Source organism: Danio aesculapii, chromosome 11 (genome assembly GCF_903798145.1).
Source record: "Danio aesculapii chromosome 11, fDanAes4.1, whole genome shotgun sequence".
NCBI lineage: Eukaryota > Metazoa > Chordata > Actinopteri > Cypriniformes > Danionidae > Danio > Danio aesculapii.
The window spans coordinates 3,716,637-3,788,725 of NC_079445.1; the positions used below are offsets into that span (position 1 = coordinate 3,716,637).

Below are 72,089 nucleotides of genomic sequence, written 5' to 3' on the forward strand. Positions count from 1 at the left end.
ATTGAGGTAATGGCCTCTTTTACAATATAGCAGAAGCAAGAAAACAACAGAAAAACAAAAGGATGCAATTTTATTTAAAAAAAAAATGGTTTCAAACAAAAAAAGTAGTGTTATTTACGTTTATTATTTAGTGTAAAAACAGTAAACAAATCATGAAATGCAAATATGTTAAGGCTAAATTATTTATATTATTATTATTATTATTATTATTATTATTTACATGCCTTTTTTTTTATCATTTTGCTCTATTCAATTCCAATGTCTAGCTTTTAAGATAGATTTAATTAGGAGAGTTTTGAATTTATTGCCATATCAGCTTCTCTGGCTATTTCTTGGCTATCACTTTATAATACTACAAAAATTATAACAATAAAAATATATCAAGACCAATAAATAATAGATAAAATACATAATACATAAGAATCTAAAACACTTTTAAAGGTTAGATTTAATTGGGAGGAAAAAAAAAAAAACACTTACGGTTCTGCGAGCATCATGGGTAATGCAGTCTCCTGGATTTTGGAGGGTCTGTTGAAACCCATGGCATATACTCCTTGCAACAGCTGAGGTTTCCTGGTATAAATAAACCCAAATAAAATATATATGTAAATAAGTAGACTTTTTCACGTAGTCTACATAATTTACACCAGTGTATATACAGGAGTCAGAGAGTGAAATTCAATACCTTTTAAGACTTTAACACACTTTCTATACATTTCAAGACCTCATTGCCACTTTAGGTTTCAACCGGTAACATTGGAGGCATTTTAACTTCCAGTATATTCACTAAATTCTGATTGTAAGAAGCATTATTCATACACTGAATAAAAATGCTAATCCAGCAGAGGGCGTCTATAGAACAGCAGGAATAACAGTATTGCCTTGGTTACTGCAGTAAACAAAGCAGCATGTAATGATGTCAAAACTAGCAGGATCTTATTGATTTCATAGACTTCACAGCACTCCAATATTCGCAGACTAAATTCAGGCAAACTTTATACAACTATACATTGTATAATCAACTCGTACACTATTTAATACCATGTATAATAGCATTTAATGCTTTTTAAAGGCCTTACATTTCTATAAATTGATTGATCAACTTTTAATACGGACACCCTGTACATGTATTAAACAACATAACTGCACTACTAACAGTTCTTAAGTCTTTCTTAATTAGCAAATATTATATTATCATCCTGACATAAAACTGAAACACAATCAGGAAAGTGTAAAAACAGCCAAACTCACAGTCGCAGCTCTTCAAATGACTTGACCGAGTATAGCGGTGAGCTCGGATCCCTCTGGAGGACTTCGACTTGATTGGTGGTGTTGACTAGATTACTGCGGATCAGTTTATTCAGCAGTGACTGTGCTGCCTTGTCATCTGCAATTCAGTTCAGATATAAAACAAAGCAGTCATTTTTTGAAGAAGATCAAAGTTGTCAAAACTATTGAACAACCAGTCTTGTCTTGTTTTATTAGGGACCGAGCACCTATATCGCAGGCCCTATTGGAATTGCTCCATTTCTTCTTATTATTCTTCCGCTTTTTCCGTAGAATGAATCATGATTTTGAGGGTCTAAACATGCCCGAAAACTCACAAAACTTCGCACACGCCCCAGACGTGGTGAAAATTTACGTTTGTTATAGGTTTCGGAAGCTGGTGTGGCAAAGTAACTTGATAGCGCCACCTATGCACATTACACAGACTGGCCCTCGAGCTACGATTCGCGCACAAAAATTGGCACACACACAAACATGCCAAAACCTACAAAAAAACAAAAAAAACGTCTCTAGGAGTGAAATCTCAAACCCAACAGGAAGTCGGGTATTTTTAAACTTCCTCCACTGGAAAAAAAAAAGCCATTTCCAGGCGTTGTATTTTAAAGAACTTCTCCTAGGGGTTTTATTGGATCAACACCAAAATTGGCATTTGTCAGTTTTCGTTGAAGGGCGTGTCCGTGGCGGCCTCTCAAACTTTGACGATTCGCCACGAAACAGGAAGTTGTTATAACTCAGGCATGCATTGTCCGATCTGCCTCAATTCACACGTTTGATAAGAGTCCTGACCTAAACACATTTACATGTCGATATCTCGTTGCAGTTATAGCGCCATCTACTGGAAACAGGAAGTGACATGTTTTACACCGTAACAGACTCCTCCTACAAATTTGATCACATCGAATCCAAGTTCCATTAGTTTATCTGATGAACTTTCGTCGCTGCTTGCAGCTTTATTTATTATTATTATTATTCCAACGTGGACTACTGTATACAAACTAAACTAACGCAAATCTGGTTTTATACATTTCGCACATTTGGATTTTCACGTTCAATTAAACAGTACAGCAGACCTTTAAAAGGCTAATACAGCTTAATATAAATGAGATTCATTATATGTGACCAACTCAGCGTTTTAAAACAAGTTTGATAAACACGGCGATGTCTGCGGGTGATTGTGACAACAGTTTCTGTGAGGAACCATGTAAAAATGGCTGCTTCAATCAGAACATTATTCATTTTTAAGCATAAATAAATAAAAACAACTACCATCTCAATTATCATCTCATTTGAATGCATAATTTGAGTGATATCAGCTGTTTTCGGTCTGAAATCGCACAAAAGTATGACTTCAAAACAACTTTAGCATGTTCTAGGGCTGCACAATATATCATTTCAGCATTGATATCGCAATGTGAACATTCGCAATAGTCACATCGCGAGCATACGCAATGTTGAGTCTGGATTTATTTTATCATTTTGCAAAGGTTTTTTTGGAAGACTGTGTGAGTGTTTTAAGAGCATTTAGGCCTAAGAAATTGTACTGTTTTAACTTCGACAAAGTACTAACGATAAATTCTAATGAATTGTTCATAAAACAAAGACTATGCAGTTATAATTTTTATTTGATTATTCAATTACTGCATAAATGAATACAGTTCGACTCCTAGAAAAACAATCAAACACCGTTTATATAATTTGTATCTTTTTTAAATAAAATGTTTCTGTGTGTGTAGATTGTTTCTTATATTTTATACATATGCACTCCCCTACAGAATATTCCCAATCGATTTAAAATTACAAATTTTTTTCCAAATAATTATTCAACACATCTAGTGAAATTGTATTCATAATCAAACTATATAAAAATCGCAGAATAAAAGTCGCAACGTTAGATTTTTCATATATCATGCAGCCCTACTGTGTACAATGTCGTATTTCGATATTCATTGCCAGCTAATATGATTTGCCTACTTAGAATTTGCAAAGAATACTTTACTGAATTATTTTATAAAGGAGAAGTCTGAATATGGAACCAACTTTACCTCAATTGTAACTACTGTGACGACACTATACCAAATCCTCACCTTTATCATCCTCCTCCGTTTTATCAGCGTTCGCTTCTGTCTTTGCTTCTGTCTTCGCTCCTTAAATGTCAAATGAAAAACATTATCATTAGAATCCCTAATCTGAAGAAAAACTCCACATTTTATTCTACTAAAGAAACCAAATCTCACCATTTGCTTCAGCTGTCGGCTTATCCTCTTTTTCACTTATTTGCAAGGTGCTTATCTGTAAATTAAAGAGAAAACCAAAATAAATGACCAATAACCACATTTATCATTAGATTAAAGTTAAATTAGTCTAATTAGTTAAAGTTTACATATACATTAAGTCTTTAGAGTAGACTACAACAAGCCTCCTAAATAAAGTAACATTCGGAGTCATCTTAAAGATTTTAATGGTTCAACGTATGAAATACATAATACAGAAAAGCAAGCACAATATTAGTACAGCAACACTACTGACTATACTTGATTTATGCTTATTTAAAGTTTCCAAAACTGATAAAGAGCTTAAGAGATCAAGCTATGTTAGCATTACTGCGACGTAACTTAAAGTTCAACTATTTAAATCTAAATTCTAGAAGATCTTTTAAAAGATTGAGTTATATTTTGTGAATGTTTTACTATTCAGTAGTTTGGTAACGCACTGTATTTTCGCTAAACTTACCGATTCTGCTGCGGCTTCTTGTTCATCGACAGCCTGGGCCCACGAATCTGTTGCCATGTCCTTACTTTTAAAATAAAACACCTGTTTAAAAAACTGTTGTCTGTGTAACAGTGGATTCCTGAATCAAGCTGCACTTAAACTCCTAATAAAATGAAACGAAACAGAATTGAAAGCAAGAAATTCATACAATGGCGTGCAACGACCCTCGCTTCTTAAGGGATGCGATTCTCACACCTCCGTGCAGAAACAAGCTCAGTAGAACTTGGTTCCTCCTGAACGTTCCGCGGTAGATTTAACGTGCATCACATGCTCTTAACAATGCATCAGGTGCGTGCCCATTTCGTTATTCTTGTTCATTTATTAATTTGCTGGAAATTAGAAGTGAATTTAGAAATAGTTTTGAAACAAATCTTTGCGCTTAACATTCATTCATTTTCCTTCGGCTTAGTCCATTTAATAATCAGGGGCTGCCACAGCGGAATGAACCGACAACATATCCAGCATCTGTTTAACGCAGCGGATGCCCTTACAGCTGCAACTCATCACTGGGAAACATCCATAAACTCGTTCACACTCATACACTACGTCCAATTTAGCTTACTCAATTCACCTATAGCGCATGTGTTTGGACTGTGGGGGAAACCAGAGCACCCGGAGGAAACCCACGCCAACACGGGGAGAACATGCAAACTCCACACAGAAATGCTGTGAAACCCAGCCGGGACTCAAACCAGCGACCTTCTTGCTGTGAGGTGACAGTGCTGCTAACCACTAAGCCACCATCTTTTATTCTAGCTTAATTCTTCTCCATTATCTTGTCCAGTTCACTGACTGTAGTGGCCTTTTTGATTATTTCAGAGTTTTCATCTTCAGGGAAATGCTTTTAGTCGATATGATGTGAAAATGTGTAAGTACAATGACTTGTCCTCTACTGCGGTACATCAAAGATTCTTTGTACAATGCTTCATAATAGCTGTAACTCTTAACTTACTAAAGTGCTCTTGGATGTGGTTAAGATTCCTCATGCTAAAGTTGCTGTCCACCATGTTGATCACCAGCCCTTTCAATTGTGTGAGTAATTTAGTGAATTTTCCACATGCAGCATTATCTGGTGTAGATAAACCATTAATGACGGTACTACCGTTTACAAACTACAGTGGCACCGCCAGTATTTTAGAACCATAGTATCGCGATACTACCATAGTACCGGTAAACCTTGCTTGGGTGTGTTTCCCAAACAACGATATAATTCGCGGCTGAACTATCATAGTACGATGCATCGTTTGGGAAAAGAACAATGCAATAACGAGTGTTTCCCAAAACCTGTAGTTTCTCTGTTGCAGATCCATCATTAGAACCACGTTAGTTATAGCGTAAACGCCCATAATGATGCTCTAAACGGGGTGGAGTGACTACTACTTTAGAGAAGAACCCATAACTTCTTTGTGCAAATTATATTCTTTTACACGCATTAAAAAATCCAATATTAGTTTTGATAAAAACATGCACTCGCTTTCCATATTAACTGAAATGTTAACCAAATTAACTGATTAACTAATTATTATTGAGAACATATCATATTCATTCATTTTATTTTCGGCTTAGTCCCTTTATTAATCGGGGGTCGCCACAGCGGAATGGACCGCCAACTTATCCAGCACGTTTTACGCAGCGGATGCCCTTCCAGCCACAACCTATCTCTGGGAAACATTAATAAACTTGCTCACACTCACACACTACGGACAATTTAGCCTTCCCAATTCACCTGTACCGCATGTCTTTGGACTGTGGGGGAAACCAGAGCACCCGGAGGAAACCCACACAAAAGCAGGGAGAACATGCAAACTCCACACAGAAACGCCAACTGACCCAGCCGAGGCTCGAACCAGCGACTATTCTAAAACATAAAATCACGTACAAAAGCTAACACGTGTTCTAATCTCATATATAAATCATATAAATAAATAATGAGGCTATAAATAATGAGGCTTATTAAGAAATGAAATTTATAATTTATTAGGAAATGAAAAAAATAATAATCCTTTAATAATAGTAATATTAATAATGATGATGATGATTAGTAAGTAGGATACTGTTTGTTTATTTTTTATTTTTTGAAAGTCTACTTTTACAATTAAACACTGCAGAAATGTTCTAACCATCAGACCCATGTAATATACAGTACAGATACTTAATAAATAACCTACTATAAATTAAAATAATTAACGTATGCTGTGTTTTTTGTTTCCACAAGCTTTGGAGACGTAACGTAAATTCCGCTTTTTAATAATAGGTGACCTATAGCTTTCGTCATGAGCCACGTCTGTGTTCGAAATGACATCAATGTTTTCAAAGTGCACTGCAAAGGGCGCGCAATTGTAAACACAAAGATCGCTAAAACTGAACTGTAAAAATACTTTGAAAACAAATTACACCTAATAAAGATGACTTTAATGTTTTATTTTAAATAACTCCAAGTTTAAGTGTTAGAATGTTCTAAACGAATAGGGCATAGGGGGGATAACTGGGAATAGAACACAGTCAGGAACTATTGTTTCTAACTACAGCTCCAAAGTTTGCGACGCAGTTTGCAAATGTTGTTGGAACGACTATGTTTTTAACGACGCAACTTGCGACTTTAGATGGCTAACCATGGTTTTCGGAAACACCCCCTAGTATGTCCTCACATCAGACTCTCCAACATTGCAAATTGCAATACAAAGAGCAAGAGCAGGTTCAGATATCAGCAGTTCTCTCTGTAGCCTATAGATGCTGCCCCAATCCTCTGAAACACAGACAGACAAGTCTCTTTGACAACCACAAGAATATGCTTGAATGAGACATAATATATTTAAAACAGGGGGAACTGTCTATTTTATAATAAAAGACATCACAAAAGAGAAAATATTCAGTAACTACTAGTGTTCAATAATTAAACATAAGAGAGAGGAATATATATTTCCCCAATTTTTTAACAGAAAGAAGAGATTTTTAACACATTTCTAAACATGATAGTTTTAATAACTCATTTTTAATAACTGATTTCTTGATGACAGCACATAATATTTGACTATATTGTTCAAGATACTAGTATTTATATACTACTATATATGTATATATATACACACATAGACACACACATACTGTATTGTTCATGAATTATTTGTAATATTACTATGAACGTTGTGAATGATTTAAGAAATGTTTTTGTTTTATATGATCTTTATTGATTTTAGAACCTTTAACACAACAACAAAACAAAAGAAAAAGAAGGAAAAAATGGAAATATACACAATATATTCACCTATTTTTGTGTCGTTATTTTGGTGGTCAAAAGGCCATCCGTGTGTGGATGTCAAATAGACGTAAAGGTTTCGACATCAATTTCGATTAGCATTTTTAACACTTTTTTTTGTTATGTCGTTTTGAAATTAAGGAGCCCTATCATACACCCGGCGCAATAAGGCGCAAGCCATGACTGGTGCGATTTGTTGCTATTTTCAGACCAGCGCAACATTAATTTTCATGTTTTGTGCCGCATTGTTTAAATAGCAAATCTGCTTGCACTGCTTTGTGGACTCATGGGTGTTCTGAAATAGAGGTTTGTTAATGTGCAGTGTTGGTGCGTTGCTATTTTGAGGAACTGAAATAGACCACGCTATTGACCAACTAATACCTGCTCTAGAGATCAGCACCGAGCACGTTAGTTATGCGCCTATACAGGTCCAAACATTTACACATTGCTTAATACACCCAGGATGTACAGCAATACACAAATATCTTTACAAATGAAAACAATTAAAGGATTAAACAAAAAGTTTTATTTTTTGCATGAATATAAAAGTCACTGCCTCCATGCCTTCTTCACCTCGGGGGGCTTTTTTCAGTTTATTCATGACACTTTGCTGCATTTGTGTAATATTATTATTATTAGCAGTATTATTTATTATTTGCATATTTATATTTGTTTTAATAAAAACAAGTTTAGATTTGTCAATCTGTCAGGTTTTGGAGACGTCTGCATCACCATATGGGGCATAATAACAGGACGTGTGTTTGGAAATAACTGTGTTTTGACCACACTTCGTTGTTATTGTTCATTTATTAATTTGCTGGAAATTAGACGTGAATTTAGAAATAGTTTTGAAACAAATCTTTGCGCTTAACATTCATTCATTCATTCATTTTCTTTCGGCTTAGTCCATTTTTATCAGGGGTTGCCACAGTGGAATGAACCGACAACTTATGCAGCATATGTTTTATGGAGCTGATGCCCTTCTAGCTGCAACCCATCACTGTGAAACAGAAACAGCCATACACACTCATTCATGCTCATACACTATAATTTAGCTTACTCAATTCACCTATAGCGCATGTTGAGGAAACCAGAGCACTCGGAGGAAACTTACACCAACACGGGAAAAACATGCAAACTCCACACAGAAATGGCAACTATCCCAGCCAAGGCTCGAACCAGCGACCTTCTTGCTGTGAGGCAAGAATACTCCCCACTGTGTCATCGTGACACCCTTGCACTTAACAAGCAAAATTAAATATGTAGTCTAATGAATGTCTTCAATGGAGTGAGTTTCCACTATAAGTGGAAAGTTTTCTTACTCAACGTAAGCAGAGGAGTAAAGTAAAGAGTAAAAGTAAAGTAAAGAGAAAGTAAAGAGGCTGAATGGAGGAGGCTTGTTCCGTATCCTCGATGCAGATGCTCTGTTTCACTGTTTTCTTGCTAGTGAAGCGTTCAGAATTTACACTTACAAAGTTTTACACTTACATTTACCATGTAAATGGTGCAACGCAGCAGATTCTTAAAGGGAATAAGAGATGAAATAGCAAAAGTCTATCCAGACACACCCTTAATGCTTTTGCGCCATGTGCTTTAGACTATGTGTTAAAATAGAGCTCAAGGTGTCTGCTGGGATAATTTAGTGCTTTCAGGAATTCTGTTTAAGTACCAAGGATGAAAAGTTCAGAACTTTCCCCCCTTTTAGGGACACTTCCATAAATAATGATATGAAGTTCCTATGTCTTTATTGTATTGATCATGAATGTTGGGCCTGAATTAGTGAAATTTTTTCAGAGTTGTTTATACTCTCATAATCCATATATATTGCAAACATTTGAACCCTTATATTATTTGTCTGGGTTTGGGCCTATTTATTTACTCAAATGTTTCAAAACATCTGTAATAATTACTAATCAGTTATTGCAGCTACAAATGCAGCATTACTCTCATGCCATTTCAAACATGTATCTAAACAGATCTACGTCATTATAGGCTATGCTCTCTTTTATATTGATTATCGGCTTTTTCACTATCAAGATCATGACAGTTTTAATGGTGGCTCTTTTGTTAGTTTAAATGAGTAATTGATTGTGTTTTTTGTTCTCCTCTTCGATAGACCGAGGGTCGCATTCTGCTTGTGTCTGAAGATTACATCAGTTTGAGTCGAGAGGCATCCTTTTCTTCCCAAAAGTATTGGTAACTGTGGGGTGGGGGGAACCTTGTCTTTTCATCTTTGCTGTTCATAATGACGAACTTCGCAAGTGTCCATGGCAACCAAAGATAGAAAGATTATGAAATGCACCTTCGCTACAGTTTTCAGTTCAACCAAAAAATATCTGTTTTCAGACACAGCTGATGACATGTATATGCAATACAGAAATCTCTGAGCCCCTGTTTCCACCTTTTCTTCCTAGCTGGCTGAAACACTCAACCATTCTCTGCTCGGATGTGTACAATAACACAACCTAAGATAACACAAGCCATGCTATATTTGTTATTATTTCACGGCTGTCTGGAATACTTGATTCTGATTGGTTAGCAACCAACCCAGGCTCATTCTGAAAATGTACTGCTATATACATTTCTGGAAATCGCGAAATACGTCCCAGGAGGTACGTTTTTTTGCAGTTATGTTTTCGTGAATCCACCAGTGGCTGCTGTGTATGCGTTTTGAGATCTCAAATTTATCTCATGAGCGCCATTTGTTCCTGCTGTTCTCACATAAACCCACCAGAGGCCGCTGTCGACTGACTGACTGACTCAGTGATTGACTGACCCACCCTCCTCCTTCCCTAAACCCGACTGATAGTGTTTTCAAAAGCACCAATTGACCAGCACCCACCCACTTTCCTAAACTCAACCGACAGTTTTATAAAGCATTCCAGAAAAAGAAAAGCCTTCGCCTGATTTTTACCATGTTTTCAGATTTTACCACCTTGTTATTTACTTGTTTATTTATTTATTTTTTGGCTTCTGTTTGTGTCTTACCTGTTTCCTGGAACCGTTCCTCACCAGACTCGAACTGCGTTGTCGTGGTCAACTCCTCTCTACGTCTCAAGTTCGCCGACGTGCCAATCACTGGACTAACTGATTACACCGGGAAAGTCTGTCTACATAATTTGCGATCTCCAGAAATGTATATAGGGCTACGTTTTCAGAATACAACAAAACACTCCAAACATACTCCAAATACCCTTTCACCGAACATGTACACATAGACTTGCCAAGTCCAACGGCGTACAGGGCGAGCTACTAGGCAAACTGGTAACACCGGAAAAGTCCACATGAAGGTAATTGGTCGGCGGTAAAGCGGAAAAAAAAAACAGAAGCCGTCAGCGACATCATACCGTCCCATAGCTTTCATTTTAAAGACGAAATGGAGCTAGACATACCTCTGGGTACATATTTCACAGTCTCCAGAAATTTAGACAGGGGTACATATCCACAACGAGCCAGTATTTAATAACTTTGACTGTTGAAAGCTATTCGTTACTAGTTAATTAGTTAAAGTTATTAGTAACAAATAACGCAACAGTAACTAATAATAACCTTAAGCTTTTCTAAATTGATTGTAATGCAGTGATGTGCACCTTTTGTAAAGCTGCTTTAAACAATAATTATAATACAAATACATTTGAATTGTATTGAATACATAACCTGACAAAAGTCTTGTCATTCGTGCCTCACGAAAATCCACCAGAGGCCGCTGTCGACTGACTGACTGATCGATTGACTGACTGATCGATTGACCCACCCTCCTCCTTCCCTAAACCCAACCGATAGTGTTTTCAAAAGTACCGTTTGACCTGCCAGCCGCCTTCCCTAAACCTAACCACCAGTTTTAAAAAGCAATCTAAAAAAATAAAAGCCCACGCGGCAGCCTGTTTTTTTATTCACATTTTCCGATTTGACCACATTCTCACCCTGTTATTTACTTGTTTATTTTATATTTTGGCTTCTGTTTTTGTTTTACCTGCTTTCTGGAACCGTTCTTCACCAGACTCAAACCCCGTCATCATGGTCAACTCCTCTCTGCATCTCAAGTCCGCTGAGGTACATGGTGAGCTACTGGGCAAACTGGTAACAGCGTGAAAACCATCCATACTGAGGTATGTGGGTGGTAAGCGTGAAAAGGAATGGCGTCAACCCCCACTAGCATTCGTTTTAAAGACAAAATGCAGTCATACGCACTTCTGGCTACATAATTCGCGATTACCAGAAATGTATACAGGGCTACATATTCAGAATGAGCAACATTTTGACTTCAACTGTATGTATTATGCTGATTAAGCAGTATAAATCATCTGAAGAACTTTTAATACTATGGGAACTAGCACAATATGTAGTGTTTTGATTGACCCTTGAGGTTTAAATGCTCCGAGCGCTTTATCTTTAAAAGCAACCCAACGGTTCGTTCGGATCTTGTTGGTTTAATCCGGCGACCAATGGTGGATTTCCATCTGGGCCAACATATTTTATTCAAGAGCTTGACTTACACAGTTACCAGCCATGTTGCCTAGGGCTTTTACACATTCGCTGCGTGCCACCGAGAGACAAAGAGGCCGTTCTGAAAGCGATCTCCATGTAATAGCTGCTGAAGTGACCTCTAGTATTGCTTCTGCGGTGGAACATTTGTTAAGGGTGTGTGTTTAGCTGCGGACGCCTGATGCATTTTAAATGCTTTTCTTCAAAACCTCTCTGAAACACACAATGCGGTTACATCATGCCTCAGCGGGAAAGCCAATCAGAGGAGCGCAGTGTGATTTTTGATATTTTAATTAGCTCCGTTACATCATATCTGCCATCATATTTCTCATTTCCAGTGGCTTTTTGAATTTTTTATTTTTGATTATTGACATTGGAACATAAATGCTTGGTACACTTGTTATAAAGGTGTGCGAATGCTTTCTTTTGAAGCCTCTGCACCAAAAAAATCACTCTCTGAAAGCTTCTTGTTCACTTTCACTGACGACTCTGCAGTAGCGAAGAGAGCAGAAACCTGTAATGGTAACCATGGAAACAGTCCAGTCAGCCAACTGTGTGTGTGTGTGTGTGTGTGTGTGTGTGCATGGAGAACATACTGAGTGAGCCGCTCCGACTCAGACTCCCAACAAAACCTCAAAAATAATCCAAACACACACGCGTGCACTTGTACAGCTATCTTTTAGGGGACTTCTCATTGACATAATGATTTTTAGACTGTTCAGACTGTATATTCTAACCCTACCCCTAAGCTCAACCCTCACTGGAAACAATTAGCATTTTTACTACTGTGTGGTTTGTGAGCTGTTTCCTTCTCGGGGACCAAAACAAATGTCCCCACAAGGTCAAAATCGACTGGTATTGCTATACTTGTGGGGACATTTGGCAATGTAAGGACACGTAGACACTATATTTCTGATTATATCATTCAATTTATGTATCATTTTGTATATTTAAACTATTTGTTGTAGATATTTTGCAAAATAAATACATAAATATATAGAAATCCTTGTATGTATATTATGTATATTGCTATTATGTATATTTTGGCAATAAAATGTTTGAAACAGTACATTAATTAGATATAAATATAAATACACACATGAGATGAGATGCACCATGTCATAAAGCGCAAATCATCTCAGACTCGTTTCTTGAACATGACAATGAGTTTACTGTACTCAAATGGCCTTCACAATCACCAGATCTCAATCCAATAGAGCACCTTTGGGATGTGGTGGAACGGGAGGTATATATATATTATGTGTATTTACATTTATTTATATATATATTTATATTATATTTAATTATTTATTTATTAATTATATAAAAATCTAATTTGAGTAAATATAAAATAAAAAAATTAAATATAAAGAAAAATTTAACAAACATATAGTATTTAAAGCATTTAGTATTTAAAATGTTTTAAAAAATCAAAAAATATGTATATTTAAATGTTTACTTATTACTTAATATTACATTATACTTTATTACTTGTTATTTTATATATATATGTAGAGAAAGAAAGAGAATAAATTATATACATTATAATTGCCTGTACTATAAAATTGCCTGTATTATAATATATGCAGTCAAGCCTGATATATATATATATATATATATATATATATATATATATATATATATATATATATATATATATATATATATATATATACACACACACACACACACCGGCCACTTTATTAGGTACACCTTACCAGTACAGGGTTGTACCCTTTTGCCTTCAGAACTGCCTTAATCCTTTGTAATGTAGATTCAACAAGATACTGGAAATATTCCTCAGAGATTTTGGTCCATATTGAAATGATAGCATCACGCAGTTGCTGCAGATTTGTCGGCTGCACATCCATGATGCGAATCTCCTGCTCTATTGGATTGAGATCTGGTGACTGTGGAGGCCATTTGACTACAGTGAACTCATTGTCATGTTCAAGAAACCAGTCTGAGATGTTTCGTTCCTTATGACATGGTGCGTTATCCTGCTGGAAGTAGCCATCAGAAGATGGGTACACTGTGGTCATAAAGGGATGGACATGGTCAGCAACAATACTCAGGTAGGCTGTGGTGTTGACACGATGCTCAATTGGTACTAATGGGCTCAAAGTGTGCCAAGAAAATATCCCCCACAACATTACACCACCACCACCACCCTGAACCGTTGATACAGGGCAGGATGGATCCATGCTTTCATGTTGCTGACGCCATCTGAATGTCGCAGCAGAAATCGAGACTCATTAGACCAGGCAACATTTCTCCAATCTTCTATTGTCCAGTTTTGGTGAGCCTGTGTGAATTGTAGTCTCAGTTTCCTGTTCTTAGCTGACAGGAGTGGCACCGGGTGTGGTCTTCTGCTGCTGTAGCCCATCCGCCTCAAGGTTGGACGTGTTGTGTGTTCAGAGATGCTCTTCTGACCTTGGTTGTAACGAGTGCTTATTTGAGTAACTGTTGCCTTTTTATCAGCTGGAACCAGTCTGGCCATTCTCCTCTGACCTGATTAGAAATGTGCGTTAACGAGTAGTTGGACAGGTGTACCTAATAAAGTGCCCATGAGTGTTTATATATAGTTTTATGAAATGAACCAAACTATAGTGTTTATTTTAAGTATTTAATTTATCCATTTATGCTAAATTTTCATGAATTTAGTATAAATAGATTTTAAAATACATGTCATTTTTTACATGAAGTTTTATTCAATCAAATATCAATTTCCTTCTTCTATTAGAGTCGTTTTGAGTCTCCAATCTCTGACTGCAATGCTTAAAATCCCGATTTTTGCACCACCAAATGATGATGAATAAAGTAACATGACTTGGTTTCAGCAGTCTTTGATCAGTCTACGTAAGTAAAACAAACATTCCAGATAGTTTTCACCCTCCAGCAAGCGAAGTCTCTTTTCCGCAGGACTTTTCGAAAAGCGCCACAGAATTTGCCTATTCTGCTGGTGTAGCCGCTGCAGGCATCCATCTCCGTGAGTCATATATGGTGTTGGTCGGGGCTCCCATGAAACCCAGGGCCCTCGCTGGAACAAAAGCACAACACAGGAGCAGAATGCAAATAGCAGATGATTTGCATGTCTCCAGCAAAGCCAGCACCATACAGCCTGTACCGCCGAGCGCAGACTTCCCTTGTGCATTACATAATGCGTCCTGACGCCAGCTAACATTATTTAGCTGAATTCCTTGGTGTTGCCTGACACTTTTTAAACGCATGATGTCACGGTCTGATAGCACAACTCGGACTGCGCTTTTGCTTTTTAGGAAACGTCTCTTTGTCTCCAATTGGATGGAGTGTGCTCGGGTGGCTTTTAGGATGCTGATTTTGGAATATACAGAATGATTAGCCCTCCTGTATATTTGTTTTCCCTAATTTCAGTTTAATGGAGAGAAGATTTTGTCAACAAATTTCTAAATATAATAGTTTTAATAACTAATTTCTAATAACTGATTTATTTTATCTTTGTAATGATGACAGTACATAATAATTGACTATATATATTTTTAAAGATGCTAGTATTCAGCTTAAAGTGACATTAAAGGCTTAGCTAGGTTAATTAGGGTAATTAGGCAAGTCATTGTATAACAGTGGTTTGTTCTGTAGACAATCGAAAACAATATTGCTTAAGGGGGCTAATAATATTGACCTTAAAATGTTTTGAAAATGAAAAACTGCTTTTATTCTAGCCGAAATAAAACAAAGACTTTCTCCAGAAGAAAAAATATTACAGGAAATACTGTGAAAATTTTGCTCTGTTAAAATCATTTGGGAAATATTTGAAACTGTATGTTGTTGAAGTTGCATTTTCACAGTCATCCATGAAAAAAATAAATATAATTAGTGTTGTTTTAATTTAAAATGGAGCCAATGATTAAACATTTCATTGTCTTTCATGGACCACATTCATTCATTTTCTTTTTGGCTTGGTCTCTTTATTAATCCGGGGTCACCACAGTGGAGTGAACCGCCAACTTATCCAGCACATGTTTTGCGCACCGGATGCCCTTTCAGCTGCAACCCATCTCTAGGAAACATCCATAAACACTCACTTACATTCATACACTATGGACAATTTAGCCTACCCAATTCACCTGTACTGCATGTCTTTGGACTGTGGGGGAAACCGGAGCACCCGGAGGAAACCGGAGCACCCGGAGGAAACCTACGCGAACGCAGGGAGAACATGCAAACTCCACACAGAAACGCCAACTGACCCAGCCGAGGCTTGAACCAGCGACCGTCTTGCTGTGAGGTGACAGCACTACCTACTGCGCCACTGTGTCACCCTCTAGAATGATCTGATCCGTAGTCAGATGCGTTATCCATTGCGCCACTGGCCCTGTCTTTCATGGACCTTCTGTTATAAAAAAAAATCTGCTGTTATTGTTATTTGTTACATATTTGAGGCAAATCTCAAAACTGTCCTATGGTGTGACCGTCTTGAGCATTGTGTAAATCCAAAGAAAATCATAAAATCATGAATAAATACCTCAGTTCTAACTTTACTACACTATTTTAGTAAACAGCAATCTTTTTTCATCCATCTCAGAAACAAAGGTGCAAAATCTGTCTCTGGGGTGGTACCTTTTTAAAAGGTACATTTTTGTTTGTTTGTTGTGGCATGGTGGCTGAGTGGTTAGCACTATCGCCTCACAGCAAGAACGTCACTGGTTCAAGTCCTGGCTAGACCAGTTGGCATTTCTGTGTGGAGTTTGCATGTTCTCCCCGTGTTGGTGTGGGTGTCCTCCGGGTGCTCCGGTTTCCCCCACAGTCCAAACACATACACTATAGGTGAATTGGATGAACTAAATTGTCCGTAAGGCGACACGGTGGTGCAGTAGGTAGTGCTGTCGTCTCACATCAAGAAGGTCGCTGGTTCTAGTCTTGGCTGGGTCAGTTGGCGTTTCTGTGTGGAGTTTGCATGTTCTCCCAGCGTTCACGTGGGTTTGCTCCGGGTGCTCTGGTTTCCCCCACAGTCCAAGGACATGTGGTGCAGGTGAATTGGGTATACTCTCTGAAATAAAGGTCCGCGAGCTGTCACTTCATTTATTCATTCATTCATTTTCTTTTCGGCTTAATCCCTTTATTAATCTGGGGTTGTCACAGCAGAATGAACCGCCAGCTTATCCAGCATATGTTTTACACAGCGGATGCCCTTCCAGCTGCAACCCATCTTTGGGAAACATCCATACACACTCATTCACACGCATACACTACATACAATTTAGCCTACCCAATTCACCTGTACTGCATGTCTTTGGACTGTGGGGGAAACCGGAGCACCCGGAGGACCACACGAAGGCAGGGAGAACATGCAAACCACACAGAAACGCCAACTGACCCAGCCGAGGCTCGAACCAGCGACCTTCTTCCTGTGAGGCGACAGCACTACCTACTGCGCCACCGTGTCGCCATTTTAGGTAAGTTAGGATTATCACATGTGTTTCTGTTCTGCTTAATAGCAGAGTAATGAGAGAGATATTTTTTGAGAAATTGTTAAAGCTTTTCTTGAAAGTCAAGTGTACATACAATAAAATTATTCTGCCTCTGAAAAAACTCAGATGATGGTGTCAAGGTTTTGGAAGTTTCTGATTGGCTAATTGACAACATTTGAGTTAATTGGAGGCACAACTGTAGAATAGTATTTAAGGGAAACCTCAAACACACTGCTTCCTTGTGTGACAACATGGGAAAATCAAGCCAGATCAACAATAAAGCCAGATTATAATTAGCTGAATTACACTGGGAAAAGGAATAATTTTTGGAGACATGTGCTGTGGTCTGATGGAACTAAGATTGAACGGTTTGGCCATAATGACCAGTGTTACATTTGGAGGACAAAGGGGAAAGCTTACAAGCCTAGGAACACCATCCCAACTGTGAAGTATAGGGGAGGCAGTATCATGTTGTGGGGCTGTTTTGCTGCAGGAGGGACTGGTCCACTTCACAGCATAGATGGCATCATGAAGAAAGAACATGATGTAGAAATACTGAAGCAAGACATCAGACAGAAAATTAAAACTTGGCCACAAATGGGTCTTTCAAACAGACCATGACCCTAAACATACTGCTAAATTAGTTTAAATGTGCTTTAAGGACAGCAGAGTGAATGTTTTGGAGTGGCCATCACAAAGCCCTGATCTCAATCCTATAGAAAATTTGTGGGCAGAGTTGAAAAAGCTTGTGCGAGCAAGACAGCCAACAAATCTGACTCAGTTACACCAATTCTGTCAAGAGGAACAGGCCAAAATTCCTGCAAACTGTTGTGAGAAGCTTGTGGAAGGATGGCCAAAATATTTGACCAAAGTTATACAGTTTAAAAGTGAAGCTAAAACAAATACCAAGGAAATGTCTGTAACTTTTGACTGTCTAGAAATTAATGAAAACATTCTCAAAAAATAAAAATTCTCTCATTATTCTGGCTTTTACCAAATGTAAATGATTTATGTAATCCTAACGGACCTAAAATAGTAAACGTTTAAGATTTACTATCTGACATTTTTTTAAAATGGCTATGTTCCTTTTTTTAGAGTAAATGTAAACTTCTTGTTATCTTGTTAACTGTAAATATAACATTTCTTTCTATGAATATTGCCTTTATGCTGCCTATTTATCAACAACCCATATGCTGAGTGGGTGAGTGGGCACTACAAAGTGATAAAGCGATAAATCAGCCAAGAATTAAAAACAAGCAAGCGATCTAAATCCACATCAGTTTATGAACGCAGCCAAATAATACTTCAGGACAGATGCAATTCACGTTGCCAGATCCTCTGTTTTTGTTGTTTCCCTAGTGGACACAATGGAAATTTCAGAAGGAGGGGTTGGAAATTTCTGTTGCCATGGCAGCCCATCCAGCCTGTGTTTTAAGGTCCAGGAGATGCTCTGGGAAACTCACTCGTACAGTTTGCAGATCATATTTGCTCTGACATGCCACGTGATTTCCTCAGATCCTAGCGGACTGGATTTACAAACGGTGCGCTTTGACAATGCTCATCCCTGACCATGAATCATTTAAAGCTTGTGGCAGTGGCGTTAAATGTCACGTCCCCTGGATTTGTGCACACGCACAGATTTAACCAGGGCTAAACGGAGCATTAGAGACTCAAGAATCAAGCTGTTTCTCCAAATCTTTATTATAACAGATATTCTGTAGAAATGTTCTGTGAGATAAATACGTTATATATATTTATATGTTTCAAGAAGACGTTCTTGAGGTCTTAAGGTTTCGTCATGCATGACTAGAATACATCACAAGTATGAAAGAGCCCTGTAAACATGACCACCGAATATTCATAAACCTGTGCACACCAAGAAAGCACAGCGATATATGTTTCCCTCAGGATAATTTGGCACATCTACAGTAAATATGCTGCTTTTTTTATGATAATAAGGTCCTCAAACTGACATTCCAGATCAAACATCAAATGAATGAAATGAAACGGATCACGAGAATCACAGTTTAGCTACATACAAAACATTAATCTAATGTATCTCGTCATCGGCGTCGTTCTCTATATATAAAACGTTTGCTCAACCTTCAACACTGCAAAATAGGTATCCAAAGATTTAATAAATAGCTTTTTTTTGTTTTTACATACGCGGTGGAGCCTCTTTGAAGGTCCACCATGGAAGAAAAGGGTCGACGTTGCTAGAATACCATTAACACCACCAGTAAGCTACAAGTGGGAAGATACTGGTTGGGTGTTAATGGTATATGCTTTGCTCAGTCTATCGAATTGCTTCATTAGAAACCAAAAGGAAAAGACTACATTAGAGCCCGGTCTGCTGCTTAATGAGACCAAACCCTGTCATTGCACATATCTCGGAGAGTAGTTTGGAAAACACAGTATTCCTTCAAAGCCCCTGCTGGGCCATAATCTTCCGGACCGCCAGGTTGATTCAGTCCATCACAATGTAAACCCTGGACAATGGAGAGAATTGGGGGGAATGCGTGGAGTGCTTGGGAAGAGAGAGTCTTTGGATGTACACATCAGAGAGTCTTTGGGTTCCTTCACGCCGATGAGGACTTTTCTGTGCTCTTGTCCAGCCCTTCGCCATCGTTGTCTTCCTCCACTGTAAATGAACAGACATGGTTGAATGATGAGAAACCATCTCAGGGAGCAGCTATTGTCTCTCGCTGCGCGCTGCCACAAAGATGGAGATTCCATGTTGCCATGAATTTTAATACAGCCGAAATGGCGCAATACATCAAGCTGATTATATCGCGTATTTTCACCACATTATCAAACGCAATATGGATCCTTTTGTATTGGCGTAATACTAATAATTATATTAATAAACCAAAAAGGCTCAGTCTCCTACCTCTTTTGCTTCTCCCGATCTGCCCAAGCTTCGGTGGTCGCTTATTCTGGTTGCCACCGAAAAAGTTGTTGGTGTCTTGGAGGCGGCAGGTGAAGGAAAGGTGTTCCTCGTCGCCGTCGTTGCCATAATGTGTCATTTTGTCCTCGTTGTACGGCAATACATCCGACATGCTGTACGCTACAGTATATCTGCTGCTGAATGGATCGGGGTTTGTCCAGGCGGATCTCTCGGCTGTTTACCTCTACCGCACGTGTCTCCGCGAGTGGATGGTGATGTCTGGGACGCGGGGCGAATACATGTAATTTCCCTCCTGTCAGCTCGTGGTTATTCCAAATTTTCCCGATTCTGTAGACGTGAACGGACGCGAGCTCGCGGAGGAATGCGCCTTTGCGCGCGCGCGGGGCTTTCGGCGGCTGGAGCGTCGGATGGAAAACCTGAGAAACAAATGCAAATCGGGAAGCGATGCAAAACAAAGATCCCTGATGGAGAATGAACGTCACTGAGGCGCGGGCTTCCTCCCCAGCTCTGTCAGTGCAGCTTTCGCCAATATTAATCTTGGGAAATTTCCAAAGCTATTGGAATCGAAAGCTTCCATATGTGTCATTGATAAATAAAGATTGATTGCTTAAATCACTTGTGTGAGCTAATGGTCGTGTCTATGTTTATTTAATTTTTAAAAATAAAAATTTTCACAAAATTTCTGATTTAATGACACTAAAATGTGATGTTATGTGTACTAAAACACTGTCCTCATGCCTTAAAAACACAACATCATGACGTAAATCCATCACTGTAATAAATGCTGGCTTCCACACAATTCCTTCATGTTGTCCCAACACATATTGATTAAGTTAACTTAATTGTTTTTACAAATTTAAGTTGATTGAACATAAAACAATTAGGTTGTCCCCCCAAAATACAAACAATTGTGTTGATTCAAGTCTGCGAATGAATTATCATATCATATTGATAATATCCAAGCTATTTTAATCAAAAGCTTTCATGTGTCATTGATAAACAAAGATTTATGAGATTATGAATATTTAATTGTTGCTTAAGTCACACTTGTGAGCAAATAATCATGTATTCATGTTGATTTTATGCATTTATTTTAGGTTTATACAATTTTTTACAAAATTGCTGATATAATGACACTAAAAATGTCACGTGATGTGCTAAAATACTGTTTAGCACCTTGAAAACACAATTTCATGACCCAACACATATCGATTAAGTTACCCTAATTGTTTTTACAAAATTAAGTTGATTCAACATAAAACACTTAAGTTTCCCTGCCAAAAATCTCAAGAATCGTGTTGATTCAACTCTGCAAATGAATTATCAAAACTATAAAATGTCACGTGATGTACTAAAGCACTGCCCTCACACCTTGAAAAGACAAAATCATGACGTAAATCCTTGTTAAAATCTCTCCCAAATCTGCGAATTAATTATCGTACCATATTGATAATATCCAAGCTATTGGAATCAAAAGCTTCCATGTGTCACTGATAAACAAAGATTTATGAAATTATGAACATATTTAAACCACACTTGTGAGCTAATAATAATTTCAAGAGTTCACACTTAGATATTGCTTGACAACTGTTAGCAAGTTTGGCATGCTGTCCCGGGAGAGAATCCTGTGCTCGGAGATAGGTGAGCCCAGGGCTCCCGCCTGGTCCATAGAGCATATGAGGGAAGTACGAGATCAGGTGGTTCTCGAGAGCTCCCCGTGGTAAAAGAAAAAAGGAGGAGAAGGAGTGGATGGGGGGTTTCTTCGGAAAACGAAGATAAGAGAGTAGTTCTAGCTAGGCTACTTATAGTGAGTTGGGGTTAATCTGATTGGCTAACTAGTGAATGTAGATGAGTGGCCAGCTGCAGTCAATCATATCACGTGCTCCTCTCGAAATTAGTTTGAAAACTTCACTTATTTGTGTAGATTTTACGCGTTTATTTTAAGTTCATGTTCATATTCATGTTCATTTTATGCATTTATGTGAAGTTTCATAAACTAATTTCGAGAGGAGCACGTGATATGATTGAGCACGTCTGGCCGCTCATCTGTAATCAGCAATAATCCAATCAGAGTGATCCTAGTTTACTATAAATGGATCATTTTCTCCCTACTGTTTCTAACTTCGTTTGGAAGAATCCCCCCTTCCACCCCATCTCCTCCTTTTCCTCCCTTTTCTAAAGGGGAAGCTCTCGAGACCTACCTGATCTTGGATCTCCTGATATGCTTATCGACCGGGCGGGAGCCCTGGGCTCAAATATCTCCGAGCTCAGGGTTCTCTCCCGGGACAGCATGCCAAACCTGCTTTAAACGCCAAGCATATCTAAGTGGGAACTCTTGAATTTAAATTTATGAAACTTTCTACAAAATTGCTGATGTAATGACACTAAAATGTCACGTTATGTGTACTAAAACAATATCCTCACGCCTTGAAAACCCAAAATCATGACGTAAATCCTTGTTAAAAAATCTCTCTGATCCAAATCCGTGAATGAATTATCATTTCATATTGATAATATCCAAGCTATTGGAACCAAAAGCTTCCATGTGTCATTGATAAACAAAGATTTATGAGATTATGAATATTGAATTGTTGCTTAAATTACTTGTGAGCGAATATTGGTGTATTCATGTTGATTTTATGCATTTATTTTAAGTTTATGACTTTTTCTACAAAATTCCTGACACAATGACGCTAAAATGTCATGTGATGTGTACTAAAACAATGTCCTTAATCCTATAAAACACAAAATTATGACGTAAATCCTTGTTAAAAATCTCTATGAGCTAAACCTGCGAATGAATGATCATTACTATTGATAATATCCAAGCTATTGGAATTGAAAGCTTCTATGTGTCATTGATAAAAAGAAGATTCATGAGATTATTTAATTTCTGCTTAAATCACGCTTGTGAGCTAATGATCGTGCAGTTGTGTAGATGTAACGTATTTCTTTTGAATATTTATTTATTTTCTTTTAAATAAAATTTTCTACAAAATGCTGATTTAATGAAACTTAAATGTGACGTGATGTACTAAAACACTCCACACGCCTTGGTAACACAAAATCATGACGCAAATCCTTCACTGTAATAAATTCCACACAATTCCTTCATGTTGTCCCAACACAAATTGATTAAGTTAACTTAATTGTTTTTCCAAATTTAAGTTGATTGAACATAAAACAGTTAAGTTGTCTCCCAAAAATCTCAAGAATCACGTTGATTCAAACCTGCAAATGAATTATCAAAACTATTGATAATATCCAAGCTATTGGATAAAAAGCTTCCATGTTTCATTGATAAACAAAGATTTATGAGATTATGAATATTGAACTTTAGCTTAAATCACACGTGTGAGTGAATAATCGTGTAGATTTTAAGCTTTTATTTTAAGTTTATGAAATTTTCTACAAAATTCCTGATATAATCACACTAAAAATGTCATGTGAAGGTGACATTTAAAGGCTTAACTAGGTTAATTAGGCAAGTCATTGTGGTATGTTCTGTTGACAATCAAAAAAATATTGCTTAAGGGGGCTAAAATTTACTTGCAAGTGTATTAATTTACAGTGGTTATCCCAGAATAAAGACGTTAGGGGCTTTTTACATTTGGCGTCTTTTGCTCACGCAAGTTTGATTCTCTCTATCCAACACAATCTTACACCAAATTCGTAACTTTTAGATTTAGTGGCTAATTCGTATGAATTCGTACGATCTAATTTGTACAATTTAGTACGATTTGCGATTTGCTCCTCCCGGTTTAGGGGTGGGGTTGGGTGCCACGCCTCCTCTTTAAAATCGTACAATTTCGTACGACTGAATTCGCCACTAAACTGCCAAAACGTAAAATACTTACGTTTTCTCATAAGATCAGGCTGCTCTATCAGGGGCCGACTGGGAAAGCATTTTCAACCGGGAAAAAAAAAAGGGGGGGGGGGGGGGGTGAATGTGGTAAAATCTAAAAACGTGGTGAAAATCAGACGAGGGCTTTTCTTTTTCTGCATTGCTTTTGAAAACACTGTTGGACTGTTGGTTGGGTTTAGGGAAGGAGGAGGTTGGATCAGTCGGTCAATCAGTCAGACAGTAAGTCAACAGCAGCCTCTGGGGGATTTACGTACTGTAAGAACAGCAGGCGTGAATGACACTCGCGAGATAAATTAGAGATCTGAGAAAGCATACACAGCAGCCTCTGGTGGATTCACAAAAACAAAAACTGCAAAAAAGCTTACCTCCTGGGATGTATTCGCACTCTCCAGAAATATATATAGGGGTACGTAATCAGAATTAGCCTGGATTGGTTTATTATAGTCACTGTTTGTCCAAACAGATATTAAAACATGCCCTTGAATAACAAGTAAATAGCAGGGTGAGAATGTGGTAAAATCTGAAAACGTGGTAAAAATCAGGCTGTCATGAGGGCTTTTCTTTTCTGCATTGCTTTTCGAAACACTGTTGATTGGGCTTAGGGAAGGAGGAGGGTGGGTCAGTTGGTCGATCAGTCAGTCAGTCAGTCAGTCAGTCGACAGTGGCCTCTAGTGGATTTACGTGAGAACAGCAGGCGTGAAAGGCACTCGTGAGAGAAATTTGAGATCTCCAAAAGTGGACACAGCGGACTCTGGTGGATTGCCGAAAACAAGAACTGTACCTCCTGTGATGTATTTGGCGCTCTCCAGAAATGTATAAAGGGGTACGGAATCAGAATAAGCCTGAGTTGTTTTTTTTCATAGTCAATGTTTGTCCAAACAGATATTAAAACCTGTCCTCGAATAACAAGTGTTTTTATCTTCTTTTATTAATATACCCTGTGTATATAGAGTAATAATATTATAATATCAGGAGCTGGAATGAAGCCGAAGTCATACTGGCACAATCTGGATATATGAGCTGAGGGGTTTGTTGATAATTTTGTGGACGGAGCAGCTCCAACAAGCAGAACAGATATGAGATGCTCTGCTCTCTGCGAGCGAGAGGCCATTTTGTTGCTCTTTATCTGATCTGAATACAGTAACTGAAATGGGGAAACGCACTCCATCTCAGATTGCTTAAAAGCAGATGGTTTTCTTTGAGGAGAGGTCATTCGAAGGCTCGGTGTGGTGTGATGTGTTGTGTTGACAGACTACAGCTGTGAATCTGAGAATAACTGCTTCTCAGGGTGCGACTGGAGCCTTTGACGTCAATATCAGAAGATTCAGCACGTGTTTTATCATCTCTTTTGAAAAGTTTCATAGCATTAACCCAATTCATCCCAGATTTTTCACACAGTGTGAAAAATGGCCTTGATTTTGACAGTAAAATGCTACAGTAAAAATAGTTAAGGTCAAAATTATTCGCCCTCCTGTGAATTTTTGTTTTCTTTTTCTAATATATACCAAATGATGTTTAACAGAGCAAGGAATTTTTCACAGTGTTTCCTATAATATTTTTTCTTCTGGGGAAAGTCTTGTTTGTTTTATTTCGGCTAGAATAAAAGCAGATTTTAATATCTTTGAAATCATTTAAGGTCAATATTATTAGCCCCCTTAAGCTATACTTTTCGCTAGTCTACAGAACAAACCATCATAATACAATAACTTACCTAATTACCCTATCCTGCCTAGTTAACCTAATTAACCTAGTTAAGCCTTTAAATGTCACTTTAAGCTGAATATCTTGAAAAATATCTAGTCAAATATTATTTACTGTCATCATGGCAAAGAAAACAGAATTCAGTTATTAGAAATGAGTTATTAAAACTATTATCTTTAGAAATGTACTGAAAAAATCTTCTCTCCGTTAAACAGAAATTGGGGACTATCTATATATATTTATAGGGTTAATTAGTTTAACTAGGCAGGTTAGGGTAATTAAGCAAGTTACTGTATAACAATGGTTTGTTCTGTAGACTATCTAGCTGAAATAAAACAAATAAGACGTTCTCCAGAAGAAAAAATATTATCAGACATACTGTGAAAATTTCCTTGCTCTGTTAAACATCATTTGGGAAATATTTAGAAAGGAAAACAAAATCAAAGCGGGGCTAATAATTCTGACTTTAACTGTATTTAAATATATATATATATATATATATATATATATATATATATATATATATATATATATATATATATATATATATATATATATATATATATATATATATATATATTTTTTTTTTTTTTATATATATATATATATTTTTTTATTTATTTATTTATTTATTTATTTTCAGTTTATTCATGACAATTTGCATTTGTATAATGTTATTATTATTATCAGTATTATTTATTATACCCATATTTATATTTGTTTTTTATAAAAACAAGTTTAGATTTGTCCATCTGTCAAGTTTTGGACCATTTGGGGCATAGGAATAGAGCATGTGTTTGGATAACTCAGTTGTTTGATCACACTTCATTATTATTGTTCATTTATTAGTTTGCTGGAAATTAGAACTGAATTTAGAAATAGTTTTGAAACAAATCTAAACAAACAAAATTAAATATGTAGGTAAATGGATGTCTTCAGTGGAGTGAGTTCAACACAGTTATTTTACTCCACCAAAGTAAAAGAGTAAAAGTAAAAGTAAAGAGGCTGAATGGAGGAGGCTCGTTCATTCAGTTTTTCCACTTACAAAGTTCACCATGTAAATAGCAAATGCGCCATGGTGCGGTGGAACTGACTCTTAAAGGGAATGGGCGATTAAACCAGACTCTGATTGCTTTAATGCATGTTGTTTCTCAAAACACACCCATGACTTATTAAGAGAATAAGCACAGCCCTGTTTGAGCATTCGCCAGGGCACAGAGCGTATTTTTCCGTTCTTAAAACAGCAAAAGTGGATTCGGACAGGCCCTTAATGCTTTTACGACATGCATTTTACACTTGCCGTCTAGATCGTTAAAATAGAGCCCTTTATTTTAGCTTAGCATAAATCATTGAATCGGATTAGACCATTAGCATCTCACTCAAAAATGACCACAGAGTTTCGATAACTTTTCTATTTAAAGCTCGTCTCTTCTGTGGTTATATCACAAACTTTAACTAACAGAAAATGAATGAAAAGTTGTTTACATATCTAAGCCGATCTGCCTAGAAACTATGGCTGCATCTGAAATCGCCTATTACTCAGTAGGTACTGCATTTGAATTTAAACGTACTACTCGACCGTTACAAAAGTACGTTCAATACAGTATGAAAGGAATTCAGATGTACTACATCCACCATTTTGTCATGATCACGTGACCTACCCTTATGAGTTGCGTCGCTTCACTCCAATGCATGAATTCTCTCGCAGGGCATCACGTGATAGCACAGCGGGCATTGGAAAGCGCACTTTAGATTCTCGCCGGAAGCAGTAGGTCATCCAGGTACTTCTCGCATACTGATTTTCGAATTCTATGAATTCAGACATACTACTTGGCTCACATACTGATTTTAGCATACTATATAGCATGGAAGTATGCGGTTTTGGACGCAGCCTTTAAATATTCTTTTGGTGAAATCATATCTTTTTAATTTGGCCACAATAAAAGCTGCTTTTATATTTCTAACAAAATAATTTTTAAGGTCAATATTATTAGCCCCGCTTTGGAAATGATTATTTTTATTCAGCTACTTGTCTAAGTATTCTAATTTGCATATTTAAGCTAATTAACCCAATTAAATTTAAGCTGAATACTAGTAAATAACTAGAAAAATGTTTTGTACTGTCATCAGGGCAAAGACAAAATAATTTAGTTAATAGAATCTAGTTATGTTATATTATTGTTATGTTTAAAACTGTAATGATAAAATATTCTCCATTAAACAGCACTTAAGAAATGTTTGAAAATGAATAAAACTTTCACAAAAATATAATGAATTAAAAATGAGGTTAATAATTTTGTCTTTAACTGTATATGGTAACATCCTAACAGTATTTAATGAACCTGATCTTGTACATTAAGGAATAACAAAAGACTAGCAAGATACACAAGGCTCATTGTTAATTAAAATGTATACATTAAATAGCAATAAATGGCGCCATTTTGTAAAGCATTTAATATGAATGTTTATTCCAAATTGCCTGTATGTAATACAATGATTCTTGGTCATAAATCATTATATTTCTGATAATTATTATGTCAGGCACAAGTTACTATGTGACTTGTGTTGTAAATGTTTTGTCAAATAGAGCCTGGCATGTAGAAATAAGCAATTCTTGATAATTTACTCATTTTTATGTGACCCTTTCATTCACAATGCTGTCCCTGTGGGAACATGCTGTTCCGTGCTTTATTTTCCACTGAAACACAATTCAGAGATCCATTAGATTACCGCTTTACAGCAAAACACCTCCCTCCGAAACGACATTATTCCCACATGGCTTGAACTGTTAGCTACTTTAACCTTTATGCTTTTTATTATCTCCTGTTTTTAATTATGTAAGTGATGATTGATGGTCCAGAAACATGAACGTTATTTTTCTGCAATTGGCTGCATTGATGTAATACACCGTTAAACTGCTGTGCATGATCGTGTTGGTTTTTGTGGTGTGCTGCTCGTCTAACAGGTGGTGTCATGTAAAACGTGGTGAAACCAAAAGCTCCTCTAGAGAAGAGAAACTGCAGACACACCCTATTAGATGCACAATAATCCTTTGTTGAAGTTATGCTACAACATCAAAACCTTTCTGAACTTCCTGCTAACGTCAATTGAACTAAACAAAGGTGGATTTAAGACACTTTGGGGAAACATTATCAGAGAATACACAAGCCAGCGGTCATCTTGGTGTCAAAACGACATTGAAAAATATGAAAACATGCAAATTGATTCGATTAAAACATTTACGTCTATTTGACATCCACATATTGATGCTTTTTTGACCACCAAAATAATGACACAAAAGTATTATAATATAAGTTTTGTTCACTTGAAATCTTCAACTACATATTTTGTATCCAGTGTACAATGCATGTAAACAACCTTGATGTCAAAACGATATTTAAATTGACATCTGAAATTGGCGTAAAATCTCCATAAATAACCTAGTGAGAATGTGAACGATAACGTCATGCTACAAAACAAAGGCAACTTCCTAAACAAAGGCAGTTTTTAGGCATTTAAGACACTCTGGGGAAACATTCTCAGAGAATTCACAAGACAGCGGTCATCTTGATGTCAAAGCAACATTAATAACATGGAAAAATGCTAATCGATTTGATGTCAAAACATTTACGTCTATTTGGCATCTACATATTGATGCTATTTTGACCACCAAAATAACGACACAAAAGTATTATACTATGAGTTTTGTTCATTTAAAATCTTTAATTGCAAATGAACACTGGGTTTTGTATCCCTACAATGCATGTAAACAACCTCGATGTCAAAACGACATCAAATTGACATCTAACATTGGCGTCAAAAACACGTCATCAATATATTACAGGACAGTACTGTAATGGATTTTTGACATGTTTTTTTGACTCCAGATGTCAATTTAATGTCGTTTTGACATCAATGTAGTCAATTAGCATCAAATCAAATTGCAAATCCCCTTAAATAACCTAGTGAGAATGTGAATGATAACTTCCTGCTAACATCAACTGAACTAAACAAGGGAAGTTTAGGCATTTAAGACTCATTGGGGAAACTTTCTCAGAGAATACACAAGCCAGTGGTCACCTTGATGTCAAAACGATATAAAAAACGTCAAAAACGCAAATCGATTTGATGTCAAAACATTGACGTCTATTTGACATCCACACATTGATGCTTTTTTGACCACCAAACTAATGACATAAAAGTCTTATAATATACGTTTTGTTCATCTGAAATCTTCAATTACAAATTTACACTGGATTATATATCCAGTGTACAATGCATGTAAACAAACTTGATGTCAAAACAACATCAAATTGACATCTAAAATTGGCGTCAAAACAACGAGTAAAAAAATCATTACAGGACAGTTCTTTAATAGATTAATGATGAGTATTTTTGACCCCAGATATCAGTTTGATGGTTTTTTTTTTTTGACATCAAGGTAGTCAACTGAACTAAACAAAGACAGCTTTAAGGCATTTAAGACTCATTGGGGAAACTTTCTCAGAGAATATATAAGCCAGCGGTCACCTTGCTGTCAAAACTATATAAAAAAACTAGTAAAAAATGCAAATCGACTTTATGTCAAAACATTGATGTCTATTTGACATCCACACATTGATGCTTGTTTGACCACCAAAATAATGACACAAAAGTCTTATAATATGCGTTTTGTTCATCTGAAATCTTCAATTACTAATTTACACTGGGTTTTGTATCCAGTGTACAATGGATGTAAACAAACTTGATGTCAAAACAACATCAAATTGACATCTAAAATTGGTGTCAAAACAACAAGTAAAAAAATCAATACAGGACAGTTCTCTAATAGAATAATGATGAGTATTTTTGACCCCAGATATCACTTTGATGGTTTTTTTTTTTACATCAAAGTAGTCAACTAAGCTCAAATTGATCTGCAAAAAAACTGTATAACCTTGTTAGAATGTGAATGATAACTTCCTGGTAACATCAACTGAACCAAACAAAGACAGCTTTAAGGCATTCAAGATTATTTGGGGAAACTTTCTCAGAGAATATATAAGCCAGCGGTCACCTTGATGTCAAAACCATATCAAAAAACTAGTCAACATGTCAAAACATTGATGTCTATTTGACATCCACAGATTGATGCTTTTTGGACCACCAAAATAACGACACAAGTCTTATAATATACGTTTGGTTCATCTGAAATCTTCAATTACTAATTTACACTGGGTTTTGTACCCAGTGTACAATGCATGTAAACAACCTTGATGTCAAAACAACATCAAACTGACATTTAAAATTGGTGTAAAAACGCGTCAAAAATACATTTCAGTACAGTATTGTAATGGATTTTTGACCTGATTTTTTTACTCCAGATGTCGTTTATTCGATTAATTAGCATCAAATTGATTTGCAAATACTCTTAAGTAACTTCCTGTTAACGTCAAGTAAACTAAACAAAAGCAGTTTTTAGGCTTTAAAGACATTGGGGAAACTTTCTCAGAGAATTCACAAGCCAGCGGTCACCTTAATGTCAAAACGACATTGAAAAACGTGAAAAAAGCAAATCAACTTGATGTCAAAACATTGACATCTATTTGACATCCACATATTGATGCTCTTTTGACCACCAAAATAACGACACAAAAAGCATTATACTATACAATTAAATACGATTTGTAATTGAAGAGTTTTTTTATCTCTACAATTCATGTAAACAACCTTGATGTCAAAACAACATCAAACTGACATCTAAAATTCGCGTAAAAAAGCTTCAAAAACACATTACAGGGCAGTACTGTGACTCCAGATGTCAATTTGAAGTCGCTTTGACATCAAGGTAGTCAACTGACATCAAATCGATTTGCAAATCTTCTTAAACAACCTATTGAGAATGTGAATTGTGCATTTAATAGCTTTTTATTTTCCAAACATCCACAGGGACGGACCCATACAGCAGATGAGGAATATTATTTGCACATTACATAATTGCAAATGTGACTGAAAATGCACAGAAGTCTAGTCTTTGCCAAAAAGGCCAGCTGATTTAAGGCATCGTGCATATGTGCTGTATATAGTCTGGTCAATCCACCTGCGGAATCGGGACACGGCTGTATAAACCCCTGGAAAACGAGGATCTCCACATCCATTTCCCCAAGAAACCAGACCGTAAACACGTCCATCACACACCAGCGGCCCTCCAGAGTCACCCTGACACAAATACACAATCAGTGGACAAAGATATTCAGATATATAAACGCATAAATCATGATTCACAATGGTTCATTGGATTTAATACGTTTTTTTAAGGTTAGTAGTTGCAAACTATTTATATGAACTATTTATATTCATGGCAAAACCTGTCCTAAATATACAATATATAACATACAATAGTATCGGGTACTTAATAAACATTCATTGTACAAAAATCACACTCTACTTTTAGGAAATGAGTAATATGAGCTGGTCATTATCATCGTTACCTTACAGGCATCTTTCCCCCCAGTACTGGAGCCGGCACAGATCATATTAGCAGTGATGTTTCCGCTGAAGGAGCTGCTGCTGTTGCACTTAAATGTGGAGACGATGGGGAGTCTGACAGTGCGCAAGGTGAGCGGGATCAGACCTCCGCTGTGGCTGGTGGAGCCCCATCCTGACACCCGACACATTCGTCCTGCCAGCAGACCGGTGTTCTGTTTGGGCAGCGGCGCGAGGGACACATACCTGTTCAGCTCTATAGGTGCACTGAGCTGCAGGAAAACACATCGAGATATCATCAGTAACTAAACTAAATCACTGATTAATAAAGTCATCTGGAATGGCAAAGAAAGCGTTCTTGCAGGACTCCCAGAGTTCATCAAGATTCTCTGGATTCATCTTCAATGCCTCCTCCTTCATCTTACCCCAGACATGCTCAATAATGTTCATGTCTGGTGACTGGGCTGGCCAATCCTGGAGCACCTTGACCTTCTTTGCTTTCAGGAACTTTGATGTGGAGCTGAAGTATGAGAAGGAGCGCTATCCTGCTGAAGAATTTGCCCTCTCCTGTGGTTTGTAATGTAATTGGTGGCACAAATGTCTTGATACCTCCTCAGGCTGCAGATCTCTCGCACACCCCAAACCCTGATTTTTTCTTCACCAAACTTGACTAATCACTATGAGAATCTTGGGTTCATGCGGATTCCAATAGGTCTTCTGCAGTATTTGTGATGATTGTGATACAGTTCAACAGGCTCATTCTGAAAACGTAGTCCCATGGATGTTTCTGGAGACTGCAAATTATGTAGCCGGAGGTACGTACAGCTGCATTTCGTTTTTTAAGCGAACGCTACAGGGCGGTGTGACGCTGTTCCCTTTCTCGTTTGCCGGCTGACCGCTTACCTCTGTGTGAAGGGCTTTCCTGCTGCAACCAGTTTGTCCGGTTAGCTCATAGTGTACGTCGGACTTGAGACGCAAAGAGGAGCTGACGACGGCCGGGTTCGAGTCCGGGGAAGAGCGGTTCCAGAAATCAAGTAAGACAAAAACAGAATCCAAAAAGTAAAGTGAACAAGTTCATAACAGGGTGAGAATGTGGTAAAATCTGAAAATGTGGTAAAAATCAGACGAGGGCTTTTCTTTTTTAGGACAGCTTTTTTTTGTAAATTGTTGGTTGGGTTTAGGGAAGTAAGCAGGCGGGCGGGTCAATCGGTAAAACTCCTTGGGTTTAGGGAAGGAGGAGAAGGGTAGGTTGGCTGATTGCCCAGTCCATCATTCAGCCAGTCGGACGGACGGTCGTTCGACAGCGGCCTCTTGTGGGTTTACGCGAGAACGGCGCGGGCGCGAACAGCACTCGCGAGAGACATTCGAGATGCGAAAAAGGGCGCACAGCGGCCTCTCGCGGATTCACGAAAGCAAAAACTACCCGGAACGTATTTCACAGTCTCCAGAAACGTCCACGGGACTACGTTTTCAGAATGAACCTGGGTTTATATGCTGTGTGAAGGCTGTATGACAAATAAGTTATTATTTCAAAGGTGTGTGATGTGTGTTAATAGGCACTGTATATATACTATTATGACAATTATAATGACATTCATGTTTATGACAGATTTATGACAAGATATGTTGACTTGATAATGCCAAGTTGTCAAGAAGTAGACAAAGAAAAGTTTTGTTCTCTTGGTAATATCATGATAAAGACAGATCATCATGTGTTTGTTTATGTCAAGTTGTCATAAATGTTTTTGAATTGTTGCATTTGATTTTAAAGTGACATAACTGAACCACACTTAATAGTTGTCCTAAGCTTGATTAGGTCTTATTACGACAAATGTTTTTTCTTTTTGTGTGAACTATCCCTTTAAGTGTGATCTAATTAATAAAGTACAAACAGCAAACAGAGTGTCATACCTTTATGAGCATAATATCTGCATTATTGGTGCTCCTGTTGTACAGCGGGTGCGGGATAAGCATCAGAGGTTTGGAGTATTGCTCCGTCCCCTCATTTGCACCCAGAGTATAATCTCCAGCCACCACCATCATCTGATCCATCCTAAAAGACCAGCATAAATATACACCACCACACTAAAGCATCATTATAACTTCAAAACAATGTAGATACACAAATGAGCCAAAACATTATGACCATTCAAATACCAATAATCCTGCACATGCTGCAAAATGCAACTTTAACAGAAGGTGACACAATCTTTCCCTCGAATTCACAGCTATGCCACTGCCTGAAGGTGTCCTATGATGTCTGGCAGCAGAATAGTGGCAGAAAATCCTTCAAGTTCTGTAGGATGCCAAGTGTAGCCACAGAGGATCAAACTTGTTGGTGCAGCACATCCCACAGATGCTCAAACGGATTGAGATCTGGTGAATTTGGAGGCAACAATCTTCACCATATTATTCAAAGCGTTTAATGATATTGTTAAGTGCATTTAAGGGTTAGTTCACACACAAATGAACATTTACTCAATATTTATTCACCCTCATGTGGTTATAAACCTTCATGAGTGTATTTTTCTTCTGTTGAACACTGTTGATATTTTGAAGCTGAAACCTTGTACACATTCAAAGTAGGAAAAACAAATACTGGAAGTTAATTGTTACAGGTTTCCAGCATTCTTCAAAATATCTTCTTTTCTGTTCAACAAAAGAAACTTAAACAGGTTTGAAACTATAGTAAATGATGACAGAATTTGCAAAGCCCCGCCCCCTACTTAATATTCTGTTTCAGCTGGAATTACATCAACAAACTGAAATAAGTCTCAGCAACTTGCGCTTCACATGGACTTCAAATCAAATATTATACGGTTCACAAGCCTTATATATTAAAGCTAATTTATATTTAAATATTGAAATGTATACATTTAAATTCAAAGACGTTATTAATATTAATCAACAATGCAAAACTCTTTCAATATATAATATACGGTAGAAATAATAATTATTCATTTAAACAAATTGTTAACAACAACAGAATGTAAAATCCCTTAATTTGGAGCTGCGAAAAATGACACACAGGAACAAGAAGAGGCTTTGTTCCATTAAATATATGTCACTTTTCCTCACAATTGATTAGTCCTGTTTGGGTTTGCGATCTTTAACCCAGAAAAAACCTGCAATGAAGCAAGTTAACTGTGTAGCATCAGCTTTGAAACATTAATAAAATATTCATAAGCCCGAAAACCCATAGTTTGCTCAAAGTAAATCTGAATTTAATTGGGTAAAAACCCAAACCAATTTTGTGCAAGACCTCAGTTCATACATACACTCAGAAAATGATTTTTGACTGCAGCTTCTATTTAAAGTGAGCTGAATCAACACGATTCTTAAGATTTTTTGGACACCTTAATTGTTTTATGTCCAATCAACTTAAATTTGTGAAAACAATTTACTTAATTGATTTGCGTTGGGGGGGCGACGCAGTGACACAGTATGTAGTCCTGTCGCCTCACAGCAAGAAGGTCACTGGTTCGAGCCTCGGTTGGGTCAGTTGGCGTTTCTGTGTGGAGTTTGCATGTTCTCCCTGCGTTCGTGTGGGTTTCCTCAGGGTGCTTCGGTTTCCCCCACAGTCCAAACACATGCGGTGCAGGTGAATTGGGTAGGCTAAATTATCCGTAGTGTATGTGTGTGTGAATACGTGTGTATGTGCTTCCCAGTGATGGGTTGTGGCTGGAAGGGCATCCGCTGCTTAAAACATGTGCTGGATAAGTTGGTGGTTCATTCCGCTGTGGCGACCCCTGATTAATAAAGGGACTAAGCCAAAAAGAAAATGAATGAATGAATGATTTGAGTTGGGACAACATGAAGGAATTGTGTGGAGCCCAGCATTTTTTACCATGTATATAATGAAAAGAAAAACTAATAATCGAACCAAGCACCATTCTTACACTGCTCAAAGCACGAGTTCTAATACTCATGTGCACATTGTGCTTTTAATAGTGGACAGGAATCATAAATACACACTCTGATTAAACATAGCATGATGTGTGTTGTGACACACTCCTAGCATAACCGTCAATACAATTGTAACTATAGTGCCACAGTAATCCTGTTGTGTTGGCGCAGACCAGACTGCACTGTCTTCATTTCCCTCATGCATCAGTGAGCACTGGGTGGCCAAGACCATGTCACTGGTTTGTGGTTTGTCCCTCCCTGAACCACTGTTGGTCAATTTTCACCACTGCTGACCAGGAGCGACACACTAGCCCTGCTGTTTCAGAATTATTCTCTGCCATTACAATTTGTCAGTTGCCAAAGTTGTTCAGTTCTTTAATCCCTGCTAACAGGGGACATTCTCAGAACATTCTGTAATGTTCCTTAAAGGTTGTGTAAATGTTAGCATGTAACGTTGATTCATTCATTCCTTTTCCTTTGGCTTAGTCTCTGATTTATCATTGGTTTCCAAGAAGAAATGAACAATTTAGTTTATTCAATTCACCTATAGCGCATATGGTTGGACTGTGGGGGAAACCGGAGCACCCGGAGGAAACCCACACCAACATGGGGAGAACATGCAAACTCCACATAGGAATGCCATCTGGTCCAGCCGGAACTCAAACCAGCGACGTTCTTGCTGTGAGGCAACAGTGCAAACCACTGAGCCACCGTGTCGCCCCTGCATATAATGTTATTAAAATAAATATTTTGGGAATATTCTTGTTACATTAGCTATGTTTCCATGAAAAAATGCGAATGAACTTTATGCACAAAACTGGAATATCGCATTAAAGACGTGCGAATAAAGCAGCGTTTCCATCCAAGGAGTCAAAGCGAACAAAATCGTCACTTCCTGATTAACTGGCGCCAAACATCAACAGAAAAACTGAATTTACTGCGGTAGGAGAAGCTGTGTCAATCTTTTCTTCATCTAATAAATGACTTGCGCCTCAGAAGGCAATCCTGACACAGTGAACGCGCAGTGGCGCTTGAAGGTGTCAGACACTGAGCACAGACGCTCTTGATTCTGCAGGTCATTAATAATATAATAACACTAATACTTAAACAGTAAGGTGTTTTAGAATGACCAAAACAACAGTTCAGATGGTTTACAGTGTGCTCAGCCTGCTGGTTTGTCCATTTACCCACATTTTCATCATCACATGATCTCTTAACAAAATCACATGACTTTTTTTAATGCGCATACTGAAATTTGTGTGGTAAAAGTGTTTCCATCGTAGTTTATGATCATCTTTTCTTATCAAATAAAAAGTTTGTCCTACTCAGTTATGCGCATTTTCAAAATTTACGAGCATCATGGCGTTTCCATCAACCGTTTTTTTATGCGCATATGCAAAACGCGCATAAAATAGGTGGATGGAAACATAGCTATCGATAGAAAAAGATTATATCAACATTATCAGAACAACCAAGTAGTTATTTTTGTTTTATGTGCACACAAAAGTAATCTCGTAGCTTGAATATGGTCTGATTGAACCATTGAAGACATATGGTCTGTTTTCAGGATTTCTTTTGGTAACTTTCCGGGCTTTGTACAAGTCGGGAACCTTTTGGTATCAATGGAGGAAGAGGGAGCTCTTGAATTTCCCCTAAAATATCTCAATTTGTGTTTTGAGGATGAATGAAGGTTTCAGGGCATAGGATATGAGGGTAAGTAATTAATAACATAATTTCATTTTTGATTGATCTAACTCTTAGGGCTCTATCATACACTTGGCGCAAAAAAGCGCAAGCCGTGAATGGAGCGATTTGTTGCTATCTTCAGACCAGTGCAACCCTTAATTTTCACGTTTTGTTCCACATTGTTTAAGTAGCAAATCCGTTTGCACCACTTTGTGAACTCGTGGGTGCGCTGGTCTGAAAAGGAGGTGTGTTAAGGTGCATTGTTGACATGTTGCTATTTTGAGGAAATTAAATAGACTGCACCATTGACCAACTAAAAACCTGCTCTTTAAAGTCCTGCGCAGAGCACATTAGTTATGCACCTATACAGGTCCAAACACTTACACATTGCTTAATACACACAGGAAGTACATCAATACACAAATATCTTTAAATATGAAAACAATTAAAGGATTAAAATGTTACAAAATTATTATTTTCTACATAAATATAAAAGCCACTGCCTCCATGCTTTCATCTCGGGGGGCTTTTTCAGTTTATTCATGACAACTTGCATTTGTATAATGTTATTATTAGCAGTATTATTTATTATATTCATATTTATATTTGTTTGTATAAAAACAAGTTTAGATTTGTCCACCTGTTGGATTTTGGAGACGTCTGCGTCACCATATGGGTCATAGGAATAGGACGTGTGTTTGGATATAACTCAGTTTTTTGACCACACTTCATTATTATTGTTCATTTATTCCTTAGCTAGAACTAAATTTAGAAATAGTTTTGACACAAATCTTTGCGTTTAACAAAGGAAATTAAATATGTAGGCTAATGGATGTCTTTAGTGGAGTGAGTTTACTCCATTTTCTTACTCCACGAAAGTAAAAGAGTAAAAGTAAAGAGAAAGTAAAGAGGCTGAATGGAGGAGGCTCGTTCTTTTTCCCCATGCTGCAGATGCTCTGTTTAACTGTTTTCTTGCAAGTGAAGCGTTCAGTTTATCCACTTACAAAGTCCGCTATAAATAGTAAATGGCTCTTAAAGGGAATGGGAATTAAGACACTGATTGGTTTAATGCACCTCATGCTCAAAACACACCCATAACTCATTAAGAAAATAAGCACAACCCTGTTAGACCATTCGCCGGGGCGCAGACCGTATTTTTCCATCCTTAAAATAGCAAAAGTGGATTCAAACATGCTCTTAATGCTTTTGCATCATGCGCTTTAGACTTTGCGCCTAGATTGTTAAAATAGAGCCTGTAATGTTTTTATGCTATGTCTCAGAATATAACTCATGAATTTTTGCTCATATTGAACTCATTTGCTCATCCCCCAATGAGGGGTATAGTTTTATGGGACACGCCCCCTTTTAAAAACCAAATGTTTTTATATGAATGAAATTGTATGAATTTGTACAAATTAGCCACATACAGAGAATAGTTACATTTCCTCATGAGATTAGGCTGTCATTTTAGGAAAAAGTCAAATAGGACTAAGCAGTGATGCCAAATTGTAAGAAAAGGAGATTATCAACAACATTAGCTTGAAATGGTCATGTTTTGGTTCATGAGTGCATGCCTTGTTAGAAATACCATTTAATGCATTAAAAATATTTTGAATAATGTTCTCTTATAGATAAGCTGGGTCTGTCCTGGCCATTTTGGAGCTGCACATTCTTGGAATATACAATGACTTGCCTAATTACCTTTACTTGCCAAACTAAGCCTTTAAATGTCACCTTAAGCTGAATCCTAGTGTGTTGAAAAGCATCTAGTCAGATATTATGTCCTGTCATCATGGCAAAGATAAAAGAAACCAGTTATTAGAAATGGGGAAAAATATACAGTGGGGCATATAATTCATGAGGGCTAATAATTCTGACTTCAAATGTATAGAGTAGTGAAAATTTTTTTCAGCAAAGTATTTTTTTTCTGCATTGCAAAATAAAGTGAATATGAATAAAGAGTTGTCCAGACAGCAATATAGACCGAGATATCTGATTTCTTGACACCACTTATAGTTATACACAGTGACTCTTTGTAGAGGACATGAGTTGAATGACAGTATTTCTCCTGTTAGCGGTGCCAAGCAGCAGATAAGCCAGCATTCATTAAGCACCGAGCGGTGATGACGGGTCAAGGTTAGTGCCAGTCCTGTCGGCTTTACTCTGGCTTTTCGTGGACTTGGCCATCGGCTCTACAGGAATCAATCCAGTAAGCTTCTAAAGCATTGAGGTAAAGTTGTTTTTTTATTCTCACATTCGTTCATTTTGGAATAGTGACATAGTCTTTATATTGCTTACCACACTACTTTGAATATTTGGCCTGAAATGGCATGTAAACATGATTTCAAAACAACATTAGCACAAATAATGTCCAGTATAGAATATAAAGTCATGCTGCAGTGGAAACAGAATGAATATTGTGTCTGATTCCATCATGAGCTTGGAGGACTGCATCCATACATCTCTGCAATGACTCAAATCACTGATTAATAAAGTCATCTGGAATGGCAAAGAAAGCGTTCTTGCAGGACTCCCAGAGTTCATCAAGATTCTTTAGATTCATCTTCAATGCCTCCTCCATCTTACCCCAGAGATGCTCAATAATGTTCATGTCTGGTGACTAGGCTGGCCAATCCTGGAGCACCTTGACCTTCTTTGCTTGCAAGAACTTTGATGTGGAGGCTGAAGTATGAGAAGGAGCGCTATCCTGCTGAAGAATTTGCCCTCTCCTGTGGTTTGTAATGTAATGGGCTGCACAAATGTCTTGATACCTCAGGCTGTTGATGTTGTTCATCCACTCTGCAGATCTCTTGCACGCCCCCATACTGAATTTGACCCCAAACTATGATTTTTCCTTCACCAAACTTGACTGATTACTGTAAGAATCGTGGGTCCATGTGGGTTCCAATAGGTCTTTCAATAGATCTACACAAACATGGGGAGAACATGCAAACTCTACACAGAACTGTAAACTGGCCCAGCCAGGACTCGAACCAGACCTTCTTGCAGTGAGCCAACAGTGCTAATCACTGAGCTACCATGCCACGCTACTTTAAGAGTGATTGGATGACATTATGATTTAACTATATAGAATTTCAAAAGAATGCTTTTCTGTAATGATACTATTAAGGAGAAAGTCCAATTGTGCAAATATAAAACCAACTTTACCCCAGTTACTCATTAGCAGGCTGTCCGGTGGCAAATTGAAAGAAGATGTGAAAAATCACGCACCCGATATTGCAATGAGCAGCTGTAAGCACCCAGTACTTATGGACCAGAGATCCTCCACAGAAGTGCTGGCCCTTCGAGCTCTGCAATGACACTATGTATTTGATTGCATTTGGCAATGGGGAATATCCACCAACAATCCGGCCCTGAACAAAATCCAGACCTGTGGAGAAACATAAAGATATAAAATAGCTCATAACTCAAGGCGACATTGAAAGGACGAATCTCATTTACACTGAGCTCAAATTGACAGCTGACAAAATCAAGCTTGACACCACTGTGGAATGACAAAGGTCAAGTTTCATTTCAAGGAAGGATAAATAAATAAAGCCTGATATATTCTGTAAAAGCTTCTGATAGGTTAAAAAGTAGTCTAATGCAAGGTATGTAAAAACGTTTTTTGTTTACTAAGCAAAAAACAATAATCATATCACTATACACTCACCGGCCACTTTATTAGGTACACCTGTCCAACTGCTCATCAACGCAAATTTCTAATCAGCCAATCACATGGCAGCAACTCAATGCATTTAGGCATGTAGACATGGTCAAGACGATCTGCTGCAGTTCAAACCGAGCATCAGAATGGGGAAGAAAGAGGATTTAAGTGACTTTGAATGTGGCATGGTTGTTGGTGCCAGACGGGCTGGTTTGAGTATTTCAGAAACTGCTGATCTACTGAGATTTTCACGCACAACCATCTCTAGGGTTTACAGAGAATGCTCTGAAAAAGAGAAAATATCCAGTGAGCGGCGGTTCTGTGGGCGAAAATGCCTTGTTGAAGCCAGAGGAGAATGGCCAGACTGGTTTGAGCTGATAGAAAGGTAACAGTAACTCAAATAACCACTCGTTACAACTGAGGTCTGCAGAAGAGCATCTCTGAGCGCACAACATGTCCAACCTTGAGGCAGATAGGCTACAGCAGCAGAAGACCACACCGGCCACCACTCCTGTCAGCTAAGAACAGGAAACTGAGGCTACAATTCACACAGGCTCACCAAGATTGGACAATAGAAGATTGGAGAAACGTTGCCTGGTCTGATGAGTCTCGATTTCTGCTGCCACATTCGGATGGTCGGGTCAGAATTTGGCCTCAACAACATGAAAGCATGGATCCATCCTGCCTTGTATCAACTGTTCAGGCTGCTGGTGGTGGTGTAATAGTGTGGGGGATATTTTCTTGGCACACTTTGGGCAAACTGGTACCAATTGAGCATTGTGTCAACACCACAGCCTACCTGAGTATTGTTGCTGACCATGTCCATCCCTATATGACCACAGTGTACCCATCTTCTGATGGCTACTTTCAGCAGGGTAACACGCCATGTCATAAAGTGCGAAACATCTCAGTCACTCAGTCTCCAGATCTCAATCCAATAGAGCACCTTTGGGATGTGGTGGAACGGGAGATTCGCATCATGGATGTGCAGCTGACAAATCTGCAGCAACTGTGTGATGCCATCATGTCAATATAAACTAAAATTCTCCCTTGTTGAATCTATGCCACGAAGGATTAAGGCAGTTCTAAAGGAAAAAGGGGATCCAACCCGGTACTAGTAAAGTGCACTTAACAAAGTGGTGAGTGTATACAATTTTCAGACTGCATCCACTAACATGTCATTCAGAGCAACAATAGTTTGTGTGGCAAATATTTTGTTAGGCATAATAAGTGCAAACATTATTTGATGATATAGTAGAAAACCAACCTAGGCTCATTCTGAAAACGAAAGTTTAAAAGTAAAGCTTCAATACTGTAGAGAAAGGTCAACTCCTGATAGCGTTCATTATACTCACAGTATGCAGGGATGAGTTTGAGCAGCACCAGAAACAGCAGCATGGCCATTGCTAATGTGAGCAAGCGAAGCGTTTCTGACTGTCGGCTATGGACTATATCAACCAAGCCTGAGCAAATCACATCAACACCGTTCCTCAAGTTTCCACAGTTCTGATTTCAGCTTTCCTGAGGAGCTGTGAATCAGACAGTGTTTGATTCAGGCTGGGCTTTCATCAGCGCTGACTCTATGACCTTCTCAATGCACCGGATAGAGTAATGGACAGGTATTAAAGTACATATGGAATCAAGACTAACCATATTGACTTTGTTAGTTCACATTGTTTTGTGGTGAACAGTTCTGTGCATGTCATTGAGAAAACAAAACTGTCCTTGTAATCTAAAATAGAAATCTGAAAAAGCACTTCCTGTTTGTTTTCAGTTCAATTCTCAGATTAGGAATGTCTGAGGGATTGGGCGTGGCTAACATACTTAACCACGCCCCTCCAGTTGTCAGTTTTGACAACAAACAGAAATAATGAGCAGGAGGAGTCTGTTAGGTTGTAATAACTCTCCCCAAACCCTTTTACAGATCTTTCTGAATGAAATGCCATCCAATGAGCTTGCAGTAGAAAAAGAACAAGCCATGCCCACTGTTTTCTCATTTAATATACTGTTTCTCTACAAACTGCGTCGCAATAGAGAAAAAAAGCAACTGTCACAGCTTCTGGTTCAAGCGAACTTTAGGACAAGCTCATGTCTGATAAAGCCCACGAATATGAGATAATTAGTCAGTCTCTGGTTAAAAATGCTAATGTGTTGCTAATATTACTATTTTTTTATAATATTATAAACAACCAAAAACTCACGGTAACAAATGGTGGGTTCCACACAATCTAATGTTGTTGTCCCAACACCAATTAATTAAGTTAACAAATTTAGGTGGAATGAACATAACAAAATTAAGCTGTCCCATAAAAATGGTTTCCCATAAAAACGCTCATATGGAAAAATACAAGCAGCAAAAATATTTTTTTGAGTGAGTGTGTGGAGCAAAAAATCCCAAAAGAATGAAATGACTTAAGTCTGCACACTCTCAAATGTCTAAAATGAAAAATACACCAGCTAGAATAAGTGACAAGCATTTTACTGAAAAAAGGCAAACATTTGCAACCCAGGCTCATTGCGGATACATACCCAGGTCTACATGTCTGGGGGTAGCAAAATAGGTAACCAGAAGTACGCAGTTTTTGTTTTTGCATATCCACCAGAGGCCACTGTATACACTTTTTGATGATCTCAAATTTCTCTCGCGCATCGTCTTCCAGCATAAATCCACCAGAGGGCGCTATGTACACTTCGGCCAACCAGGCCAGCTTGCTGTCAACTGACTGACTGACTGACCCACCCCCATCTCTAAACCCAACTGATAGTGTTTTCAAAAGCCATCTAGAAAAAGAAAAGCCGTCTCAGAGGCATGATTTACCACATTTTCAGCTTATTGTTTATTTATTAATTTAATTTATTTTTTAACCTGCAAATAACCTGCTGTGTTCACACCAGACGCGGAAGACGCGTCAAGCACGAGTGATTTACATGTTAAGTCAATGCAAAGACGCGAATAGACATCCTGTGGCGCAATCTAGTGGACTCACACACTGCTCCAAATGAATCAACACTGTTTTTCAGCCTCCATAAAGCCCATAAACAGTTATTTTCTCAATAAAATCCATGTTAGCCATTTAGTAACTAAGCTACAGTCACCGGGCAGACAGAAACCCTGCCCGTGATGTGAATCCGCGTCTGTTGTGAAGTGAATTTGACGCACGAATGTAGCGAATTTTGACGCACAAATGAAGGGAGTACACTCAAATGTTCACGCGTCTATTTACGCGCGAATAGCATTAGGGAATGATACACAAAAACAAATCTCTTCCCCTACTCATTATTTTGTTTCAGTTGGAAGCACATCAACATACTGAAATAAAATACGTCTAAATACGTCCAAGGAAGTAAGTTTTTTTTTGCACCTTTTGTTTTTTCCAATCCACCGGAGGCCGCTGTGTACGCTTTTTCAGATCTCAAATTTCTCTCGTAAGTTCCATTTATGCCTGCTGTTTTCGTGTAAATCCACCAGAGGCCGCTGTCGACTGACTGACTACCAACCGACCGATAGGTAAACAGTCAGCTGGTGAGCAAGAAAAGGAACGGCGTCATGCCGCCCCATAGTGTTTGCTTTAAAGACGAAATGAAGCCCTACGTACTTCTGACCAGGGGCGTAGCGGACATTTTAAAAGTGGCGGGGACGGCTGTATGAGATCATATGTTCATATAATTATTAATCACCTGTTTCTAAATGGTCTGTCTCTAAAAGTGAGGGGGACGGATCCCCCCCGACCCCCCTGGTTGCTACGCCCCTGCTTCTGGCTACATAATTCGCGATCTCCAGAAATGTATATAGGGCTACATTTTCAGAATGAGCCTGTGTTGGAAAACTTACTTGTTCTGCTATTTATACTTTGACTTTGCATTTCAATTTATACTTCAATTGCATTTAACCTCCAAATTAGAATAAAACAATATCAAAAGTACAGTACAACACTGACAGGTAGAGAATCACAACTAATGGTGTGACGTCACATGAAAACTATCAATGTGGAAATGATACTGAATATTCAGTTTAAGTTGTAAGCACACCAACATACTGAAAAAAGTCCCCACTTCCGGTTAATGTCCTTAGCAGTGCCTAAATCTCTTTACGGCATACTGATTCAAGATCTCAGAAGCGGATTAAGACGCCCCCATGGTCTAATTCATGTGTGGTTCAGGTTTTCATGACAGTATTATTTTGACTCTATAATGAGGCATATGTGTACATATTCTGTCTGCTAGCAATTCCCAAAGACTATCCATCAGATTTTATTTAGGATACAGTACCCAACATTTGCCACCTCTGCGTCCCCCCATTTTGTTTCAGAAATACACACCAGGTTTCTATAATAATCCATCTCAAGGAAAGAGAATCACCTCAGCATTATCCAACTGGGCTTTCAGAATGGATTATGATGAATTACACACAACAACACCGCATAACGTAACACCAATAATACAAATTTCACATTTGACATCTCACTTGACTTTCCAACAACGAGAGGACGGGAATCGGCATTCATTTTCTGATCAAATCTCACAAGAGACTATCAGATTTCCAGAAATATTACATTCAGCGAGGGACTTGAGATAAATGCCAAACTCATTCTTCTAGGTGGAGCTTCTCCCCTGTGGATTAATATCTGCATTTATACAGTCAATGGATGCTGGAAAGACCTCGTTCACAGACGCTTTGTTTACCGCCACCCTTTTTGCTTTTTCCACCCAATTTCTCCATCACCTGATACCCTATTGTCTAATACACCATTTTGTCAAGTTGGATAGTCAATAGATATTTAATTTCACCTTAGAGAGGAGCACACTGTTTATGAATCAATGGCAAGGTTTTAAACATGACAGTATCAAACAAGAGGAGGCCATCAGAGGAGCTTTTGGATTAGCCAGAGTCCTGTGTGTTACCGATTTTGTTCCTGAGAATAGTTAGCGTACAAACAAGTTCGTAAAACCTAAGGGACAGATGTGGTTACACTATAAAACCAAAGATATTGTTCACAGTTTTGCTAGTGCTGGAGGAAGCTAGCAGGATTTAGCTGCTCAGGATTTAGGTTTCGATGCTCAGGGTGAGTTTTTACGCTTTACATTTTCGTTTCAGGTAGAAAAGCTAATATATTTTGATATTGAATATCATACACGCTATTAATTAGCATTTTTTCTTTTTTGTTTCATGCTTAAGGTATTATATCTCACCAAGGCTGCATGGATATATACAGTTGAATTATTCTCCCCCTGTGAATTTTTTTGTCTTCCTCAAATATTTTCCAAATGATGTTTAACAGGGCAAGGAATTTTTCACAGTATTTCCTGTAATTTTTTCTTCTGGAATAAAAGCAGTTTTTATTTTTTTTAAACCATTTTAAGGTCAATATTATTAGCCCCCTTAAGCAATGTATGTTTTGATTGTCCAGAGAACAAAATATTATGTTTAGAAATGTGTTGAAAAAAAATCTCCTTTCCATTAAGTGGGGAAAAATATATACAGTGTGGCTAATAATTCTGACTGTAATGATATGACAACTGTACATATACACACAAACACACATAAAATTAAATGTAAAAATGTTTGTTTACCCCAATTTGGGCTAAAACAACCAAGCATTTTTTTTACAGTGTATATATCTTTTTTAAAGTGTAATTTATTCTTTGAGTGTCTTTGAGTAAAGTCTCACAAAGTCCCTAAATTGATTAAAAAAGAAAAAAAATCTCTTAAAATGACATTTGTTAACGTGATATCAAGTCTGAATTTTCAGCATTGTTAGTCTTGTGTATCATTATTATTGTATTGTATTATTTTTAAATATTTAAATCAGCTGTGCTTAATATTTTCTTTTAGAAAATATGATATTGCTTTATTATTTTTTGATCAGCACTGAAAAGAACAGCACTGAAATGTAAATATCACTATTCCACTTGATAAATACAATTTTTTTTCGCATCATAGGCATAACATCATGTTAGTTACAGACATTATTATTACAGAAATTAATATTGCTGAACATTTTTCTTTGAAATACAGTTTTGCAAATTATTTTTCTAAATTTAGCTGAAGCACAGCTTGATCAGGCTGGTCGGCCATCTAAAAGAAATCTAATAAAAAATAGCCCAAAAGCCTTTAAGTTTTTAACTCTCTTTGAACAGGGTACCCTCCAACTTGAACAAATACTATAGTAATTTTTAGTAAACATATTTCTGAACCATACTGTTGTGGAAATTCTAGTTTCTGTGTTAACAACTATAACAATACAACTACAACTGCAACAACTACAGCAATACAATTACCCATTACAGTACACTCTCGGAAATAAAGGTATGCCAACACGAGGAGAACATGCAAACTCCACACAGAAATGCCAACTGACACAGCCGAGGCTGGAACCAGCGACCTTCTTGCTGTGAGGCGAACGTGAAACCCACTGCGCCACTGTGCAGCCCGCAAACAGGGTATCCTAAAATAAACCACAGTTAAATAAAGTATACTATAGTATTTATTACGGTTAGTTAATGCTACAATATGCTTTGACTAACAAAGTCTTATGAAACAATACAGGCATAGGCTTTATTATACTTTAGTATGGTTCAAACACACCTTAGAGCTTACTATAAATTACTATAGTATTTTTTTTTCATGTGGGCTGTTTTATATTTCCTTTGAATTCATTCATTGAATGATTGATTGATTGATTAAACAAATTATTTCTTTATATGCAGCTGCATTTTGAACCATTCGTATTGGTTTTACTCTGTTTTAGACCCCTCAAACATGAAGAAATGCCTTGAATACACCTTGCTCCTCATCGTCTCCGTGCTTCAAGGTAAACCCCTGTAACTCACAGTGCTCTTAGCCAAATATAATAACAGGAAGTTGCTTTTCGCACATACAACATGGACCCTTTTCACATATTTGGGTTTCTTAATAGCAGAAGATGTCATAGTAGAATAAACTTAAAGCACAGTCAATGGGAGAGTACAACAAATATATACTTTTTTACAATTATATTTGCTGAAATAATAAAAGAAAAAGGAATATAATTGTGTGAGACTGAAAACGGCAGCCAGAAGAGAGAACAACATCAAATTTAACATTACTGTCCTGTCCCATGGATGCTGCATTAAAAACACCTAGCATAAGCAGTAATTCGTTTTTTGTAATTTGATACAAACGTTATATAATACATACATAAATACATAAAAATATACATATGTTTTTATTTTAAATCAGAATATTAAAACATGCAAGAATTTAAGATGCTGATAACTGTTAAACGCGTCATAACAGTCTTGTGTGAAAAGGGTCCATGAAAGCGGCCGCCATTTTGTGTCTACCTTCACACACGAGCTCTGGGTCTTTCTCATTATTCTCCTCATTCACAGGCTCGCAGCAGCAGAGGATCATTGGAGGACAGGAGGTTCAGCCATACTCCATAAAGTACCAGGCCTCTGTCCAGTACAACAACTACCATTACTGCGGAGGAACACTCATACACCCGCAGTGGGTGGTCAGTGCTGCCCACTGCTGGAGACCGTGAGTACTTACATCAATTCATCCACAGACCACAACTAGCCATTTTAATCAACCTTTTCGACTTAACCAAGATAAAAAGAGTCCATCTTACGTCCTTTAGCTTATTTTGGTTTTTAATATTGTGCAAAGTAGGCTACCGTCTTCATAAATTGATAATAACTTCCCCTCATCACAGAAGATCTAATGACTTCCACTACAAATACCACAAAGCACATCATTAAACTGTTTAATAATTAACAATACCATTTAACCATTAAAACCAGTAAATATTTAGTTTAAAATGTGAGTTGGCACATATTCAAGATTTATTGGCTTTAACATGCCACTACTAGAAAGCAAAAACAGAAATCTAGCAGAGACTTAGGGATCAATACAGTTTACTTTAAAACCAATATGATTTATATTATAACTATTAATTAACCATTACATATTTCATGACGAGTTCAGTTTTTCTTTATCAGATGCCAAAAGCAAACATCAGATGGTAGCCTATTAATGTCCACTGTAAAAAAACGACACACAATTCATTCGTTGTCCTAACACAAATCGATTACGTTAACTTAACTTTTATACAAATTTAAGTGGATTGAACATAAAGCAATTACGTTGTCCCAAAAACCAAGAATTGTGTTGATTAAGCTCATTTTAAACAAGTAGTTTGAACAAACAGCAAATATATATATATATTTTTTGCATCTACATTTACAATGTGTTCTATATTGGTTATATCCAAGCCTAATTTCAGATAATCAGATGTTTAATTTCTTATAAATTGTTCAAATATTAATGTCTGAATTCCAGACTGTAGTTTACAACATGAATTTGTAAAATATTGGCTGTAATGTGTTCCCAACGGGCTCCTTGATGTCCAAACGACATCAAGCATGATGTCAAAAAACACAGTATCACTGTATTTTTATTGACTATAAGTTACATTGCAACTACATGCTGCCAAGCAATTGTCATTAGAGAATAAGAAGACTGTCTGCTTAATATCTGCTGACACTGCTCCACAGACATTCTTCATAACTTTGCAAGTACATGTCAATTTACACTAATCCTTACCCTAACTCTAACTTTACACTCTACTAATACTCTAAAGATAATTTATTGACTCACTCACTCGCTTAACTTGCGGTCTGTGTGGGTCCTAACGCCCCAGTATAGTGAAGAGGACTCTAAACTGCTCAATGAGCGCCGTCTTTTGGATGAGACGTTAAATCGAGGTTGTTAAAAACCCCAGGATGTCCTTCGAAAAAGAGTAGGCCTTTAACCCCAGCATCCTGGCCAAATTTGCCCACTGGCCTCTGTCCATCATGGCCTCCTAGCCATCCCCATATCATAATTGGCTGCATCACTCTGTCTCCTCTCCACCAATCTGGTGTGTGGTGCGCGGTCTGGCGCAATATGGCTGCCGTCACGTCATCCAGGTGGATGCTGCACACTAGTGGTGGATGAGGAGATTCCCCCAACATGTAAAGCGCTTTGAGTGTCCAGAAAAGCGCTATATAAATGTAAGGAATTATTATTATTAACATGTCACAACTCAACAAGCTGATACAGTGTACATGTGGTAGGCCGACACAAACTTTACTGTATGCAAAATTGTTTGTTTCTGCGGCCTCTCTTCACAGGAGCTATTTAATCAAAGTGGTGTTAAGTGAACATGACCTCTCCAAAATCGAGGGCTTTGAGCGGGTGTTCAATGTGTCCAAGGCCCTGGTGCATTACATGTACAATTACAGGACGTTTGATAGTGACATCATGCTTCTGAAAGTAAGTTCATTAAGCATCAAATCGATAAACGCAAATAAAAGTTATTATAATAAGCTGTGAAATTAAGCACATGACAATACTGTTATTGTGAGGATAACAAATCCCAGCAAACATTTTTTGTTTTTAACAGAAGTCTAATAGACGTCTAAACAAAGACAGCTTTGGTAAAACAAGGCTAAATTTGAGCTGTCAGTGAACGTCTGATAGACATCTAAGAATCTGCCAAAATTAGACTAGTCATCAAACACAAAAATATGAACGACTACATGTGTGAAGTCTGTCTAATCTGTATTTGATGACTAGTCTAGTTTTGGTCAATTCTTTGATGTCTATTAGGTTTTCACTGACAGCCTAAATTTACCCTTACTTTAGCCATGCCATCTACGTTTAGACGTCTATTGGATGTCTTAACATAAAATTGCTAGGTGGGATGTTTTTATTTGTTGTGATTGAAAACGGGAGTTATTCCATCAATTATTGATCTCTTAACTCTTCTGGAGTTAAAACGTCGGTATTGTGTTGTCTAAAATTGAATTTAAACATGTCTGAAAACATGGCATCATTTTAAATGACAATATTTTTATGTTAAATTCTGAAGAAACATCATTAGTAGGTACAGATTAAATGTAAAGGGGGACTTCATCTTTCTATACAGTGCATCCGGAATGTATTTATAGCGCTTCACTTTTTCCACATTTTTTTATGTTACAACCTTATTCCAAAATGGATTAAATTTCCTCAAAATTCTACACACAATACCCCATAATGACAATGTGAAAAAAAGAGTTTTTTTTAATTGTTGCAAGTTTATTAAAAATAAAAAAAAAACATCACATGTATATCAGTATTCACAGCCTTTGCTCAATACTTTGTTGATGCACCTTTGGCAGCAATTACAGCCTCAACTCTTTTTGAATATGATGCCACAAGCTTGGCACACCTGTCTTTGGGAATTTTTTGTTTCTTATGGTCTGAGAGTCCTTTAGATGCCTTTTGGCAAATTCCAGCAGTGAAGTGTCTTCTGTCCGGCCACTCTACCATACAGGCCTGATTGGTGGATTGCTGCACAGATGGTTGTCCTTCTGTAAGGTTTTCCTCTCTACACAAAAGAACGCTGGAGCTCAGACAGAGTGACCATCGGGTTATTGATTACCTCCCTGACTAAGCTTAGATGGCCGGCCAGCTCTAGGAGGAGTCCTGGTGGTTCCAAACATCTTCCACTTATGGATGATGGAGGCCTCTGTGCTCATTGGAACTTTTAGAGCAGCAGAAATGTTTCTGTAACCTTCCCCAGCCTTGTGCCTCAAGACAACCCTGTCTCTGAGGTCCACAGACAATTCCTTTGTCTTCATGCTTGGTTTGTGCTTTGACATGCACTGTCAACCCTGGGACCTTATATAGAAAGGTGTTTGCCTTTTCAAATCATGTCCAATAAACTGAATTTACCACAGATGAACTCCAATTAAGCTGCTGAAACATCTCAAGAATGATCAGTGGAAGCAGAATGTAGCTGAGCTCAATTTAGAGCTTCACGGCAAAGGCTGTGAATACTGATTCATATGAGATTTTTCAGGTATTTTATTTTTAATAAATTTGCAACAATTTCAAAAACTCTTTTTTCACATTGTGATTTTGGGGTATTGTGTGCAGAATTTTAAGGAAATTAATTAATTTAATCCATATTAGAATAAGTCTCTAACATTAAAAATGTGTAAAAAGTGAAGCGCTATGAATACTTTCTGGATGCACTGTATATTTATTTCCTCTAATACAAATCTGAATTTTCAGCATCATTACTCCAGTCTCCAGTGTTGATTTATTAAATTATTATCACTGTTATTATGTATTATGTACAGTTATTAAAAGATTATGTGTTGAAACTGTATGTACTGTATGTTGTATAAGCAGTTTATAATGCATGTGTTTGTGTGACTCAGTTGGAGAAGCCAGCAGAGCTCAGTGCCACCATCCAGCCAGCCGTGCTGCCGGTCTCCGCCCCGGCTCTACAAGGCGGCACAGTCTGTATCGTGAGCGGCTGGGGCGTCACTCAGGTCTACAGTTATTACCTGTCGCCCGTCCTGCGAGCTGTGGACGTCCAGATCATCCCGCAGTGCCAGTACTATTACTACTACAGAATCACAGACAACATGGTGTGCGCCGGCTCCCCGCTGGGCGGCAAAGACTCCTGCCAGGTGAAGCCTATAGGGTTTTTATTCTGAAACTGAGGACAGTGTGCACAGCAAGGTTAATGTAGTTAATGAAAACTGAGATTAAAAGTATTGGCCAAACATTTTCATTGACTGAATAATAAAAATAAACTCACAATAAATGAAAAACAAAGACTGAATCTAACAACAATCACCAAAAAACGAGCTGATATAAAATTATAATTAGCGAAAATAATATTTGTTTTCCAAATCCTTGCTTTAATTTACAAACTAAAGCAAATGAACTGTGATAATCTGAGATTTGTTGAAGGTTTTGGTTTGACTCTGCTAAAACAAACAGTCTCACGTGTTGGGCTGTGTTTGTCTGCAGGGCGATTCTGGCGGGCCGCTCATCTGTAATGGTTATTTTGAGGGCATCGTGTCCTGGGGCATCAGCTGTGCCAATGCTTATTTTCCTGGAGTCTACACCAAAGTCCGCAACTACATTCCCTGGATGACCTGGATAATCGAAAACGACACCAGCTAGAATGTTCAGTTTCCAACGGTTGTTGAATCGCTGTTAAAAATGACACCAGACGGTTGAAAAGATACTCAATATGATGGTCAAAGTCTGTTAGACAAAATCTGAGGATTAAATATACACAGTTAAAGTCAGAATTATTCACCCTACTGTGAATTTCTTTACTATGTCAAATATTTACCAAATTATGCTTAACAGGGTAAGGAATTTTTCACATTATTTCTTATAATATTTTTTCTTCTGGAGAAAGTCTAAAGGAATATAAATTTATGTAATCTATATATAACTGAAAGGTTGTTTTTAGGGTGTGACAGAACTTAAAATGTCTTGGTTTCCTGAGCTCTGACTATCCTCAAAGTAATGCAAATAGTCAGTTTCACAGCACAGCTGTGTTTATTGTGTTCTCAAGCCAGTCAACTGGCCAGACGGGTTCTGTCTCCAGAACCCCATTTGCACACTGTTTCATGCTAAAATGTATCGTGAATGGGTACTTATGTGCTGATGAGATCAGGCCTGGAAAGGCAGTTTACCCTGCCGACAACAACACTTTATTTGCATGCTTTGTTTTAGACTGTCCCCACCTACATGTGTCAATGTCTGTAAAACTGTATTTAAACTGAGTGTCTGCTGTACCAGTTGAGAGTTTCTTTCGATGACGCCACGTCTTCTTATTAAAGGATTCTGCTTTGAAGATACCCGAAAGTTCTCCCTGATTTTTTGCTCGTCTTAGAATTTCACAAAAGTTTGGTGCCGTGAGCCAGACTAGACAAATTCACAACAAGTCTTATTTGTTTTGTTTGGACTAGAATAAAAGCAGATTTCTTTTTACAACCATTGAAAGGTCAAAATTATTAGCCCCTTTAAGCTACATTTGTTTTGAATGTCTACAGTACAAACAATCAATATACAATGATTTGCCTAATTACCCTAACTTGCCTAATTACCCTAGTTAAGCCTTTAAATGTTACTTTAAGCTGAATATAGCATCTTGAAAAATACCTAGTCAAATATTATGTACTGTCATCATGGCAAAGATAAAAGAAATCAGTTATTAGAAATGAGTTATTAAAACTATTATCTTTTAGAAATGTGTTAAAAAAAATCTGCCCTCCGTTAAACAGAAATTGGGGAATAAAATATACAGGTGGCTAATAATTCTGACTACAACTGTATGTATGTATTTATGTATGTATGTATGTATGTATGTATGTATGTATGTATGTATGTATGTATGTATGTATGTATGTTGGTAGTAGAAGTTCTCATTTTTAAACATTAGGAATGACATATTTTGATGTATTTTGTAAGCGTTCTGTCATTGACTTGTTCCCAACATGTCTGAAAATCTTTCCTCTGTTGAACATTTTGAAGAATCTCAGAAACTGGTAGCCATTGTCTTATGGTATCTTTCTTATGAATCATATTCTTTCCTATGAATGTCAATGGCTACCCCTTTCCAACATTCTTCTAAATATTATATATGTATTATTTTACAGAAAACAAGAAACTCATACTGGCTTAAAAGTTTGAGCAAATGGTAAATAAATGATCAATTTCAAAATGAACATTTCCTAATCATGTACTCACCCTCAAGTGGTTCCAAACCTTTATGTGTTTCTTCTGTTGAACACACAAGAAGATGTCTTGAAGAAAGCTGAAAACCTGTAACCATTGATTTCAATATAGAAGTAATAGAAAAACAAACAGTTCACAATTCTTCCTGTATTTCCAGCCTTATCTCACGAGGAAACTTAACTATTTTACATTTTGTCAATTTAGTGGCTCATTCGTACGGTTCAGTCGTACGAAAATGTATGATTTTTAAGAGGAGGCAATGGCAAACCACACACCTAAACACGACCGTCATTTGGGGGATGTTTTTATAGCAATCCAAAAAAAGAAAAGCCTCACGGCAGCCTGATTTTACCACATTTTCACCCTGTTATTTACTTGTTTATTTTATTTTTTAGCTTTTGCTTTTGTCTTACCTGCATTCTGGAACCATTCTTCACCAGACTCAAACCCCTTTGTGACAGTCAACAGATTGGAAAAATCTTGATGGTTCTGTGGGTCTCATCTATCAAATCTGATCTTTATTTTGTATTCTCTATTGGATTCGGATCAAGTGATTGGCTGGGCCATTCTACAGCTTGATTTTCTTTCTCTAAAAAGCATTTGAGAGTTTCCTTGGCTGTGTTTTGATCATTGTCTTGCTGCGAATGGAGATGTTAGACTGAAGCAGCTGATATTCATTTACACTGAGGAAGGGCAGAGGGTTGCTGAAAAACTACTGAGAGATTTCAGCTGTCTGGGCTTTCACTGCCTTTCTACACCTCCCTTTCTTCATGTGTTCAACACTATTTCTCTGTGTCATTTCACATTAGTACACATAACTTCATTTGTAAATCAATTTGTTTTGTTTTCTTTAGATATAGGGATTTCTTTGGTTGTTACCAACATCCGATAAAAATTTAAAGTCAACAGCACCTTTAGAAATATGTTTTCTGAGAAAAATGCTGACGCTTATACATATAGTGTCACCCTATTTCTCAAACAAGGATTCAAATGTATTTATAGATGGAATCAGAACAGGTTATACATTTCAGAAACTTTCAGATGTGGTTAAATTCACATTTATATCGACACAACATTTAATTCCAACAAGCGTACAGTAACTGGCCATCTCCATTTAAATTCCTTTTATTTTTAATGTCATTTCAAGGCGGGGGAGCGTGAAAGAATAAACGGCGCAGTTGGCCTATTAATCTCCAGCTGTCTGCGGTGAAAAGCGAAGGATTTTTCACAGCTACTCCACTGGGAGTGCGAGTGTGTTATTGTGCGGTGACCTTTATTCCTCAAGGCTGAGGGAAAAGGTTGCTATGTCGTCCCTGACTGGAAATTACATAAGTTTACAGCACGACAGCATCACACACATCAAACACGGAGCATATGGGAGGAGGGAGAGCAGGGAAAAGGGGATTGGATGTGACATATGGAAAAAAAAAAAATCAAACTAAATCACAGGCAACTCTGCTAAGCCACAGAAAGACTACACACACACTTCATAGCAACATGGGAGACCAAAAGATGATGCACGAGCTTATTAATGGGTTGAATGGGCACTTGTTGGGAATAAAAGAGTTGACTCGGAAATCTCTAGAGGCCAAGACGTTTGCCTATTGCCCATACAGCAAGTTTCGAGTCGGGGCGGCACTGCTAACACATGATGGGACGGTTTTCACAGGTGAGAATAATATAATATAATATAATATAATATAATATAATATAATATAATATAATATAATATAATATAATATAATATAATATAATATAATATAATATAATATAGAGATAACATTCATTTAGAAACTGCTGGATCAAGACTGATCACCCCTGCCAACCCCTCATAATAATAATATTAATAATAATAATAATAATAATAATAATAATAATAATAATAATAATAATAATAATAATAATGATAATAGTAATTATAATAATACATAACAGTTTGTAAACCTTTATTGCCTTGAATTTTAACATGGAGATTGTTGTATACAAGTATACATCTGTCCCTTATTTAGCTATATGTGCTGAGTTTATTTTTTTACCCCCATGTTTTTGATGTATCTAAGTGTGTATCAATACAGTTTTTTTTTGTTTTCTCAGAATTTTCCCCCTTTTTCCTTTCTATCTGTGTTTTTGGTGGTTGTTATGTTTGTAAATTGTAAATTTTTTTAAATATATCATTAAAAAAGTTGATCCAGGAGGTTGTTATCGCAGAATAACACTAGTCACGAAAGCGAAGCACTTTTGTATAAGACTGAAGAGCTTTATTGTGTGAAAATAACCATCCTGGATGTACTTTATTCCGCTTATTACACGGCTACTTGCCATACAATATGAAAATTAGACAAAACATTGTTCATTGGACGTTCACTGTAATATGAATGTGATATTATACACAGGGGCGGATTCAGTAATTTGGGGGCTCTAAGCAATTGCAGCCATGGGGCCCAAAAGTACAAATTTGCACCTTTTGAATTGTCTAGCGCTTTGAGTTTAAGAAAAGCGCATTACAAATAAAATGTATTATTATTATGATTATTTATTCATCTGTTTGTTTGTTTTTGTTTTGCTGTCTTGTCTTTTTTCCTTGTATCAGACATCTTTTCTTAAAACAACATTAGAATTTTATTTGTTAGACCTTCACCGTACAAAATATGATAGAAAACTATATATAATTAATTATATATAATGTATATTTATAATTATATTTAATGTTATAATAAATTTTTTTTTAATTAACTAGGTATTTATTGGGGGCCCCCAAGTTTTCTACTTAAAGCCCTTTGTAGAACAACGCTAATTTCACTCGCAAAACCGTTGCAGTTTCCAACAGAATATTTATGATTGATTAAAAAAAATTGTTGCCCTCATGATGGGATGAGAACAAAGGTTTTCTCAGGACAGCCAAGTTTTATTTGCAAGTAAAGTAAAACATTAAGGCCCAGTTTCACAAACAAGGACTAGGCCTAAGTTAAATTAGGCTATTTAAGCCACATTTATTAAAACGGCCTTAGAAAATTTTCCAGTCATTTCCAGCCTGGTCTTAGCTGGTCAGGCTGGAAAATGACCAGCTAAAACCAGCTTGACCAGCCTGATTTTGGCTGGGCTCCCAGCCTGGTTAGGCTGGTCAAGCTGGTTTTAGCTAGTCATCACCCAGCCTCACCAGCTAAGACCAGGCTGGAAATGACTGGAAACCAGCCTGGAAATGGCCAAAACCCCTCTAAAACTAGGCTGGTCGACCAGCTTAAACCAGCCAACCAGCCTAGGATGGTTTAAGCTGTTTTTTTTAGTAGGGACGGATGAATGAATGTAGCGGAAGCCATGCTATGTGTTTAAAGGATAATCATTTGGTGATTTATTAAAATCGATACTCAATCAATAGTCAAATTAAATCATTTTTTTGCATAATTAGTAGTCTAATATTCAAGCTGACTAATGATGACTCTGGTTGAGTAATGTAATGATTATTGCTCTCTCAGATGAAGTGACGCAGCCTTGAACTGCAGTGAAGCAGCACTTATTGACTGCTGTTCAAAGACCTCAGTGTTACTCACTACAGAAGCACGAGACGCACGTTTTATTTTTCTTCTTTGTCGTCAGAAAGTAAATAAAAACTTGGCCCTTGACCTGACAGGCCCCTCCAGACCACCCAATAGAAATCACACTCACTACAAAACACAAGTACAGGACGTACCTTACGTAATGTTTGTCTGATGTGTTTACAGTGTGATGCAATGCATTTTTAAACAGAGGCCACTGAATGTTAAAGAGGATCTATTATGCAAAAATCACTTTTATAAAGGGTCGTGTGGCAGCAGTGTGTGAATATAACCAGCTTCTAATAGTAAAAATGTAATAATTAAATTTTTCATAATCACACCTGATAAAAACAGTCTGCACAAACACTTTGATTGGCATTCTGCCTTTGTACGTTTCATCAGAAGGGAAAAGCCCCGCCCACTAGTGACCATCTCTTCCTCATTAGCATAGGACGTTAAGGCTGGCTCACACTGTGCGATTTTTTTTATAATCCTGAACGATTGTAGCATGTCAGACTACACGAACATGGCTCGCGTGTCACACTGTGAGACTGAACGACAACGAAGACGAGCCAAAAACAAAAGAAAACGCCCCTGGAGTTTGACGTCATCAACCCGTGTCACTTTCACTATCCCGCGTTCTGAAATGATTCCTCATAGCAAATGTAAACAATCTGTAGCGGAAATTTAGCAAACAGCGCGTCTTAATAATAAAACCAGGAAGAAAAAAACAGTTTTGACATATCCCAGTGGTCATTTGAATTGTCGCATTGATTGCGTCATCAAATTGAGAGCTCCTATTGGTTCTTGGATTGACGCTCATCGCAGCTGTTGTCACACTGTAGGAAAGTGTCTGAAACCTTCTGACACTTTCACAACTTCTAACTTCACTAAGCGGCTATCATTTCCCAAATTTGTCTCAGATGACAAAATCCTGGCTGAAATCATGGCTTTAGTCTTGTTTTTGAATCTGCCACTATGCTGACACACATGCATTTGTAGCCCCGCCCTCTTTTGAAAAGAGCCCAATCTCATTTGAATTTAAGTCAGCGCAATAGAGGAATTACCAACCTACGTCACACATGATGTCACACCGGTTCCCGGTAGCAATAGCAAACATGTCGTGTTGTGTGGTAGGATGCCAAATTTGAAAGTCCCAAAATAGAAAACTTTTACCGTACACCACACTGCTTTTAATGCCAACCGCAGACGTTTTTGGCTAAAAGGGAGCTGAATAGAGTGATGACCTAATTATGAATGCTCGACTCTGACGTTCTCATTTCATATCAGGTAAGCTCACGCTATGCGGAATCATACACATTACTCGTTTTTTATTACAGCAATGATTTCAGCTAGAACAGTTAAATATGGTGAATTAAACTGCGGACACTGAATGCTGAGAATGAAATGTAAAATTGTAAGTTCACATACCCTGCTGTACAGGTGCAGTTCAGTGTCAGAATGCAGTTGTTTTGCTTGTTGATGATTGCCCAGGCCTTTTATAGCTCCGTCTTCTTTTCTTGTCTTTGGCTAGGCAGAACATCGGTTTTTAGCACTACATAGTTTTGAATCTGGTAATCATGGAAGATTATTTCTTACACATGACCACACAGAGCAACATTGTTGGCATCCAAAGCCTTGTAGGTCTTGTAAAATCACTTGGAGTTTCAATGAGATAGTATATTTGAGGTTGGATGCTTGGTCATTTCGTCTTATCCAATATTCATTGTGAGGGTGCTATCGCAAATGGACCTGTCAGACGAATGCCGCTCACTTTAACGCTAATTTAGCAGAATCGCTGTGCTTATCACTGGGTGACGAGCTGTTATAATATGCTGGAAGCATTATGTAATTAATATATATAATATGTAATCAATATAACTTATTTCAAAGTCAACAACAAACTCTGTCCACATCGGATGTCATTCCCTTGCTGTAAATGCTAATGCTCCCTGTTTTTTCTGCATCCTCGCTGCGTGCGCATCCTGAATGTTTACAAACATGGGAATGTGTCTATAGCCTAGTGGTTAGCGCGTTGACATATCATGCAGTAGCACTTCAGGGCGTCCCGAGTCCGAATCCAGGCTCAAGGACTTTTCCCATCCCTACCCGTTCCCCCTCTGTCTCCCACTTAGCTTCCTGTCTAAAACACTGTCCTATTCGCTTAATAAAGGCAAAAAGGCCAAAAATAAATCTTTAAATCTAATTTGAATTTAAAGCGACGGTCACCAAAAGCGACACAATTACAATCCAAGCCTAAAAGGGTCAGTTTCAGAGAGTTCTAAAACATTATTTATGTGGTATTATGAGATGAAACTTTGCATACACACTCTAAAGGTTCACTTTAAAGGGATGCTAAAAAAATGCTAATTAACTAACTATTTTATGAGTTTATTTTTTCTGAACACGAAAGAAGATATTTTTAAGAATGTTGGTAGCTGTTGACTTCCAGAGTAAGAAAATAAATACTATTGAAGACAATCCATCCATCCATGGATGTGAATTACACCCAGAAAATGAATTTAAACTGATTTTAAAGCTGAATAAACACAATTCTTGATTTTTTGTAGGGGACAACTTTATTGTTTTTGTCTAATGCACTTAAATTTGCGCATTTTTTTAAAGCTAACTTAATCGATTTGTGTTGGGACAACATGAAGGAAGTGTGTGGACCCCAGCATTTTTTACAGTGTAGATTTATGTACAAAACTCATTAAACAGAATAAGAAGCATAAAACATTTGTGAAAAAAAAGCCAAAAAAGAACAAAATCAAGTCACTTGCTGATAAACTGGCTCCAAAAACTGGTTTCCATCATAGTTTATGCATCTTTCCATATTGCATAAAAAGTTTATCCTACTCAGTCGTGTGCATATGTATTGTATATGCATATTTTTGATACAATGATACAATTGATCAAAAAGCGCATAAAAATAGGCCAATGGTAACATGGATCCAACATTCTTCAAATTATCTCCTTTTGTATTCAACAGAAGAAAGAAGCTCAAACACTTTGTAAACAAGTGAATAAATGATGGCAGAATTAAATTGCCTTTAATTAAAACAGAATACATATTTTCATACACAAACCTTTTAATTATGTCTCCACATCAGGATGTAACGTGGAAAACGCATGCTTCAACTTGGGAATCTGTGCTGAGAGAGTTGCCATTTCCAAAGCTGTATCTGAGGGCTACAGGGATTTTAAAGCCATTGCTATTGCGAGGTAAACTTCTACACGCACTCAGCTGGCCCTCTAGTGGTGGGAAATACCATAGCAACATTTCTGACCACTTTAAACGCTCGCATTTGTGAAAAGATAAAGCAATGATGTGTCTTTTTCAGTGATATGTGTGAGAACTTTATTTCCCCGTGTGGAGGCTGCCGGCAGTTCATGAGAGAGGCAAGTTCCTTTTTACTCAGTATTCAGTGCTTCAAGGATTTTACAACAAAAATTATTAAGTGGCGAGTTTTTGCTAATTTTCCAGCAAATTTCACTCCATTTCCTAAGTTTTGCTGTGAAAATATACACTGTTAAAAAATTCTTGCTGCCTTCATCTTTTTTTGTTGTTGAATCAACTTAATTTTTCCTAGTCGTCTCATATCATAACGTACATTCACCGGCCACTTTATTAGGTACACCTTACTAGTACCGGGTTGGACCCGCTTTTGGCTTCAGAACTGCTTTAATCCTTCGTGGCATAGATTCAACAAGCTACTGGAAATATTCCTCAGAGATTTTGCTCCATATTGACACAGTGGCTGCAGATTTGTCGGCTGCACATCCATGATGCTAATCTCCCGTTCCACCGCATCCCAAAGGTGCTCTATTGGATTGAGATCTTGTGACTGTGGAGGCCATTTGAGTACAGCGAACTCATTGTCAGTTCAAGAAACCAGTCTGGCAACGTTTCTCCAATCTTCTATTGTCCAGTTTTGGTGAGCCTGTGTGAATTGTAGCCTCAGTTTACATGTTCTTAGCTGACAGGAGCGGCACCCGGTGTGGTCTTCTGCTGCTGTAGCCTATTATCCTCAAGGTTGGACGTGTTGTGTGTTCAGAGATGCCCTTCTGCAGACCTCGGTTGTAACGAGTGCTTATTTGAGTTACTGTTGCCTTTCTATCAGCTCAAAACAGTCTGGCCATTCTCCTCTGACCTCTGGCATCCAGAGCCAACAAGGCAATCAGGGGGCATGGTTAAGTATGTTAGCCATGTCCAATACCTCGGATAGACCTAATCTGAGAATTTAACTGAAAGCAAACAGGAAGTGCATTTTCAGATTTTAATTTTAGATTACAAGGGCAAACTGTTTTTTTTCGTTATGACACACACATTGATGAATTGCTCACTGCAAAACTAGCAATGCGAGCTGACAACATCATATGTTTTAGTTTTGATCCCATTTATACTTTAACACACCGGTTGAGCACAATCTATTCACAAATACCACACGTTTTTAAATATAAATCATGATCCGACCGTCCAAAATATGCGGGAAATCTGCAGCAATGTACAAAAAAATGTGAACCCCCAAATTTTGCGTTTACAAATTGAGATTAATCATCTATTACTCTTGTTTTTTCGTCCACAGTTTGGTTCTAACTGGGATGTGTATTTGTCCAAACCCGACGGTTCCTACGTGGAGATGACAGTCGAGGAACTTCTGCCGGCATCATTCGGACCAGAGGACTTAAAAATGAAGAAAGTGAACATTCGGAATGAGTTTTGAAGAGGAGATTTTAGAGGAGAACCAACAGTTGAAGTCAAGATTATTCAGCCTCCTGTTAATTTTCTTTTTTAAATATTTACCAAATGATGTTTAACAACAATTATTTTTTACAGTATTTCCTTTAATATTTCTTCTTCTGGAGAAAGTCTTATTTGTTTTAATTCGGCTAGAATAAAAGCAGTTCCTAATTTTTTTAAACCATGTTAAGGTCAATATTATTAGCCCCTTAAGCAATATTTGTTTTCGGTTGTCCTCAGAACAAACCACTGTCATACAATGACTTGCCTAATTACCCTAACTTATGGAGTTAGATGAGTCTTAAAAATAATACATTTACAAGATAAAATTCATACAAGCCCAGCACAATTCACATTTACAGAATCCAAAACACAATTCATAAATACAACAGATAATTTGAAGGTCGCTGGTTCGAGCCTCGGCTAGGTCAGTTGGCGTTTCTGTGTGGAGTTTGCATGTTCTCCCTGTGTTCGCGTGGGTTTCCTCCGGGTGCTCTGGTTTCCCCCAGTCCAAAGACATGCGGTGCAGGTGAATTGGGAAGGCTAAATTGTCCGTAGTGTATGAGTGTGAATGAGTGAGTGAGTGAGTGAGTGAGTGAGTGTGTATGGATGTTTCCCTGAGATGGGTTGCAGCTGGAAGGGCATCCGCTGCATAAAAACATGCTGGATAAGTTGGCGGTTCATTCCGCTGTGGCGACCCCAGATTAATAAAGGGACTAAGCCGAAAAGAAAATGAATGAATGAATGAATGAAACTGTGAATTCGCAAGTAAAAATCGACAATTTTTTTTCATCAAATGAATTGGATTTGTGTATTTTTGAATCGTGTTTTGAATTTAGGACTTGGATTTTGTTAATTGTTAATTAAAAAAATGTAAAAGTTAAAAAATTAAAAGTTAATTGTGTTGAGGATGTAAGAATTTTATGTTGTAAATGTATTTTTTGAGACTCATCTGACTCCATATAACTTGCCTAATAAACCTAGTTAAGCCTTTCAATATTACTTGAAGCTGAATACTAGTATCTTGAAAAATATCTAGTCAATTATTATTTACTGTCATCATGGCAAAGATAAAAGATCAGTTATTAGAAATGAGTTATTAAAACTATTGTTGAACAAGTTTCCTACAGTGTGACAACAGCTGCGATGAGCGTCAATCCAAGAACCAATAGGAGCTCTGAATTTGATGATGCAATCAATGCGACAATTTAAATGACCAATGGGATATGTCAAAACTGTTTTTTTCTTCCTGGTTTTATTATTGAGACGCGCTGTGTGCTAACTATTGTTAAATCTTCTTTCCGTTAAACAGAAATTGGGGAACAAATTTACAGGAGGGCTAATAATTCTGACTTCAACTGTATATGAGAGTTTTGCTGTGTATATAGAACATTGTGAATGATTGTGTTTAAAGGGATAGTTCACCCACAATGAAAACTCCCTCATCATCTATTCTCCCTCATGTGGTTTTAAGCCTTTATGAGTTTCTATCTTCTGTTGAAAACATTAGATCAATGGTCTCAAACTCAATTCCTGGAGGGCTGCAGGTCTGTACAGTTTAGTTCCAACCACCTCCAACTCACACCTGCTTAATAGTCTCTGTTTCTCAATATGCGTTCTTCAGCGTCCTCGTGTAACTTCATCATCGACTGCCAAAGTTCAGTTCCAAAACTCAAGACCACAAGGACGGACGCATGAAAGTTCCCAGATGTGTTCTTGATATCGAGGTGGCATCGATGCAGACTCGCTTGAGAAGTTCCAGAAGTCATTGCGACTGAATAAAGGAGGTGGGAAACGCAGCGTTTTATATAGATTTAATATTAAAGTTCAGAGACATAACTTATTTAGCTCATGAGTTTCCCTGAAGGAGATGGTGACAGTAAACATTACCATGAAAATCTTAATAAAAGCATGAGTTCGTATTAAAATATGTTTTATTTGTAAGGTCTTTATGCATGTTATATATATTAAAAAGGGGAAAACAATAAATTGTTGTATGAATGATGTTATGCATGAAGGTCATGTGACCATCAGGAAGAAGGCAGCATCTCATTTCTCACAGGATGCTTTCTCTATTCGCGTGGTCTGCCGTGTTCGTTCTTCTGAGATAACTTGGCAAGGCCGTTCTTCACAAGAACGCAAGTCCATTCTCGGCATTCTTGGAATTGAGAAACAGCCTAGTAGTCTTGAACACCTTGATTATTTGGATCAGCTGTGTTTGATTAGGGTTAGAGTGAAACTTTGCAGAGCTGCGGCCCTCCAGGAACTGAGTTTGAGACCTATGCCTTAAAAGATATTTGGAAGAATTCTGGTTGATGGCACCCATCGACTTCTATAGTCATTTTTTGCCTACTATGGAAGTCAGTGGGTACTAACTAGCAGCATTCTACAAAATATCTTCTTTTGTGTTCAAGAAACTCAAACAGGTTTAAAACAAGTGAAGCGGGTATAAATGATGAATGGACTTTCGCCATCAGCTATCCCTTTAACAGTGCTGAATGTTAACTAATTTATATACTCTTGTAATGTATGTAAAGAAATTATTCTTATTTTTGAATAAACACTAAGGGCCCTATCATACATCCGGTGCAATAAGTGTATGGTGGGATTTGTTGCTATTTTCAGACCAGCGCAACTGTCATTTACCTGTTTTGAGCCATGTTGTTTAAATAGCAAATCCATTTGCGCCTCTTTGTGGACTCATGGGTGTGTCGGTCAATAAAGGAGGTCTGTTATTGCGCATTGTTTGTGTGTTGCTATTTTGAAAGCTGAAATAGACCGCGCCATTGACCAACTAAAAGCTGCTCTAAAGTCCAGCGCAAAGTGCGTCAGTTAGAGCACCTATGCAGGCTCAAGCGCTTCATACACACAGCATGTACAGCAATACACAAATATCTTTACAGATGAAAACAATTTAAGGATTAAACTGTAACAAAAAATATTATTTACTACATGAATTTAAAAAACACTGCCTCCATGCCTTCTTCATTTCGGGGGGCTCTCGGTTTATTAACTACAATTTGCATTTGTATAATGTTATTATTAATAGCAGTATTATTGATTACATGCATGTTTATATTTGTTTTAACAAAAACAAGTTTAGATTTGTCCATCTGTCAGGTTTTGGAGACGTCTGCATCACCATATGGGGCATAATAACAGGACTTGTGTTTGGATATAGCTCAGATTTTTAACACACTTCGTTATTATTGTTAATTTATTCGCTTGCTGGAAATTAGAACTGAATTTAGAAATAGTTTTGAAACAAATCTTTGCGTTTAACAAACTAAATTAAATATGTAGGGTAATGGATGCCTTTAGTGGAGTGAGTTTCCACAGTTTCATTACTCCACGAAAGTAAAGGAGTAAAGAGTAAAAGTAAAGAGAAAGTAAAGAGGCCGAACTGAGGAGCATGTAAATAGCAAATGTGCCATGGCGCGACACAACTGACTCTTAAAGGGAATGGGAGATGAGACTCTAATTGGTTTAATGCACATTATGCTCAAAACACACCCAGAACTCATTAAGAGAAAAAGCACAACCGAGGCACAGACACATCCTTAATGCTTTTGCACCATGTGCTTTAGACTTTGCACCTAGACCTTTAAAATAGAGACCCAAGTCAGTAAAAGCTAAAAAAAAATATATGAATGAACACATTGCTACAGTACAAACTTTATTATTATTATCATTATTATTATTATTAAAACAATGAACATGATATATAAATCAACCACAAAATAGTGCAACATAAAAAGTCATTTTCTTAAAGAGACAGTGCACCCAAAAATGAAAAATGTGTCATCATTTACTCATCCTCCAGTTTTTCTTCTTCTGCTGAACACAAAGAAAGATATACTAAAGAATGTTATCAAATAACAGCCATTGACTTCCATTATATGTATATTTTTGTTTTGTTCCTACTATAGATGTCAATGGCTGCTTTTTTAACCCCAACATTTTTCAGGATTTCATCTTTTGTGTTCAACAGCAGAAATGAATCTATTTGGAACCAGCTGAATGAGAGTAAATAATGAGAAAACGTTCCTTTTTAGGTGAACTGCCCCTTTAAAAGAAACAACCAACTGATGATCTGCAGCAGGCGTGACCAACCCTGTTCCTGGAGATCGACCTTCCTGCAGATTTCAGTTGCAACCCATATCAAACACACCTGCCTGTAATTATCAAGTGCTGTTCAGGTCCTAATTAATTGGTTCAGGTGTGTTTGATCAGGGTTGGCGCTGAACTTTGCAGGAAGGTCGATCTCCAGGAGCAGGGTTGAGCACCACTGATCTACAGCATGCGTCTAAACTCAATTCCTCGAGGGCCACAGCTCTGCACAGTTTTGTTCCAACTCTTATCAAACACAGCTGATCAAACTAATCTTTGGAACACCTTGATTAATATTAGCTGTGCAGAGCTGCGGCCCTCCGGGAATCGAGTTTGAGACTCATGATCTACAGACATTCTTAATCTTATTCAACCGGTTGTGATGATTCAAACGCATTTAGAGTCTCTATTTAAATATGGAGTTAACGAATTAAAGACAAGCGAGTCTATCAAAGTGCAAAACATGAATTAAACGACTAAATAAACAATGGGGACTTATAAAAAGGCAGCACATGCACAAACGGCATTAAAGGATCGTACTTATAATGCAATATAGTGAACTCCATGCAGCACGGTTTAGTAAATTCGTTGAGATTTTGCATAAGGAAAATGGGTTAACGAAACCTCTCTCACACACACACACACACACACACACGCATACGCACACATTTTAATCTCTAGAATCCAAATAATGACTCTGACTGCAAAAAAAAGGCAAATGAGTTACCTAAACATAGGGGTAGTTCACTCAAAAATGTCCATTTACTCATTATTTACTCACATTAAGCCTTTATGAGGTTATTCTGAACTCAAAAGAAGATATTTTGTAGAAAGCTGAAAACCATTGACTTCCATAGTATTGGTTTGGAAGTAAATGGCTTTCAATGGTCTTTTGTGTTCAACAGAAGAAAGTCAAACAAGTTTTAACGATTGAAAGCTGAGTAAATGATGACAGAACATTCAGTTTTGGGTGAACTATCCCTTTAATACAAGCTTCTCTTAAGTCAGGACCAAATCAAAGGCCCAAATTATGAAGTAGCGCAATGGCCGCCAAACACCCAGCAGCGTAAAGACACATTTAGCCCTATTCAAAGCTACACAGAGTGGCTGTATCTGGGTATCGGCATCCGTACAGTAATGAAACAAGCCTACACTGGCAGATGGGAGTTGAGGTTAACCTCTAAAGCAGCAAACAAGCAAATTGTGCTCTAAATCAGTGTTTCCCAACCCTGTTCCTGAAGGCACACCAACATATTTTGGATGTCTCCCTTATCTGAGCCATTAACTTCAGGTCTTGGAGTGTCTTCTAATGTTCTGATGAGTTGATATATAGGTGTGTTTGATTAAGAAGAGGTGAAAGTGTGTACTGTTGGTGTGCCTTCAGGAAGAGGGTTGGGAAACTCCACTCTAAATATCCTCTCAACCAGTGCATTTCACAAAATAACTTAACATCTTTTAAAAACGACCATGTAATCGAGATCAAAAAGGTCTAGAATTCGACACCTTTCAGGCCTCCTGCTATGAGTATAGTCTTATTTCTGCGGTGTGATGGTGTCCATACCGGGCCAGGCTGAAACGTAGTGCCTTGGCAGAGTTCCCTCCATGAGCCTCTCCATCCACAGGCCCAGTCGGTCCAGTTTGTGGTGGATCTCCAAAGTTGTGGCCTTCTGACGGGAACTCGAACGGGACCTTGAGGTTCTGCTGGGTCCTGCGGTCGCCGCATCCTCATCAGAGAACCTGCTACGTTCAGCTTCCTCACCTGTAAACACGGGTCTGAATATACAGAAGTACTTCTTGTGGCCGTTGAGCGCCAGGACGTGGCCCATGTGGTCAGATTTGTTTGTGCTGGAGTCCTCCACCTCCTCCTCTTCATCCGACCTGGCGTCGGGAGCAGACTCCATGAGCGAATCCATCCATTGCCGGTGCTTGTCCACATTTAGAAAGGAGTAGTGGAGATTCTGAGACCTGCAAGAGGAAAGTGGATTTATTTGCAGGATTTTAAAAAAAGACTTGGAAGAAGAGGGGTGCTCAATATAGTGCCGTGCAGAACAACTTTTGTTCAGGGGGCTTTCCCACTGGCATGTGAAGATTTTTTTCTGGATTTTAGCAGATTTTGGCTAAAATGAAAGCAGTTAAAAGGTCTAAGGTTAATATTATTAGCCCCCTTAAGCAATATTTCTCAATTTTCTACACAACAAACCATCGTTATACAATAACTTGCCTAATTACCCTAAAAAACCTAGTTAAGCCTTAAAATGTCACTTTAAGCTAAAAACTAGAATCTTGAAAAATGTACTGTCATCATGGCACAGATAAAATAGTAGCTGATTATATACCTGCAACTATCTCCAACCCTTAAACCAACACATACCATTGGACCTTGCTAAAATATGACACTGTCTATCTGAAAAACTAGTGATGGACTAGTGTGGTCACGATATTGGATTTTCGGTAGTGATCGGTACCGATATTTTAAAAATGCCCGCTAACATCTGAGAGCTGTTGAGCGTGTACTTAAACACCACTGATTCTCCACTGCGTTCACATTCTCGATAGAAATGACTGTGAAATAAAAATTCCAGCATCGAGACAACACTATGACGCACAGTGGAGAATAAATTATGTGTTCTTGGCCGACCTCTGATCTCATTTGCTGACCCCATATGGTTTATAATAATGAAGCTGCAGAAACTGTCATGAAAACAAACGTCTGGTCTGAGCCCCTCCCCCAGAGAATCATCAGTCTATAGTGAATGACTGACTGACTTCATAACTAGAAGGTAGGGCTTCTTTTGCTAGAGCAGCCTCCCATTGAAAATTATTAGAGTGACAAGTCTTGTGTATTCTGTTGACCTTATTCTACAATGTGCTCGTTTTTGCAATTGTTTTAGAACATCTGGTTCAGTTGCCTATGGGAGAAATGGCTAGGAATAAAAACAGCAGAAAACGGTTGAATTATTTGCACTAGAAACAAGTGTGTTCACGACTATACGTTAAAGTAGAATATAATAATAAAACAATTTCAGTTACGCAAAATCAAGCAGCATAACAAGCAGTTTTTAACCTCTAAAAATCAATGGAAGTGAATTAGACTGGAAGTCTCAAGCTATAAAGATTCCAATGGTTGCGCCCACTCGTACATTAAAAATAAGGTCAATAGTCTTTAGTTTATTCCAAAAATGTGCAGTACTTTTCGCAGCAGTAATAATAATAATAATAATTCCTTACATTTATATAGCGCTTTTCAGAAACTCAAAGCGTTTTACACATTTTTGAAAGGAATCACCTCATCCACCACCAGTGTGCAGCATCCACCTGGATGATGCGACAGCAGCCATACCGCACACCACACACCAGCTGATTGGTGGAGAGGTGACAGAGTGATGCAGCTAATTATGATATGGGGATGTTTAGGAGGCCATGATGGACAGAGGGCAGTGGGCAAATTTGGCCAGGATGTTGTGGTTAAACCCCTACTCTTTTTCGAAGGACATATTGGGGTTTTTAACATCCACAAAAAGATGGCACTCACTAAGCAGTATAGAGTCCCCATCAATATACTGGGGCTTTAGGACCCACACAGAACGCAGGTTGAGCACCCCATGATGGTCTCACTAACACCACCTCCAGCAGCAACCTAGCTTTCCCATGTGGTCTCCCATCTGGTTACTGACCGGGCGCAGCCCTGCTTAGCTTCAGTGGGTGACCATGTGAGAGTGGCAGAGAGCAAGCTGCCGGCTAATAGCAGTATCTATTCGATTTTAAATCACGTTCTCACCACAAACAAACTAAGCCAGTGTCTGTTATAAAGAGTACCAAGACTACCTCTTAAAACAGGTCTTCTTTTGGTGTGCATTAGAGTGTGATTGCTGCATTCACACCTGCCTAAATGAACTGCACCAAAAATGAAAAAGCACTACAGCTAAGAAAGCTAAATGAGACTTGTGTGTTAGCACCCTTAAACTCTGAGTGAAGGTTGATCTCCAGAAACAGATTTTGACGTTTTCTCAAATGCACAAACAGGTCTTACCCTGAGAATGAGTACACTTCTTTGGCAAACTTCCTGAGCAGCACTTGTTTAGAAGCGTCCGTGAGGATCAGCACCACGTTGATGTGACCAGGCTTTAACCGGACTAAGTTGCTCATGTAGGTGATGTCTGTCAGCTCGGTCACCTCCACAAAATTCTTCTTAGGTGGACGACTGGAACAGGAAAAAACAGCTCTTAGCACAATCCTGATATACACGTATAATCTCAAAATCTCAGCACGATGTCTAGCTTTTGAGGATCTTTTGGTCTACTTCACTTTGACATGCAAGTCCTATTAAGTGATTTCTTGATTACGAAGGTGTGGCAGAAATCAGGTCTGGGTGTGGCTAGAGAAACTGAACTCAGGTGTGTGATAAACCAGAGTTTTAACAGGGGGCAAATACTTTTTCACAGGGCTATGTAGTTTAATAGTTATTCTTAATAATAAAAACCTTCATTTAAAAACTGCATGATGTGTTATTTTTGACTAATATTTAAATTAGTTTGATGATCTGAAACATTAAAGTGTGACAAACATGCTAAATAATAAGAAATCAGCAAGGGGGCAAACACTTTTTCACACCACAGTATATCATTTCAATGTGCGATTGAATTTTTTCGGTCCTTACCTTGAAGTGCTCTCTGGGCCTGGAGAGCTCTCTGGTGTC

The 72,089-nt window shown here is 37.7% G+C and overlaps 6 protein-coding genes across 6 annotated transcripts in view; 2 read left to right on the forward strand and 4 right to left on the reverse strand.

The window, feature by feature from the left end:
* Nucleotides 1–4,253, reverse strand: part of ddx19b (DEAD-box helicase 19b) — a 12,300-nt gene extending 8,047 nt beyond the window's left edge. The window contains exons 1-5 of the mRNA XM_056468158.1: nucleotides 4,018–4,253; nucleotides 3,522–3,576; nucleotides 3,372–3,431; nucleotides 1,252–1,387; nucleotides 481–573 (exon numbers count right to left, since the gene is read on the reverse strand). Coding sequence (XP_056324133.1) covers nucleotides 481–573; nucleotides 1,252–1,387; nucleotides 3,372–3,431; nucleotides 3,522–3,576; nucleotides 4,018–4,074 — 401 coding nt within the window. The 5' untranslated portion in view covers nucleotides 4,075–4,253. The remainder of the gene's footprint in view (nucleotides 1–480; nucleotides 574–1,251; nucleotides 1,388–3,371; nucleotides 3,432–3,521; nucleotides 3,577–4,017) is intronic.
* Nucleotides 4,254–18,930: 14,677 nt separating this feature from the next.
* Nucleotides 18,931–20,649, reverse strand: camk2n1 (calcium/calmodulin dependent protein kinase II inhibitor 1). Its single transcript, XM_056468265.1, has 2 exons — nucleotides 20,138–20,649; nucleotides 18,931–19,888 (listed from the first exon to the last, which is right to left on the reverse strand). The coding sequence occupies exons 1-2, from the start codon at nucleotides 20,304–20,306 to the stop codon at nucleotides 19,827–19,829; spliced, it is 231 nt and encodes a 76-aa protein (XP_056324240.1). The 5' UTR covers nucleotides 20,307–20,649; the 3' UTR covers nucleotides 18,931–19,826.
* Nucleotides 20,650–31,718: 11,069 nt separating this feature from the next.
* On the reverse strand, nucleotides 31,719–42,849 carry si:dkey-33m11.7 (trypsin-3). The gene is made up of 5 exons (XM_056468817.1): nucleotides 42,801–42,849; nucleotides 41,010–41,169; nucleotides 34,098–34,239; nucleotides 32,192–32,458; nucleotides 31,719–31,919 (listed from the first exon to the last, which is right to left on the reverse strand). Exons 1-5 carry the CDS (start codon nucleotides 42,847–42,849, stop codon nucleotides 31,728–31,730), a joined length of 810 nt encoding a protein of 269 aa, XP_056324792.1. The 3' UTR covers nucleotides 31,719–31,727.
* A 3,464-nt stretch (nucleotides 42,850–46,313) lies between these two features.
* On the forward strand, nucleotides 46,314–54,126 carry si:dkey-33m11.8 (trypsin-3). Its single transcript, XM_056468063.1, has 6 exons — nucleotides 46,314–46,508; nucleotides 48,195–48,257; nucleotides 48,817–48,967; nucleotides 50,602–50,743; nucleotides 52,681–52,935; nucleotides 53,282–54,126. Exons 2-6 carry the CDS (start codon nucleotides 48,206–48,208, stop codon nucleotides 53,435–53,437), a joined length of 756 nt encoding a protein of 251 aa, XP_056324038.1. The 5' UTR covers nucleotides 46,314–46,508; nucleotides 48,195–48,205; the 3' UTR covers nucleotides 53,438–54,126.
* A 2,279-nt stretch (nucleotides 54,127–56,405) lies between these two features.
* Nucleotides 56,406–65,863, forward strand: cdab (cytidine deaminase b). The gene is made up of 4 exons (XM_056467650.1): nucleotides 56,406–56,675; nucleotides 61,653–61,764; nucleotides 61,884–61,941; nucleotides 63,129–65,863. Exons 1-4 carry the CDS (start codon nucleotides 56,504–56,506, stop codon nucleotides 63,264–63,266), a joined length of 480 nt encoding a protein of 159 aa, XP_056323625.1. The 5' UTR covers nucleotides 56,406–56,503; the 3' UTR covers nucleotides 63,267–65,863.
* Nucleotides 65,864–66,946: 1,083 nt separating this feature from the next.
* dnajc16l (DnaJ (Hsp40) homolog, subfamily C, member 16 like) overlaps nucleotides 66,947–72,089 on the reverse strand; it is a 24,712-nt gene continuing 19,569 nt past the window's right edge. The window contains exons 13-15 of the mRNA XM_056468097.1: nucleotides 72,051–72,089; nucleotides 71,424–71,594; nucleotides 66,947–69,358 (exon numbers count right to left, since the gene is read on the reverse strand). The exon at nucleotides 72,051–72,089 is cut by the window's right edge and continues 51 nt beyond it. Coding sequence (XP_056324072.1) covers nucleotides 68,926–69,358; nucleotides 71,424–71,594; nucleotides 72,051–72,089 — 643 coding nt within the window. The 3' untranslated portion in view covers nucleotides 66,947–68,925. The remainder of the gene's footprint in view (nucleotides 69,359–71,423; nucleotides 71,595–72,050) is intronic.

What these genes read in the sequence shown, in the direction of transcription:
- si:dkey-33m11.7 (XM_056468817.1), bottom strand. Translation starts at nt 42,849, where the DNA reads ATGGCCATGCTGCTGTTTCTGGTGCTGCTCAAACTCATCCCTGCATAC. An exon ending in GCTGCTCATTGCAATATCGG is followed by an intron (nt 34,240 to 41,009) that starts GTGCGTGATTTT and finishes CTGGTCTTTTAG; the next exon opens with GATGGATCAGATGATGGTGG. An exon ending in CAGATATTATGCTCATAAAG is followed by an intron (nt 32,459 to 34,097) that starts GTATGACACTCT and finishes GTTTTCCTGCAG; the next exon opens with CTCAGTGCACCTATAGAGCT.
- cdab (XM_056467650.1), top strand. Translation starts at nt 56,504, where the DNA reads ATGGGAGACCAAAAGATGATGCACGAGCTTATTAATGGGTTGAATGGG. An exon ending in TGATGGGACGGTTTTCACAG is followed by an intron (nt 56,676 to 61,652) that starts GTGAGAATAATA and finishes TCTCCACATCAG; the next exon opens with GATGTAACGTGGAAAACGCA. An exon ending in GCCGGCAGTTCATGAGAGAG is followed by an intron (nt 61,942 to 63,128) that starts GCAAGTTCCTTT and finishes TTTCGTCCACAG; the next exon opens with TTTGGTTCTAACTGGGATGT.
- si:dkey-33m11.8 (XM_056468063.1), top strand. Translation starts at nt 48,206, where the DNA reads ATGAAGAAATGCCTTGAATACACCTTGCTCCTCATCGTCTCCGTGCTT. An exon ending in GCTGCCCACTGCTGGAGACC is followed by an intron (nt 48,968 to 50,601) that starts GTGAGTACTTAC and finishes CTCTCTTCACAG; the next exon opens with GAGCTATTTAATCAAAGTGG. An exon ending in GTGACATCATGCTTCTGAAA is followed by an intron (nt 50,744 to 52,680) that starts GTAAGTTCATTA and finishes TGTGTGACTCAG; the next exon opens with TTGGAGAAGCCAGCAGAGCT.
- camk2n1 (XM_056468265.1), bottom strand. Translation starts at nt 20,306, where the DNA reads ATGTCGGATGTATTGCCGTACAACGAGGACAAAATGACACATTATGGC. An exon ending in GATCGGGAGAAGCAAAAGAG is followed by an intron (nt 19,889 to 20,137) that starts GTAGGAGACTGA and finishes GTTCATTTACAG; the next exon opens with TGGAGGAAGACAACGATGGC.